The 72,089-nt window shown below is 45.1% G+C and overlaps 1 long non-coding RNA gene across 2 annotated transcripts; it reads right to left on the minus strand.

Annotated features, from left to right (window-relative positions):
* Positions 1–30,058: 30,058 nt before the first annotated feature.
* On the minus strand, positions 30,059–55,123 carry LOC122941194. Of its 2 annotated transcripts, none has more exons than XR_006390423.1 (3): positions 55,069–55,123; positions 31,147–31,300; positions 30,059–30,768 (listed from the first exon to the last, which is right to left on the minus strand). It is a non-coding gene; the product is annotated as an uncharacterized LOC122941194 (long non-coding RNA). The 2 variants fall into 2 exon arrangements; XR_006390422.1 differs by lacking the exon at positions 55,069–55,123 and adding an exon at positions 52,021–52,156.
* Positions 55,124–72,089: the final 16,966 nt, after the last annotated feature.

Below are 72,089 nucleotides of genomic sequence, written 5' to 3' on the forward strand. Positions count from 1 at the left end.
ACCATTACTCCTAGAGGCTCTGCTCTCTGCAACTGCTGCACCCTCTGTACCAGGCGCGATAATGTTTTCACTGCCTGGCCTTGTCAATCACAATGCACAGGGCAGAGAGAGCAGAGCCTCTAGGTGTAATGGCAATGCTCAAGTTGCTTCTAGAGGCTAATTTGCATATATTAAAACTTCATTTTTCTCAGCAATGCAGACACATAGGAACATGTGACAGGTCAGTTTCATAGGTACAAAGCTGCATACAGATGCCCTTTTGTAACACCGCAAAGTGGTGTTACCCCTTCTGCACCCTGCTACTGTCTTTATTTGGCTAACACAACGTCATCTTGTGCATTTTGTCCAGGTCCTCCACATTATGCATCTATAATATTTTTATGCAACTGTTATGTTCATGTAATATGCCTGGTTCACCAGCAAATGGCAAAAAACATGGCAGAGCTATAGTTAGATAGAATGGAACTTACGATTCCATTCTAACCCTTCTCTGGAGAAAAGTGGGCTTGTCCTACTTCCTGCAGGAAGTGTGGGGACCAGTTAGTTTGAGTTTAGGTCTTCCCTAGACAGGGAAAGGGTGTGCAGGGGCATGTCACTGCTGGACATGTCCACGCCAGCCAGAGCACCCTAAGCTCTGCTGGCCATAGAGGCCAAAGCTTAAACCCTCAGGAACCAGGAGTAAAGTCCCCTGGCATAACCTAGAGTCAGACTACAGAGAAGAAGTGCAGCATACAAAAGAAGCTGAGTTATACAGCCAGCCAGTCAGTAGAGCAACAGATAAAGCATAGTTGAGTTTGCCTGCCAGTTTAATGCTAAAGCCTGCCGGAACCAAGACAAAGCCTGAAAACTGTTTGCAGAAACGTTTATTAAAGTAAAGCTGCCATTGAACTTCATCTCAAGGTCTGGACTCAAGTTGTTCTTTTATCCCTCAATTATTCCCCCTATTTATTGCTTCAGAGCCAAAGCCTGGGGTCCAGCAGTATCCAGGTAGGAGCACCATGACACAATAAGAGACGTTTTAGGCCACACTATACCACTCGGCATTCCTACACGTGGGACGCACGACATAAAGGGCCCTGGGGGAGGCGCTTGTTGCATTTTCAAGCATCATGAAACTCATTTTTCAAAACTCTCCACTGCCACAGTATGTTCCAGCCAAAGCCTGGTCTGGACCTGTGCCAACCTTGATCATAGAGAGCCTCTCAACTTGAGATACAAGAGGTAATCAGCCATGGAAAACTGGCACTGCCAATTTACATTGTTGCTTAACTGTTATAGTTTTTTGTAACCAAATATGTAAAAAGAACTATGGAGAAACTAAAGGGGTTTTCAGTGCCCTGGCGTGGCCACTACACAGTGGATGAAGCCTTCCGCTTCCAGCTCTATACAGAAAAGCTGTTTGGTGGGGGTGACAGGTGTTGGACACCAACAGACAGGGCCGTCTTTACTAAGGGGCAAAAGGGGCAGCTGCCCCGGGCCCAGTTGCTCCTGGGGGGCCCAAGGCAGCTGCCTCTTGAGCCCTGCTAGCCACTGCCCCGGGTGTCAGGCTGTCAGCTACACAGGAGGTGCTGCCATGCCATGATTGCAAGTAAATTTTTGCCCAGGGTCCAATCAATATTAAAGACGGCCCTGCCAACAGGTCTGATTAATGATGTCCTAGCCAGAAGATAGGCAATACATTTCTAAAAGGTGGACAACTCCTTTAAGGAATAAATATGCACCAAAATGTTATTACAAATTGTGCCACAAAATGTGTACATTATGTGCACCCAATTTCTATGTGTTTTTTATAAAGGTGGTGTGGCTATGAAGTTGTAAAATGTACATGTTCTGGGTGCAATTTATTGGTGTATTTGTATGAATTCATGATGAGGCCTAAAGGGGTTGTTTCACTTCAGCAAATTACATTTATCATGTAGAGAAAGCTAATACAAGGCACTTACTAATCTATTGTAATTGTCCATATTACCTCCTTTGCTGGCTTGATTCATTTTTCCATCACATTATACACTACATGTTTCCAGGGGTTACAACCACCCTGCAATCCAGCATCGGTGGTCGTGCTTGTGCAATGCACGGGGGGGGGGGGGGGGGGGTCCGTTGGATCCCTTTAAGATGTTATGAATGTTTGTTGTGTAATGCCAGTTGCATTGCAGCATCGAGGGCACAGGGCCCCCTTTAGTGATATGATGGTACCCAGGTGTAGGAATGCCAGAGTGGTGTAGGGTGGCCTAAATGTCCCTACTGGTGTTGCACTTGTCACAGTGCTCCTACCTGGATACGCTGGAATCCCAGGCATGGTCGTTCAAATTAAATCAAGGGGTAGTTGATGAAGGGGGTGATGAAAGAAATGGAGTCCAGACTTAGTATAAAGTATTGAACAGCAGCTTTACTTGAATAAACTTTCATCAGGAAACAATCTTCCAACTCTGTCTTGGTCACCAGCAGGCTTTGGCATAAATTCTGGCAGGGAAACACGCTCAGCTATGCTACATCTGTTGCTCTCTCGCTCTGCTGTGCTAACAGGATTAAATATAAACTTTTCCTTTCTGCTGCACTTAGCTATATGTAGTCTGACTCTGTCTTTATCTTTATCCAGGGAACTTCACTCCTGGGTGTGAGGCTTTTAGCTCTGGCCTCCTGATCCAGCAGATCTGATGGTGCTCTGCTGGCTGGAACACAGCCTTCCCCTTACAGGGGGTAAGCTAGACAGGATGAGGGCCTGCTTCCTTCCCCAAGCAGGGGGTAGTCTAGACACCAACCTCACCCCTAGAAGGGGTAGGCTAGACTGACTCTCACTAACTAAACTCCTCCCTCTCTAGAGAGGGCTGGAATGGATAGAAGGTTCCATTCTATGCAAAGTAGCTCTGCCATTACTGCCGCCATCTGCTGGTGAGCCAGGTATATTGCACTTAAACATAACATTTACATGGAAAAGAATATGCACATTATACAGGACCTGGAAATGAATATAGATCATGACACTAGATCAACCATAGAAGACAGTGGGGAGGTGTAGAAGGTGGTAATTCACCTCTGGGGCATTATATTTGTACATTATAGGAAAAGGCGCTGGCCTCTCTGGTGATCGGGACCGTGGGAGTGCACTCGTATCTGCGCTGCAGTGGTGGTCGTGACTACGGAATCAAGCAGTGTATAATGTGATAGCCAGCAAAGGAGACAATATGGAAAATCACAATACATGTAAGTGCCTTCTATTAACTTGCTTAAGTGAGACAACGGAATGTGTCCGTTATATTATTCCACATGTACCATTTTATATATATTTTGAGACATTTTCCCTATTTTGAGCATACGTTCATGCATCTTACAGATATTGATACCCCTCCCCACATCTCCACAGGCACAATGCGTTTCTGCAGTTAGTTCTCTCAGTACGGTCTGTACTCAGTTGTGAGAACTAATTAGTAAGTTTGGAGCTTATCACCGGCGCCGATCACACTGAATAGTAACAGCAAAGAACTTACATAAAACCCATTTTCTTATTTTAGTACAAAAGGCGACACATAAAAAAAACCTCATTATCGGCTGTGGAAAAAAATATCTTATGTGCTGTAAATCAAATTGGCTCAAAGGGCATTTCTGTGGGCTCTATGGACAGAGTTTGTGGCAGGTGGAGTAAACAATTTTGCACCTGTTGTTTCTTGAGTCTTAGGTAGTTATAAATAAAGTTCTGTGCAACTCCAATAACTGCAGGCAATGACATCACTGCAGCTGAAATAACACAGCCAATGACATCACTGCAGCTCAAATAACTGCAGCCAATGACATCACTGCAGGTGAAATGACTGCAGCCAATGACATCACTGCCGCTGAAATAACACAGCCAATGACATCACAGCAGTTCAAATAAGTGTAGCCAATGACATCACAGCAGCTTAAATAAGTGCAGCCAGTGACATCACAGCAGCTTAAATAACACAGCCAATGACATCACAGAGGCTCAAATAACTGCAGCCAATGATCTCACAGCAGCTGAAATAACAAAGCCAATAACTTCACAATAGTTAGAATAACACAGCCAGTGACATCACAACAGTTCAGATAGCTTAAAGGGGTTGTCCATCTTTTATTAAGTGATGGTCTATCCACTAGCTGATTGGCAGGTGTCCAACACCTCACTCCCCCTCCAATCAATAGCTTTGGTGCCATAAGCAGATAGCTTCCATCAACCTTGTAGTGGACTGAGCTCATCACTACACCGCTGCTCCCACTAACTACAATGGGAGCAGCTCTGCAATAATGAGCTCAGTCCATTACAAAGTTGACAGAGCTATCTGCTTCCAGAGCTATTGCAGAAAGTTAATTGGCACGGGTGTAGGGTGTCAGACCCCCGCCGACCAGCTGAGGATAGGCCTTTACCTGCTAAAAGGTTGACAACCCCTTTAAGGCAGTGACATCACAGCAGCTCATATTACTGTGTCATATGCCTTGAGTGAAGGTCCATTGGGTAATGCATAGGAAAAAAGTAGGCAACACCAGGACTAAAGGCTGGACTCAACTTTCTCTCTCAGAGGCATAAAGGCTTATGGTTACACAATATATGGACAGTTCTTGACGGCAGCACTCTGTCTATAGTGATGGTACTCACTATACTCTATAATAGTACTTCAATAGGATGGTTTAACATTCCTGTTGACCAGTGGGCGCCTTTTTGCAATCCCAACAAATGATCTGGCCAGGGACAGATTGGCCATAGACCTTACAGGGAAATTTACCAGTGGGCCGATGCCCAGGGTGCCAGCTAGTGGAAGTTTTTCGGATCTACTTTGTGCTGCTGGCAGAATTTTGTGATACACTGTGGTATTTGGCTTTGTTGGGGTGGTATAATGTGCCACAATATGGTATTGCGGGCTATGCTTACCATTAATATGGACCCAACTACAAAACGGGGCCACTTTTAGTATTTTTCTAGGGCCAGGGCTTTAAGTTCCCAGTCCGCCCCTGGCTCTGGCCTCTATTTGGCAACTTTTGCCCTGTCTGGCTAATTCTCACCTGACTTGACTCCTTAGTAAGGACCCACAGCTTGTTACTGCAGTTACCTCTGTCACACCATGTGGCTTCAGCTACAAACCACTGCTGCAACAGTGACACCTAAAACGCATTAAAGTCTCACTTCAACAATTGTCTTTTATCATATAGAGAAAGTTAATACAAGCCACTTGCTAATGTATTGCTATTATCCATATTGCTTCCTTTGCTGGCTTGATTCATTTTTCCATCATATTATATATTGCTTGTTTCCATGGTTACAACCACCCTGCTGTTGAGTAGTGGTGGCCGTACTTGTACGCTATAGGAAAAGGCTCCAGCTTCTCTAGTGGCTGGTACCATGGGAGGCGCATAGGCCAGCACTTTTTTATACAGTGTGCAAGCACAACCACCACTGCTGGATTGCAGGGTGGCCGTAACCATGGAAACAAGCTTTGTATAATGTGATGGAAATATAAATCAAGCCAGCAAAGGAGACAATATGGTCAAACTTTCTCTACTTGATAAATGCTACTTGCTAAAGTGAGACAACCCCTTTAAATTACAAGTAAATAGGATGGGGCATAGCATGACAGAGCATTCAATAGACTACAGTGAACATAGGATGAATACACAAAACATAGTACTGACAGTCATCTCTACAGTCTTCCTCTTAATGGTACAGTAGTCAGGGACATTATCAGCTTCTTAACTGGAACCAGTGACATCACAGCTGCTCAAATACTGCAGTCAGTGACATTACGGCAGCTCAATTACTGCAGCCAATGATAAAACAGCAGCTCAAATACTGCAGCCAGTGACATCACAGCAGCTCCAATAACCGTACTTCCCAACTGTCCTGGATCCAGTGGGACAGTCCCAGATTTTGGTGGCTGTCCCGCAGTCCTGGAACAGCTGAGGTATGTCCCTCTGTAACTATCATGAGGGGGCATATCTCTGGGTATAACTATCCAGCTGGGGCACATATCTGGGCATAACTAACGTGAAGGGGTACATATCTGGGCATAACTACTGTGAGGGGGCACATATCTGGGAATAACTACTATGAGGGGACACATCTGGGCTCAGGTACTGTGAGAGGACACATCTGGGCATAACTATTGTGAGGGTGCACATATCTTGGCATAACTACTGTGAGGGGACACATATCTGGACATAACTATTATGAGGGGGCACATATCTGGGTATAACTACTGTGAGGGGGCACATCTTGGCAAAACTACTGTGAAGGGGCCGCATATCTTGGCATAACTAATGTGAAGGGGCACATATCTGGGCATAACTACTGTGAGGGGGCACATATCTGGGAATAACCACTATGAGGGGACACATCTGGGCTCAGGTACTGTGAGAGGACACATCTGGGCATAACTATTGTGAGGGTGCACATATCTTGGCATAAATACTGTGAGGGGACACATATCTGGGCATAACTATTGTGAGGGGCACATATCTGGACATAACTATTATGAGGGGGCACATATCTGGGCATAACTACTGTGAAAGGGGCACATATCTTGGTATAACTACTGAGAGGGGGCACATATCTGTGCATAACTATCATGAATTGGCACATATCTGGGCATTACTATTGTGAGAGGGCACATCTGGGCATAACTACTGTGAGGAAGCACATCTTGGCATTTCTGCTGTGAAGGGGCACATATCTTGGTGTGGGCATTACTACTGTGTTCTTGAAGAAGGGGGAATAATTATTTTGTGGATGCATTAGGGGGACTGGGTGTGTATAGGTGTGGCCTGGTATGGAAAATATAGCTGTATTACAATTTTTTTAAAGTTGGGAGGTAAGCCAATGACATCACAGCAGCTCCAAAAACTGCAGTTAATGACCTCACAGCCACTCAAGTAACTGCAGCCAGTGACCTCACAGCAGCTCTAATAATGGTATCCAGTGACATCATGGAAGCTGTAATAACTGCAACCAGTGACAACGCAGCAGCTTAATTAACTGTAGCCAGTGATGTTGGACTTACGTCAGACCTCAGGAAATTAATTATGTTTTGGGATGCCAAAATCAACAAATATTTATGGGTCTATATCACATAGAAAAAGTTACAAAAAGTTAAATATTATCAGGTTAATCACCACTGCAGGGGAATAAGTTTAAAAATGTGATATTATACTATTATAGTGGTCTGTTCTTAGGTTTTCTGATGATGAACCCCAAAGCCACGGAATAGATGTAGAGTTACATAATACAATTCTGGCCTATTGCAGCCACCACTAGGGGGAGCTCACTGCATACTTCTTATACATGGAACTGAAGTAAGCTGTTGAGCTCCTTCTAGTGGTGACTGCAGGCAGACATAATTTTATCATGTAACTAGGTCTAGGCAGGTGATTAAGGGTTCTGTATCAGGAAACAGGCCAACTATAAATGCAGCGTCCCACTATGTGATCGTGGACACCGCACACGTGTTTTTATTATACTGTAATATGCATAACTACTTTTATTATATTACATATTATCATGTAATATGCCTGCATTTTGTACTTCATCTCCTGTCATATTCTCCCATGTCACAATGTGGTTCTACATGCAAGATCCTTTACACAGGCCTAGTTAGGATGCACTACACTTGTTTTTCCACAAGATGGGGCAGTGTCAGTGTATATATATATATACAGCTGAGAGTTGAGTTCAGTCCAGTTCTCTCATGAGGTTAGTCAGAAAGCAGCAGCAATGTAGCTGGAGGGAGGCCTATTCACAGCCTCTCTGCTCTGTCCCTGTCGGCTCCACAGTCCAGGGTTAAAGCCTGCAACTATTCTACCTAGAGGTGAGCAATCCGCTCCTATAGATCGCTCCTCCGGGGCGACCAGTGTCCAAGCTGCATTCAGCCGAGTATCTAAGGGAATACTACAGTTTATTCAAGACAAAGGATTAGCAAGACAGCCAATTACTTGAGGGCTTACTCGGCACCTTTGTATCAGGTGTAGGAGACAGCGTCAGGCATCCTCACCTCCAGTTCAAACTCTGAGGACAGTTTAGGCCAACTGTCAGAACAACATTGGAATAGAAATTCCAGGATTTAGAAAAGCACCTTCAACCAAGGTTAGAATAAGGCCGGAGTTTTGACCAGTGTAAGACTTTCATAGTTTACAAGCCTAGTCTGAGCAGTAGCTTTCTTATTCATTATAAAGAGCCTGTTTTTCACTTGGACTTGCATTTCCCTTTCCCCTTATGCATGGGAGATTGTGCTTAATGCCGGGCTGTACCAAGAGAATTTTAATACTTTGGATGTACCGTTATCAAGGGTTATCTTTAGTAAAGTTCCACCCTAGATTTTATCCTTCCTGTCTCAGTCTCAAGTCTCAAGTTCCTCCATTAACACTACAGTAAATGGTTGTACCTCCATACAAAAGGTACTGGCGTCACGACTACAAGGGACCTTGCCATAGGCACATTAATACAGACCATCAAGGGCACCTCGGACCACCATCTGGCCAGTGTCCCTTACACCAGAGTGTGCCCCAGAGAATCCTTGTGCCGTTCTCCTTATCACTTATGCGTGCCTACCCAGGGACAACGTAACTATGAGTAACCAGAACTGTATTCACCTCGGGCCACCTATAGCTCACACCGTGACCTCACATGTGACCTCACACCGTGACCTCACATGTAATTCCCCTTTAAGGTCTGGCATACAGCATAAACAAGCTGATATTAAAAGGTGGAGGTTCACTTTAAAAGTGATGACCAGTCCTTACACTGCTCCTTGGTCTAGTATGTACCAATCCAGTTATTCCTATAAATGTCCCCAATAAAATCTCTACTATAATTGTAATATCCAAACAATTTGGGGGCATTAAAGGGAACAGAAGAATCGTGACAGGAGATTAAAGGGCCCTGTAGTTCCTCTCTGTGCAGCGCATTGCTCCATGTGGTTATGGTTTGTCGTGGAGCGTTGAACCAGCCTTATAGTAATGGCCAGACAGGGTGGCAGAGCCTTTAGGGGAGGCCCACATGATGGGGGGTTGGTTTTAGGAAGACCATGGGGGGTAGGGATTGGGCTATTTAAATTACAGGGGTAAAAAGGAGGAGGCAGGGAGAAATGTGCCATTTTAGGTAGCAAACAAGAGATACAAGAGCTGAGCCATGTTCTGAGGGCGATTAAAAAGTTAGGTGCATCAGTTGTTGATGGGGGCGGCTGAGGCATCTGTATCACCTCAGCCCTCTGCAATCCGGCTGCAGCGGGCCCGCCCGCCGGCGTGCTTCAGCCCACAGTCATCACCCCCCGGGCTTAGCGCCTCATAATGAGCCTTTCCAAGGACCCTTCATGCCAGCAGGCGGAGGGAAAAGCCCCCTCCCGCACGCCCAGGCATGAAAGGAATCCACATGTAGGCGGAGTCCAAAAGGCGGCCTGGAACGGCGTGGGAGTTGGATTGGGTACCGCGGGCCCCCTCCTAAGTCCTGGCGAAGATAGGGCCCCTTGGCATGATAAACTCCGCTCCCTCTGAGACATCAATGGCGGAGATCAGCTTTAACGTCCCTGGCTTAAGTCCAGACGGGGGACAACGTATGGAAATGCCTTCTCCAGGATTGGCGACGTCAGCGCAGAGGAGTGGACAGCAGGAACCAGGATCTACGGCTGATGGGGTAACAGCACCCAGGCAGCCAGGTAAGATGATGTGGGGACCTGTAGCGCAGTTAGTAGAGGGTTCCGGTAATTGGGGTGTTGGGGGGCCCCCGACAGACTTAGGTAGAGGTTTAGGGCAGCTATTGGGGGGTCTAGCAGGCTTATTAGCGATAAAATGAAATAAAATGAGTCACTAGGTTTCAACGGTACTTGCGCTGCTGAAAAATACCAACAATGAATGCATTGATGCCTTTAAGAGAGGACTTCTGAATGAGCTGGATAAAATGGAGAGTAAAAAGAAGTATAATAATCTCTCTCTTAAGGAGAAAAAAGCCCTGCAAGATCTGGAAGCTAACCCTTTGATTGTAATAAAACCTGCAGATAAAGGGAGGGGGGGGGGGGGGTAGTCGTGATGGATAAGGAGAAATATGAGACGGAAATGTATAGACTGTTGGCAGATGAGACTACATATAGGAAGTTAAAAAGTGACCCCACAAAAGAATATAAGAACCCTTTGGATATATTATTAAGAGACGGTCTTAGGGATGATATATTAAATAAGAAGGAATTTGAATATCTAACTGTGAAATATCCAGTAACCCCTGTGATATATCACCTACCAAAAATACACAAGTGTCATCTCCATCCCCCAGGTAGGCCCATAGTCTCGGGAATAAATTCCCTTACAAGTAGGATCACAGAGTACATAGATTTCAACCTACAAAAATATGTCACACGTATTCCTTCTTATTTGAAGGATACGGGTAGCGTATTAGATCTCATAAAAAAACTTGAGACATATGGAGAGGAGGTATGGCTGGCGACAGTCGATGTGACCTCATTATACACCGTGATACCTAAGGCCCTAGGAGTAAAAGCCATAGAGAACCAGGTGTCAAAAGATCCATTAATGACAGACACGCAGGGTACTTTTATCGTGAGATGTGTGGAGTATTGTTTAGATCATAATTATTTTGGGTTTGACGGGAATTTTTACGTCCAATGCACCGGAACCGCGATGGGCGCGAAATTCGCACCAAATTTCGCGAATATTTTTATGGGGGCATGGGAGGAGGAGAACATTATCCCAATATTAGGAAGGAAAATTGAAGGAGGTGAATTGCGGGTATGGAGGAGATTCATCGACGACTGCCTCTTAATCTGGGTAGGAGAAAAAAGTGGGCTGGAAGCACTCATTCAAAATTTGAATGAGAACAACTGGAATTTGCACTTTACCAGCAATATAAGCAATGTAGAGGTTAATTTCCTAGATCTGTGTATTTCTCTGGAAAATGGAAGGTTGGTCACGAAAACTTACTTTAAAGAAACAGACGTGAATGCATATATTGATAAGACTAGCTGCCACCAGGATATATGGTTAGATAACATCCCAAAAGGGCAGTTTAAAAGAATAGCACGTAACTGTACAAAAGTAGAAGATTATAGGAAACAGAGTAAAGTGATTGTGGAAAAAGGATATGAGGAGGAGGAGTTGGAAGAGTGCCGTAAAAATTCGGAGGTCTACACAACAGAGGGTGACTGTGGAAAAAGGTACAAGAAGCAAAGGGATCATTTTTGAAAAAAGCAATTAAAAGAAACTGGGCAATATTGAAGAATGACCCCATTTTGGGGAAAGAGATACCAAGGAGGCCAGAAATAATATATAAGAAGGCCCCTAATCTGAATACACGCTTAGTACATAGCGTGATTTTGACTGTCCCCAAAAAGAAAGACACGCAGAGATTCACATGGTGCAGCTTTTGTATACCCTGCAAGAATAGAACCCTGAGAGAGAGAATGCAGCATGTGGGGGTAGTAAAGTCCACAGTAAATGGACAAGAGTTTAAAGTGAAAGGGGGCCTGTCCTGTAAGAATGAAGGGGTGATATACGTACTGGAGTGCCCTTGTGGCCTCCAGTACGTGGGAAGAACCCTCAGAAAACCGGAAGTTAGAATACAGGAACACATCCGTAATATCAAAAAAGGTCTAACCACCCATAGTGTCTCTATGCATTTTAAGGAGCACCATGAGAAGAACCCTAGAGGTTTGAAGTTCATGGGAGTAGAATTAGTGAAACCCCATTGGCGGGGTGGTGACCCAGTTATGCAAATAAATAGAAGAGAGATCGAATGGATATACAGATTAGGCACCCTTCAACCTAAAGGGATGAATATAGAATTTGATCTCAAGCCGTGCCTGGTTTAGGTATATTTATGGTATTGACATTGCATTGCGCCGGAGTAGTGGAATAAGGAATTGTCCAGAAGGGGAGGGCACTCACCTGGACCAGTGAATTCATGAATGAAGCACTTTTGTAGTCAGTCATTGGTTGATCTAGCCGTGTTTAGAATATAACTCCCAAAGGGGAGAGTCAGCATGAAAAAAACATTGCGATTTATTGTGAAAAAAAATTTGGAAAGGAAAGAGAGAAAAGAGAAAAAAAAATTTGAAAAAGTTTTTTTGTTTTTTTTTTACTGAAAGTTTAATGTTTGATGGAGTATATTTTATTTGCATTTTATTTATTTATTCTTTATGTATTTTATTTGGAAAATGAGCACTTTGGAGAAATCCCTGGAGCAATTAGATTAGTAATGCAATCAGCAGCTGTGCCATGTGGGGGAAGGGGGTTAAATAGCCGCCTACCCTAGGCATGGTAGATTCTCGCCCCTGACGAAGCTTTATGTGAAACCCGGGTCGGGCTGTGCGGAAAGAATACTATCATATTGATATGATGAATAACCTTTTTACTTCTGTGAGTATAATAAAACAGAACGTTTTTACTGTGCCGGAGGTACTCTCACTATTGTGTGATTTATGACATCTTGCAGAAAAGCCTTCAACGATCCAGCAAAGATTTGCTGAGCTTCAATCTGGGTTGAAGCACACCACTATCCAACTAAAGGGTGTCTGTCTTGAGCCAGAGAAAGGCTTATTAGCAAGTTGGGGAATGGGGGGGTGTCCCTGTTGCCGGCTTGGGGTGTGGCAGGTGCTACTTCTGGGTCCTTGGGCACTGGCAGGGGCATGTTAGGCTTAGGAGGTAGCAAGGCGTCGGTGCACATGCAGGCGGGTGGTTCGTCGGAGGAGGAAGTGGTGCAGTTGGATGAAAAGGCAAGAGGGGATGTTTATGTCTGTTTTGAGGGCCCGTTGGGGGCACATTTCAAGCAGGAAGTGAGGGAGCGAATTTGGAAAGGGGAGTATGTGGACATTTTTTCACTGCTCCCGTTGGAAAAGTTTAACCTGGATAGAACGAGGAGGGATGAGGGCAAGAAGGAGGATGAGAAAAAGTGAAGATATCATTTAATACCGTGGACGTTTCTGAATTGGTTGCAGGCGTTTGCGATATGCGTGATTGGGGAAAAATTGCAGGAGTGTTGTTTGGCGCTTTTTTGCTATTAGGACGCAATCGGTGAAGCATATCGGGTATATGGGGGGCAAGCATGGCTGCGTTATGATGAACAGTTAAGGCAGCGGAAGGCGGTGCATCCGTAAATGAGATGGGATCACTAAGATATAGCTTTGTGGTTGAAGGTGACGGCGCCAGTTAGGTCGGGTCAATCCTTTCAGTGAGAATAGGGGGGAGGGGTCAATCCAGTGTTGCAGCAGTGTCCGCAAGGGATTGTGTTTCCTGTTTAATGAAGGGGGTGTAAATTTGGAGCTAAGTGCAAATTCAAGCATGAATGCTCCATATGCGGTGGGGCCCATGGGGCGGCGTGATGCTTTAAGGGAAACAGACAAAGAGGGGGTGAGTCCTACAGATACTCGGATAAGGCGGCCGTGGACTTATTACGGGAAGGGTTTCCGTCGAGATATAGGATTCCGTTTGTCCCGGGGAACGTGGTGTTATTGAAAAGATATTTGCGATTGATTGAACATCCAGATGTAGTGGCAGAAAAACTGGAAAAAGAGATCAAGCTAGGGAGGATGGCTGGACCGTTTTTGGAACCACCATTAGTGAATTTGCGGGTGTCGCCACTAGGGGTGGTCCCAAAAAAGGAGATGAAAAAGTTTCGCCTTATTCATCATCTGTCTTTTCCAAAGGGATCGTCGGTCAATGACGGTATTGAAACGGCCTTGTGTTTGGTGATTAGGGCCGGCGTCAGCACCCGACACACCGGGGCAAGTGCCGGGGCCCTCTGCTCCCTGGGGGGCCCACTGTGCCCGCTCACTCTTGCAGCTGTGTTCTGGTCTTTATTAAACTGCCTGTTCTGAATTCTAGGTCAGCTTACCCCAGAAATGCAGACAATTTTCGCCATGTGCACTGCTGGGGTGGGCGGCCCCAGGACTCAGAACAGGGTAGATGGAGTTTCCTTCTGGGCTAAAGGACCTTCCTGATTTCATCCTCCCATGTGTCAGTGGGGGAGGAGCAGAGAGCTGTGTTCCTGACAGACAGGAGCCTGGCTGGAATGTGGTGAGGCCTAGCTGTGTGTCTGTCCCTATGTGTGTGTGTGTCAGTCCCTGTGTGTGTCTATCTGTCCGTGTGTGTGTGTCCCTGTGTGTGTGTGTGTCTGTCCCCGTGTGTGTGTCTGTCCCTGTGTGTATCTTTCCCTGTGTGTGTGTCTGTCCCTGTGTGTGTGTGTGTATCTGTGTGTGTCTTTCCCTCTGTGTCTTTCCCTGTGTGTGTGTCTGTCCCTGTGTGTGCATGTGTGTCTGTCTGTCCCTGTGTGTATGCATCTGTCCCTGTGTGTGTGTGTCTGCCCCTTTGTGTGTGTGTATCTGTATGTGTCTTTCCCTGTGTGTGTGTGTGTCTACCCCTTTGTGTGGGTATCTGTGTGTGTCTTTCCCTGTGTGTGTGTGTGTCTACCCCTTTGTGTGGGTATCTGTGTGTGTCTTTCCCTGTGTGTGTGTGTGTGTGTGTGTGTGTGTGTGTCTACCCCTTTGTGTGGGTATCTGTGTGTGTCTTTCCCTGTGTGTATTTGACCAACCCTGTGTGTGTATCTGTCTCTGTGTGTATTTGACCGTCCCAGTATGTGTGTCCTTGTGTGTATGTGTCTGTCCCTGTGTGTCTATCTGTCCCCATGTATGTGTCTATGTGGGTGTGGGTGTCTCTCCTAGTGTGTGTATCTCTCCCTGTGTGTGTGTATCTCTCCCTGTTTGTGTGTGTCTGTCCCTGTGTGTGTGCGTCTGTCTGTCCGTGTGTGTGTGTCTGTCCCTGTGTGTGTGTGTCTGTCTGTGTGTGTGTCTGTCCCTGTGTGTCTCTCTGTGTGTGTGTCTGTCCCTGTGTGTATGTATCTGTCCCTGTGTGCATTTGACCGGCCCAGTGTGTGTGTCCTTGTGTATGTGTCTGTCCCCGTGCGTGTGTCTGTCCCTGTGTGTGTGTATCTCTCCCTATGTGTGTGTATGTGTCTGTCCGTGTCTCTCCTTGTTTGTGTGTGTGTGTCTCTCCCTGTGTGTTTGTGTGTGTCTCTCCCTGTGTGTGTGTGTGTGTGTGTGTGTGTCTCTCCCTGTGTGTCACCATCACCATGCCCACAGTGTTCCTATGTCTTGACGCAGCTGCATCAGAACATTCTGTGTGGGGCAAAAAGAAGAAGATGGAAGAGGAGGCAGCGCCACCAGCATGGAGTCCGTGGGAGAGGCTCAGGGAGGCACACTAAGGACGTAGGTAACACTACCACATAATCTACACTAGTGTTATCTGTGGTTTTACATAGGACTGCAGGTAACACTACTACATTATTAGCACTAGTGTCATCTGTGGTTTTACATAGGACTGCAGGTAACGCTACCACATTATTAGCACTAGTGTCATCTGTGGTTTTACATAGGATTGCAGGTAACACTACTACACTTTCTGTACACAGATAGCCATGACTGTGTTATCTGTGCTGTTACATAGGACTGCATGTGATATCTACTATATTATCTGTACTCAGAGAGTTATTACTGTGTAAGGAGGACCACTGAGACTTTATCGCCCAAGGGCCCACATGAACCTGGAGCCAGCCCTGTCGGTTATACACCTCATTTGATGTGGCAGTTGCGTGGGTTAAAAAGTTCAGAAGATGGGCGTTACTAGCAAAGACTGATATTGAGGCAGCTTTTAGGCTACTACCGGGGCATCCAGATTCTTTGCATTTGTTGGGGGGGTTTTGGGATGTTTTTTTTTTTTTTGTGGATCGTTGTTTGCCAATGGGCTGTTCGCTGTCATGTGCATACTTTGAAATGTTTAGCTCGTTTCTGGAATGGGATATGGCGAATTTGTCCAGTTGCGAATCTATCATTCACTTGGATGCCTTCCTTTGTATTGCACCACCAGACTTGCGTGTTTGTTCGCTGTTATTGCATACATTGAGTGCGTTGTTTGGGACATTTGGTGTTCCCTTGGCGACAGAGAAGACGATGGGGTTGGTTACGTTTTTTGGGGATAGTGATTGACACGTTAAGGATGGAATGTAGGTTGCCTATGGATAAGCTGAAGATTTGAAGAGGGAATTGGAAAGGGAGCGGCGGGTAAAAAAGATTAAACTGCTCGAGCTTCAGTCACTCCTGGGAACACTTAATTTTGCGTGTCGATTATGCTCATGGGTAGGATTTTGAGCAGGAGGTTAGCGGGGCCGTCAGCGGGGGTAGTTGCACCACATGATTGCATTCGGTTGGGGCGGGAATTGAGGGCGGACTTGCAGGTCTGGGGTTCTTTTTTGGAAAGTTATAATGGTCGTTCGCTATTTATGGGTGAAGTGGTGGATTTCTTCGATTTTGGACTATGTAACTTCTGATGCGGCGGGAGGTTGTGGTTTTGCAGTTTACTGCAGGCGTCAATGGTATGGCCAGATAGTTGGGTGGAAAAGGGTTGGGTGAACAATTTTGTGCTGTTGGAACTGTTTCCTATTGTAGTGGCGGTTATGTTGTGGGGGGAGAAGTTTCAAGATAAAAAGGTTTGCTTTCAATGCAACAATTTGGGAGTGGTTTAAGCAATCAATGGGTTGTCAGCCTTGTCGCCATTGGTTGTACGGCTGTTACAGCGGATGGTATAGGAGTGTCTGTTGCTCAATACATTGGTAGTGGCGGTGAATGTGTCGGTGGTAGATAACTGTATTGCTGATGCTCTCATTCACAGTGGGAGCTTTTTCTGCAGCTGGCCCCAGAGGCGGAGGAGTTTGGGAGGAAGGGCCCGAATTGTCTATGGAATTTTCTGGAGGCACCCTAGCGGGTCTCATTCAGGCATCGATGGCACCCATTACATGTGCAACTTATTTAAAGCGTTGCAGTGTTGGGAGGAGTGGTGTGTTAGATTGGGTGTTGAGAATGAGTATTTAGAAGTACCATTGTTGTTGTTCGTTGGCGAAGATGAATAGTTACCTAGCGGGGCTGGCTTTTGGTTTTAAATTGAGAAAAATTACAGATTTTACTAAGTTATTTTTGGTCATTCAGGCGTTAAAAGAATGGCGTTGGTTAAGGTCGGGGGAGGATGGTGGGCGCCCGTGTCTTTTGCCTTGCTTGAAAGGGGTCTTTAGTTCTGCATGGGAATTGCGTTTGTTTCGACTTGCATTTTCTTTGGCGTTTTTTGGGGCGTTGCAGTTGGGGGAGTTGGTTTGTCCGACGGTCGGTAGAGTGGGAGGGTTGCTGAGGGATGATATGGATCTGTTCCACGATAGGGTGGAATTCATTATTCGGCAGTCAAAGACAGGTGTAGAAGGAAGAGGGCGTAGAGTTGTGCTGTTCGGTATTCCGTGGTGTGCGATATGTCCGGGGAATTGCACGAGTATGGTACAGTGGTGACGGGGGGGTTGGTTCATGCAGATGGGTCTTTACTGTTCCATTTTTAGCTTACAGCTGTTTTTAAGAAATGTTTAGACCAGTTGGGGGTGGGACACGCTGGATTTTCAAGCCATTCGTTCAGGATTGGGGCTACGACCGAGGCGGCTCGGTGGGGGTTGGGAGATGAGAATATAAAGCGCATTGGGGGTTGGGAATCTATTAGTTTTCGGTCGTATATCCGTTTGGATCGAGTGTAAAGCGAGAGTTGAATTAAAGAAATGAGTGGGGTAGCGTATATTTTTGTTTTTGCAGCGGTATTGTTCTTTGCTGTTTTTTGTTTTCTCATTTCAGGTGCAGAACCAGCTTTGATCTGGATTTTAGGGCATTCGTACACCTTCTGGGGGCCATCCGAGTAGCGGTTCGGCTGGACGGTCAGCAGCTAGGTTTTGTGAGATCAGTGGCAGTGGTGAGATGGTTGGTTCGCAGGGGGATGGTCTGGGGTGGATTGATGCATGAAGTTCACCGGTTTGACGGGTTGGTGCTACATGTGGGGGGCAGGTGATTTGGGAACGCGGCCATTTCGGGAGCTGGCGAGGGACGTAAAGTTTGACCTGTTGAGGTTATGGACGTTGTTCCCCAAGTTAGTGAAGGTTTGGTCGGACACAGTTCAGCAGAAAGTCTGGCGGGGTGCTCGTTCCTTGGAGGGGTTGAATAGAGCTAGGGTGAAGGTCACCGGGCAATGGGTCATTTTATGGCTAGAGTAGGGCAGTGGCTGTGAGGCATGTGGAGCTCAAAAGGGGTGTTGGAGGTTTTAGCAGTCTGATGGTGTTCACTTGAACGCAATTAGCTTGGATATCTGGAGTCTGGTCTTACATGAGGGCATTGAGATTGCCTTAAGGATGTGGAGGAACGCGCAGACTTAAGGGGTCAAGTCTGTGCGTTGGTGGAGGTGGGAGGTCCTTGAAGTTGGAAATATTCACAAGTGAGGATGATGGGGCTGGACTCCCGTGGTTGGTTGTGGCAGAATTAAAGGGGGCCATTAGTGGTGGCTCCGAGCTGGCGGGCAACGGCTGGAGGCAAGATGGCTCACCCTGGTGGGGTAACTCATTTATTTGGGGCTTCAAGGACCTCCCCAGAATTAATTAATATATGTTATGGTTATATTAATGTTATGGTAATAAAAGAGGTTATATAGATATATTTTATAATAGTAAAACGGCTGCTGTGGCCGATTTAATCCAGCCTGGTGTCTGTGTCTTATTATGATTTAATCAGGTAAAACATGGGGTTTGGTGAGGCATCGGTTGTAGTGGGTGATAAGGGGCAGGTAAATATTGGAAGGGTCGAACGGAAGGTAACCAATACCTCCGTTATGTATCTATGGCAGGTGATTGACCAGCAATCCTGCTATAAGGGTTAATGCTGTCTGCCAGGTTGGGAGTGCCAGTCTAAGCTTGTCTGTCTGCTGTTCTGCCCAGCTGCTGCCTCTTTAGTTTTCTGAAAAAATGAGGGGGGTTATGGTGGGTGGGATGTTCTCTTGTCCTGAAGGACATCTCGCCCTGACAGCTCAACGTAACTCCCAATAATGTTCCATTACAAGAAGCGTCTCATTGCCAGTAGTTAGAAAGTGGCTGACCTGAAGCGCTGGCCCTGGCATTGTGCGAGCAGTACAGGGACAGCTGCTTGCCCCTGTTCTTTAATGGACCTCCACTCTTTATGCTGGCAGCGTAAGGACCTCCTTGCTATGGGGAATATTGTTGTATAGACTACAAAGAAAAGCCATGAAACGTGCTTCCACTTAACAGTCAAGTCCTTCTGTTTTCCTGAAGTTCTAAAAAAAAATATGTTCATAGTTAAATCCGTATATGGGAAAGCTGGGTTACAATGAATATGCTGGCTTAGGGCTCATGCACACAAACATATTTTATGTCCACATCTGATCAGCATTTTTTGCGGGTCGGATGTGGACCCATTCACTTTAATCGGGGCCGCAAAAGATGTGGACAGCACACTGTGTGCTGTCTGCATTCATACAGTTGTGTTCAAAATAATAGCAGTCAGACATCACTAACCTGATCAATCACTGTTTTTGGTAGAAATTATATTTCTACATGGCAACTAATTTACTAGCAGGTGTAGTAGAGTAATAGAAATCCAACAGACCCGACAGTCATGACATGCATGCTGCTGATTCTGTGTAATTGAATTACTAATTGAAAGGGGAATGTTCAAAATAATAGCAGTGTGGAGTTCAATGAGGTCATTCACTCTTTGAAAAACAGGTGGCAATTATTGCCCTTATTTAAGGGAGGAAGGCAGCAAATGCTGTACATGCTGGTTACAGTGCATTTCTCTCTGAAATTCTGAGGAAATTGGGTTGTTCCAGACATTGTTCAGAAGAACAGCGTACCTTGATTAAAAAGTTGATTGGAGAGGGAAAACATATAAAGAAGTGCAGAAAATGATAGGCTGCTCAGCTACAATGATTGCAAATGCTTTTAAATGGCAACCAAAACCTGAAAGACTTGGAAGAAAGCAAAAAACTACCATTCAAATGGATAGAAGAACAGCCAAAATGCCAAGGACTCAGCCAACAATCAGCTCCAGGAAGATCAAAGAAGGTCTAAAGTTACCTGTGAGTAATGTTACAATTAGAATACACCTATGTGAAGCCAAGCTATCTGCAAGAAGCCCCCGCAAAGTCCCACTGTTGAAAAAAAGACATGTGCTGAAGAGGTTACAGTTGGCCAGCACAGCACATTGACTGGCCTTCATTTTCTTCATGTTTTGATTTGGAATAGAATGTGTAGTGTTCCAAATCCGTTTGTGTGTATGGAAAAAAAAGCTATTAGAAGGATTTTGAGCTTTATTCACTTTTTTAAACACACTGCTATTATTTTGAACACAACTGTATATCCGTTCCGTTGGATCCGCAAAAATATAGAACTTGTCAGATTCTTGTCCGCATCACGGACAATATGTATATGGATAGGACTGTTCTATTAGTTGCCGAACGTTCTGCAAAAATGCACATGTCTGGTATCCATGTTTTGCGCATCTGCAATTTGCAGACCACAAAACAGGCATGAGCCCCTATTCAACTCCTGCAGGTGTTATCACCCAGCTTTTTCAAATCTACTTTGTTGTACAGAAGGGGCGCACCACTGCATAACTAAATTCAGAAGTCTAGGAAAGCTAGGTGGCAAGATCCCTATCCTCGACATTCTATGCAAGTGAAGGTATAGAATGTGTGTGTGGTTCAGAAAAAGAAACAGAATTCTCTGCTCTGAGATTTTTAATGTTCAAAAATTTCAACCCCAATTTTTTTTTTAGATACTCCAATCACATCCCAAGCTGTATTCGGAATTCTGTTAGTTGGGTTACCTGTAACCAGAGAAAGAGCCTAGAAGGTTTTCCAGGACTTTGTTATTGATGACTTCTCTCAGGATAGATCATCAATATCAGATTGGTGGGGGTCCGATACCCAGCACCTCCACCAACCACCTGTTTTGGGCAGCCACTGGCAGCGGACCTATACAGTGTATGGCGCTGGAGGCAGAAGCTCCATGCACCGTGTACTGGCCGTTCTAAAGTACTGCAGCTTAGCTTCTATTCCAGTGAACGGGAGCTGAGCTGCAGTCCGCCGCCTCTGGAAACTACACAGTGTATGGAGCTTCTGCTTCTGCTCTGTAAACTGTATAGTTTCCGATGCAAAAACAGGTGATTGGTATGGGTGCCTGGTGTCAGATCCCCACAATCTGATATTGATAATCTATCCTGAGGATAGCTCATCACTATCTGTAGCCGGACAACCCCTTTAGGTAGTTGGAGATCAGCTACTGTTATATATCCTAAGGGATATCTCCTAACCATGAACCATCTCGCCAGTGCCACATATTGAAATTGGCCCCCTATGAGTCAAAATCTTACTTTCCAACAAGCCTTGGGCTTTGGCATAGATATCCATCCATTTATAGCTGTTTTGAGGTGTTTACCCCTCATCAGAATGGAGTAGGATTCTGGAAGGCTGGGTGCGATGCCTTAAAGGGGTTTTCCAAGATTTTAATACTGATGTCCTATCCTCTGGATAGGCATACCTTCCAGCTGTCCCGGTACGAGGGGAGGTATGTCCTGCTTTCTGGCAGCTGTCTCTGCATCCATAGGAAGCAGAGACAGTTGCCTGTATTATGATGAAGCAGAGAGCCAGCATCGGCTCCCTGCTTCATCATCCCTCCCCCCTGCCGACTCTCCAGACCTCTGGTCTGTGTGGGGGGGCAGGGCCATTCGGTAGTCAACCTCAGCTCCACCTCCTTCACAGACCAGAGCAGCTGATGTCCTGATGCTACTGTTACGAAGAAGATAAGTATGTGGTGTTTATTTTTTTTTTTACTTTTTGTGAGGGGCATAATGTGAGCATATTACTGAGGGCACAATGTGGGCATATTTTGTGGGTGCACAATGTGAGCATATTATTGGGGGCACAATGTGGGCATATTACTGGGGGCACAATAAGGGCATATTACTGGGGGCAGAGCTGGACATATTTCTGGGGGCACAGCTGGGCATAATACTGTGGGCACTGCTGGGCATATTACTGTGGGCACAGCTGGGTATATTACTGTGGGCACAATGTGGGCATATTACTGGGGGCACATAACTGGGCATATTACTGGGGGCACATAACTGGGCATATTACTGGGGGCACATAACTGGGCATACTACTGGGGGCACATAACTGGGCATATTACTGGGGGCACATAATTGGGCATATTACTGGGGGCACATAACTGGGCATACTACTGGGGCACAGCTGGGCATAAATACTGTGCGGTGGTATGAAGGGGGAATAATTACTATGTGGGGCATTAAGGGGACTGGGTGGAATTAGGTGTATTGTTATGTTTTGGGCAGAGTTAGAGGCGTGGCCTAGCACAGAAAAAAATTGCCCCTCTTTGTTCGTTTATAAAGTTGGGAGGTATGGGATAGGTCATCAGTGTCTGATCAGTGGGGTCCACCGGAGCCTTCTCCCTGGTTTTCCTAGGCTATTGACATCACGTTCATCGGTCACATGACCTAGGTGCAGCTAGGCGCTGCCACTATACAATGCACAACGCTGTGCTTGGTGAGCACGGAGAGGGCCACGGCACTCAGAGGAATGCCGGTGCCTTCTCAAACAGCTGATCCACAGGTGCCCTGGGTGTCGGACCTCTACCGATCAGATCCTGCAGATAGGTCATTAATATTAAAATCTCAGAAAAACCTTTTAAATGCGGCTTAGGCAGGGTGCTGCATTTCCTTAAAGAGACCAGTCCTGTCTGGAGACTTATCGGAAGTACTCCACAGTATAGAGAGGTATCTCCCAAGAAAGAGAACCGTCTCACCAGCGCCACCTATTGAAAGCGGCTCCCTATGAGTGAAGATCAGACTTTCCAACAAGCCTTGGGACACGATAAGGGAACATAGCCAAGCCAGATATCAATCCCTAGACAGCTGTTTTGGGTACTTGCCCCTCATCAGTACGGAGTAGGATTCTGGCTGGCTCAGTGCAGGGTGCTGGATCTCCTTAAAGAGACCAGTCCTGTCTGGAGACTTATCGGAAGTACTCCAGGGTATGAAGACTTATTGGCAATGCTCCATGGAAAACTAATATGTAAAAAGGTACCTCCCAAGAAATATAGCCTGGGCAGACATCCATTAAAAAAATAACCACATCTGCAGCTGAGGTCCAGTGAAATAAAAGGGGCTCAGCTGCAATACCACACACATCCTGCAGACTATGGGGGGGCTGTTTTTGGAAGAAAGCAGCCATGTTTTTCCAGTCCTGTACAGCCCCTCTGTTGGCCCGGAGCTGCAGGATTACTTTCCCACTCCATAGTTGTTCTGCCTGTGTACTCTGAAATGTTTGTACCTACGATGCAGACGATAGTGAAGTCAGAGCCGGGCATTGTCTGGAGGTGTCGTGATTGACTCTTTGACAAGATACTTTGAATTGCTTCCCAACTTTTTAAGATATCGATTTTCCCTGCTGGGTAAAATGGTGGGACTCCTGCTGCTGCCTGTACCCACATTACACAGGCACGAACTGCAGACAATTCACTCACAGGGAGATCTTCTATACACAGAAGTTTTCTTTTGAATATAAAGTTTTCCGATAAACAGAATTCTCATTTCTCTTGTCTATCTACCTCTGTCTATTTATCTACCTACCGCTATCTATCTGTCTGTCTATCCATCCATCTCATACTTACCTACTTGTCTGTGTGTCTGTCTATCTATCTTAAAGTTCATCTGTCAGCAGATTTGTACCTATGAAACTGGCTGTCCTGTTACATGTGCACTTGGCAGCTGAAGGCAGCTGTGTTGATCCCATGATCATATGTGCCCACATTGCTGAGAAAAATGATGTTTTAATATATGCAAATTATCTTCTAGGAGCAACGGGGGTGTTGCCGTTACACCTAGCGGTTCTGCTCTCTGCGCAACTGCTTCACCCTCTCAATTTTGATTGCCTATAAGTGTAACAGCAACACCCCCGTTGCTCCTAGAGGTACGAATTTACTGACTGACGCCCTTTAAATGTATCTATTGATTTCAGTGATCTCTTAACCCTTTCCTGACAGAGCCTATTTTTGCAAATCTGATGTGTCACTTTATGTGGTAATAACTTTTGAATGCCTTTATTTCTCCAAGCCATTGTGAGACTGTTTTCCTGTGACACATTGTACTTCATGTTAGTGGTAAATTAGAGTTGTTGAATATGTTTTACCTTTATTTTTTAAAGAAATCCAAAAGTTACAGAAAATGTAGAAAAAAAATTGCTATCTTCTGCTTTTAAGGCAGATTTTGATGCCTCATAAAATAGTTATTACTTAAGGCAGTTATCTCATTTCAGCAGTGGCATGTATCATGTAGAGAAAGTTAATACAAGCCACTTACTAATGTATTGTTAGGCATCTTTCACACGGACGTCACAGATTTGGTTGAGGGAAAATCGTGCAATTTTGCCTGTGAGTGCTGTCAGTTTTGTTGCGTATTTCCAGCGCGTGCGTGAAAAAAAATGAATACTTCCTCTACATTCACCTGTTACTGCAAACACATGTAAATACCCCACAGCCTGCCTTGGTTTTTTGGACAGCTCCATTTGTTTCAGGAGTTTTTGTCATGTGGTTGGTGTGTGTGTTTGGTGATTGGATTTCCTTTTGCAGGATGTCCACTTTCACTGTATCATCCACTGACTATGTCTTCTTGCACTGGCTGGTCTTCCGCTGTTTTGGAGAGCAGCCAGAAATGATTGAGGAGGAACCGCGGAGGAAGCGGATGTGGGTGCATTCTATAATTTCGCAGCGGGCCAGCAAAGGTCAATTTGTTGGCTTGTACTCTGACCTCTGTGAACACCCTCTGAAGTTCTTTAATTATTGCCGCATGTCGGTGGCTACGTTTGATCGGCTGTTGGGGGAGTTGAGGCCTGCCTTGACTTTCCAGGACACCAACATGCGGCGGAGTGTGTCACCTGAAGAACGTCTCATTATTACTTTAAGGTAAGACTATATATTATCATACTCATACATGAATGACCTACTGTTTGCCAATACATAGCAGTTTTGTCTATGGCCTGTGTCTTCATAACTTTACCTGTTTTATGTCTAAGTACTTAATAGTAGTAAACATGTATTGTATATACTGTATTTTTTGCCCAATAAGACGCACCGGCCCATAAGACGCACCTAGGTTTTAATGGAGGACAATAAGAAAAAAATATTTTTCATTAGACCTCAGATCAGATCAGCAATCAGACCCCCAATGTTAATCAGACCTCAGCTCACAGCCCTAATGAGATCCCCAATGTTAATAAGACCTCAGATCAGAGCCCAATATGAAGAAGACCCCCAATCAGACCTCAGATGAGACCCCCATGCCTTATATCAGTCCTTCATGCCTCATATCAGTCCCAGCCATATGTAATCAGCCGCCCCCAGTCATATGTGATAAGCTCCCAGCCATAATTCAGCAGCCCCCAGCCATATGTAATCAGCCCCCAGCCATATGTAATCAGCCCCCAGTCATATAATCAGCACCCGGTTATATAATCAACCCCCAGCCATAATTCTACAGCCCACAGACATCTGTGTTTCATATGATTGCTACATTCTGTGTAGTTTGCTCTTGTGGTGCATGTGGACTGCGCCGACATCCTCCATTGTATGCATATTTTGCTGGAGTTAGTTGTATACTGCGGTCCACATGCGGTCGGGCTGCTCCCCCAATAGAAGACACGCCACAGTGTCAGGGGTTTGGCAGCTCCTCCAGAATTGCCACTATATATTTTTTTGTTTTTTGGTTTCTGCCTTGTTAGATTTGAGTGCGTTTGCCTTTACTTGGCATTCTAACACTCTTTTGCACCTGGTAACCTCCATCACATGGTCTGGTGTGGGTGTGGCTCGCGGCCTGTCTTCATTCACAGTGTACAACCGCAGTATTCATGCTGGGCACTTGTGGGGTGCTTGGCTGCGAGCTGAATTACATCACCTTCAGACCGTGTTCACACCACAGTTAGAGCAGCGGTTAGGACCCCTTGCCATGCTGAGAACCGTGACGTGGTGCATGATGGGCTCCGATATCTCCATGACTGGAATATATTGGCAAAAGTCTCAGCTTTTAATACCTTTATTCATGTCTTGCCAGCATAGTCAGTGTTATATCTGTTTGGTGCATTTTCTCTCTCTGTGTTTCATATGATTGCTACATTCTGTGTAGTTTGCTCTTGTGGTGCATGTGGACCGCGCCGACATCCTCCATTGTATGCATATTTTGCTGGGGTTAGTTGTATACTGCGGTCCACATGCGGTCGGGCTGCTCCCCCAATAGAAGACACGCCACAGTGTCAGGGGTTTGGCAGCTCCTCCAGAATTGCCACTATATATTTTTTTGTTTTTTGGTTTCAGCCCACAGACATAATTCAGCAGACCCCAGCCTCAGATACCAAAATAAATAAACCACTTACCTCTCCTGGATGCCGCCGCTCCTCACCGTCCGCAATATTCTTCCTCCTGCTGTCGGTTGTGCTGTGAACCAGCGCGCACAGCATGAGGTCACAGAGCGCCCTCACGCTGTGCGCAGCCACTGCACAGCTGAGAGCCGAGGACCAGGAAGCGGTGAGTACAGAGCCTTCACCGCTTCCCAGTCCTCCGGTACTCATTAGTATTCACCCCATAAGACGCAGGGCCATTTTTCCGCCACTTTGTGTCTTCTGGGGCGAAAAATACGGTAGTTCCTTTTTATTCATTAATTGTGTGTGCTTTTGAGCCAGCCACTTTGTGTAAAGTCACTTGGTGTACTAACAAGTAATTGATTAGTCACACCAGATTCCAGTTCTGCGGGGGTTAATTATTCGAATCCTGGCTGCAATGATGAGGATACGTCACCGGTGTGTATATGGTAATGGTCTGGAAGTTGATTTAGCTAAATGCTCTTCCTTTCTTTAAAGTATCTATGAATATAAAGTATTGAGTTCCAACTTTGGAGTATGGCTTATTTTAATTTCAACTTGCCAGACACATTTTTGTTTCATTTCAGATATCTTGCGACAGGAAATTATTTTTCGTCTTTACATTTTGTTTTTAGAATGGTGACCTCCACAATTTCTGGCGTGGTACGGGCTACATGTGCCACCATTTGGTTAAGACTGAAGGCTTTGGTGCTGCCACATCCAACCAGGCAGCAGTGGCTTGATATAGCCCAGGGTTTCCTGGAGAGGGCTCAATTTCCAAATTGTATTGGTGCCCTTGACGGGAAGCACTCAGGGTCCCAATACTATAATTATAAGCAGTTTTTCTCTGTAGTTTTGTTGGCCTTGGCTGACACAAACTACAGGTTTATAATTATAGATATTGGGTACTGTGGAAGTACTGCAGATGCTCGCATCTTCAGGGCTTCCAGAATGGGTCGCTGGCTTCAGTCCAACCAACTGAATGTACTACCAGGGCCGGCCTTTGGCGTGTACGGGCTGTGCGGCCGCACAGGGCGCCATAGCAACAGGGGCGCCGGGCGGCCGACAGCCCGCCGCAAACTAACTAAGTCTACTTACTACTTAGTTGCGGCCGCTGGCTGACTAACAGCGCTGAAAAGCGCACAGACTATTGGAAAGAGTGAGGAGGGGGCAGGGCCAGCGGCCGCTCTGAGCTCCGCTCTGCTGCCTGGCCTGCCTGTCTCTTTAAGAGAGCAGACCAGTGACTGCTGGAGCGTGCCGCAGCTGCCGCACAGGCACGTCTTCCTTCTCTTTTGACGTTGCCTCTGAGCTCTGCCCCCAGGTCCCCAGAGAGAAGGAGCGAGCCCACGAGCGCCAGCCAGCAGCCACAGCAGACTCGGTCTCTGCCAGGGAAGGCCCATGACACAGCCTGAGGCTGAGCCAAGTTCCAGCAGAAGTTCCAGCCTTACAGGTATTTGGTAGTACAAAGATAACAACTCATCTGCCACTGGCCTATGATGGAGTGGGAGAAATGGAGGGGGGGGGGCCGACAGAAGGAGAGATGTGCTGCTGCCTGCTGCTGCCACTGGCCCATGGAGGGGAGAAATGTGCCATTGGGGGGGGGGAGGGGCTCATAGAGGACAGGAGGACAGACTTGTGTGCTTTCTTTCCTGCTACTACATCAACCCCCCCCCCCCCCCCCAGGGATTTTGAGGGCCATTAAGGGTTGGACATTAACTCCTCGCTGCTGATATTGAGTGTGCCGCCAATCATATTCCCCTCCCCCCAGCACATAAGTTACCTTTAGGAGGGGGGGGGGGGGTTTGATTGGTGGCTATGTGCACACTCCGCATCATCCAACCCCTAATGCCCCCCAAAATGCCCGGTGGGGGGGTGGTATGACAGGCAGGAGGAGCGATGTGTATATGGGCCCTTGCCCTGCACTCGCTCAGCTGTGCTCGCATACATATCGTGCCCTGTGTCCACTGTCCTGTGCCCACTCTGCTAAAGCCTGGCATAGCCCAGCTATACTAAAGCAGACAGGCAGGAGCCGTGTGGTGATAATATTTATTGTATGTGTGTGTGTATGTCCGTCCCTGTGTGTGTGTGTGTGTGACTGTCCGTCCCTGTGTGTGTCTGTCCCTGTGTGTCACCATCACCATGCCCACAGTGTTCCTATGTCTTGACGCAGCTGCATCAGGATGTTCTGTGCGGGGCAAGAAGAAGAAGAAGAAAGAGGAGTCAGCGCCAGCATGGAGTCTGTGCGATAGACACAGGGAGGCACACTAAGGACAAAGGTAACACTTCTACATGATCTACACTAGTGTTATCTGTGGTTTTACATAGGACTGCAGGTAACACTACCACATTATTCAGCACTAGTGTTATCTGTGGTTTTACATAGGACTGCAGGTAACACTACCACATTATCAGCACTAGTGTTATCTGTGGTTTTACATAGGACTGCAGGTAACTCTACCACATTATCAGCACTAGTGTTATCTGTGTTTTTACATAGGACCGGAGGTAACAACACTACTACATTTTCGGAAATCAGAGAGCCATCACTGTGTTATCTGTATTCAGAGAGCTATGTGTTATTTGTGGTGTTACATAGGACTGCAGGTGACATCTACTACTACGGGGGGGGGGGCGCCACAAGGTTAGCTCGCACAGGGCGCCTGAACACCTAAGGCCGGCCCTGTGTACTACAGCCAGCAAACCTTCCTGGCTCAACTGGCCCAGCAGTGCCTTATGTGGTTGTAGAGGATGAGGGTTTTGCTCCTTCTAGCCACCTCATGAGGTTTGGATGCCAAGAGGCGCAATTTTAATTATCGCTTAAGTAGAGGCAGAAGGTTTGTGGAGTGCGCCTTTGGTATTTTTTCTCATAAATAGCAGGTTTTCCTGTAGCCCATACATCTGGCCCCACAAAATGTCAATGTTGTGATCAAGGCGTGTGGAGTGCTTCACAACTACATACGCACCTATGAGTCGCCACCTGATGAAGACGCCTAAATTTACAGTCTGCCATCAGGAAGAGACACTTTATGACTTGGATGATCTGGATCTGCTAGACTGAGAGTGCGGGAATTATTTTCTAATTATTTTATGTCCCCTATCGGTTCATTCCCTTTTCAGCAGTAGTCCTCAACTCATTGAAGTTTGTGTTTGGCAGTATTTTTTTGCTAACCTGGATGGTTACTTTTTAGTTAGGGACTCGCAAGATAATGAGGACCCTTGACTAGGGTTGCGAGCTTACATATTTTGCTTACATATATTGTTTTAAACACAGTATGTGAAATATTTACTAATACCTCATTCATTACAAGTGTAAAAATGTATCCTCAAATGTATACATGTTTTCACATCATCATTAATACAGTTTACAGTTTTAGCCTCATTCTCATATAATAAAAAAATATAATTGCATGTGTCATGGCATTTACACTTCAACTGTCATGTTTTGACTATCGTGTGCTTAAAGGACATTATCTTATTTTTAACATGTAATGTATATATGTATAATAAAGGTATTTATTTAAAAAGCAGTTTGTCATTTTTGGCATATTGGTGAAAAGCACACTAATATTATTAAGGTGTGTAATTGATAGAGAGTCAAAGTGAAAATTTCATTGTATTTGGGTCATATTAATGTTTACTAAAAGTGTACAATTATTAATGTCGTGTATGTGTTGGTGTGACATAAAGATCTTGATGCACTGTATATAATAAAGGGAACTAACAATTAAAAAAATGGAAAACAAAACTATGTTTATTAATAGTCAACTTGACTAAAATCTTTTTTTTTTTAGGGAAGAACATAAAATCAAATCACTAAAACATAAAAAAAATTATAAATTAACATAACGCCCAGATGGCGAGAGGGGGCCCTGATACTGAGGCCCAGGGTAGGGTGTTTGGGACTGTTGGGAGGGGGGCCCAGAATACTGGGATGGCCCAACTTGCAAGGAGGAGGGGACATGCTGGCCATACGTAGATTGCCCCTGATGCTGTGGCCCATAAATAAAATAAAGGGATAAAAATCCCTTTGAGGAGGGAATTGTGGGTGACCCTGTGAGCCCTGTGAAAGTGGCATTGGGTGGGGGCCAAACATGTGCCCATGGAGGCTCAAGTTTTCCAGGGCGGAAAACATTTCTGTAGGGTCGTGGGGGGAGTGGCTGCCTCCAGAACGATTTTGAGAGCCCGTCTGGTTCTCATTAATCGTTCTGGAGGCAGCTGGCGCATATAATGGGCCAGACCCCAGCCAAATAGATCGTGATGATCCCCCTGCAAAGCTCAAGATAAATATTTAAGAACCTGCGTGTTCACATGAGTCTCGGCAGGAGGCACTGGCAGTCGTCTGGGCTGGATGGGTCTGCCGTGCTGGCTCCTGCCACACTCTCCATCTGCACGGCCCTAGTAATAGTGTCTTCTTCGCAGGCGCTTGATAGCTGCGGAACCAACTCTTCCCCTTCCTCCTCTAGGTTGTCCTCCGTTCTACAAAAAATATAACAAACATACTACATAACAATATGAACACTATTTAGGATTCAAAATATTCATTTCACATATTCCTGTCATGAGCAAAATAAATTTGTCACATAGTACTACATGACCTAAACTAGATATGACATATGTGGTCATTTAGCTACATTGGGTAAATTATAAGTGTCATAGGTGGCCATACCAACAATTCCTATTCCACTTGTCGTGTTGTTCACCTACTTTTGCTAAAGGAAGGAGGAACGGAAATGGTTGCTATGGGCAACTATTACATTTCACATTTAACAATTGTTTCCAATCACAGTACCTAACTGGTCTACATACAGTGTATATTGCTTAACATGTAGTGGTCAGTGTGTAGAATGTTCTTACGGATGCAGCTCCATGACGTCACAGAGGAACATCAGCTGCTCCTTGAATATATAGGGCCTTTTCTTGGGTGGCCCGGAACCACTCCGCCCATGATGCTTCATTTCTATTCTGAATTGGTCCTGGCAGCTCCGCCAACAATTCTTGACCTCTTCAACTTGTAATAAAAAGACATGAAAGAAAAATGTAGGCAAATATACAATTCTACAGAGGATAACATATGACTGGCCTATATACTAGGGAGGATAATTGTAACGGATCTCCTGGCACCCTGACCGGGTACCTCCGTCGATGGGTGCTCCTAGTGCTTCCCAAGGACTCCAAGCACTCCACTTGACACCGTAAGCACTACAGACCCCACGAACCGCCGAAGCTTGGTTGAGGTCTCACCGTCTCCTACCCACCCTGGACCTACGACAAGGCTCCAGGCTCCAGTGGGTGAACCTCTCCTAAATCCAGAGAGCAGGAACAGCTCTTACAAGAGCTAGTAGTTATAGCCAGGGGAGTATACAGCGTATAGCAATCCCCATACACATGAGTTGAGGCTCTATGTTGAATGTAAACCAGGAACTCTTTATTGAACACACAGCATTGACTTATTTACACATGACATACTGAGGACATGACATAGCAGCCAATCCTGTACAGTTTAAACACAAAACTAACCCTATTCAACAAACACAATGGCATTGTCTGTGACGCAATTAACAAATACACTGGCATTGTCTTTGACGCAATCAACAATGAACATGCAAACAGATATCTTCACCCCCTCCATAATGAATGAATAGGAAGAGGAGACACATGTGATGGGATTATCTCCTGAGTGTATCATAGGAGTCGGCTGCTATTAATATCAACCATCTTAATCCCATCACTACCACAATCAGTGGGAGTCTCAGTGCAGAGTTAAGACTTTTTGTGTTGCTGAATCCACACCATGCCTTTTTATTGGGCAATAGGAAATATGTGGCATATAAATTACACACATAAATCAGGGTTCATAGTTCCTTGTAACCCCAAAAGGTCTGAGGGGGTCTCCATAGTTCTCGGTCCATAGTCTGTAGGAAGGAGGCTGGCCCTCCGGCTCCTCCAGCAGCCCCAGTAACGGTTCAGTCCGTCACAATAATGTATGACATGGCCTGTATACTAGGGAGGATAACGTATGACATGGCCTATATACTAGGGAGGATAACGAATGACATGTCCTATATACTAGGGAGGATAACGTATGTCATGGCCTACATACTAGGGAGGATAACATATGACATGGCCTACATACTAGGGAGGATAACATATGACATGTCCTATATACTAGGAAGGATAAGATATGACATGGCCTATATACAAGGGAAGATAACATATGACATGGCCTATATACTAGGGAGGATAATGTATGACATGGCCTATATACCTGGGAGGATAACGAAAGACATGGCCTATATACTAGAGAGGATAACATATGACATGGCCCATATACAAGGGAGGATAACATATGACATGTCCTATATACTAGGGAGGATAACATATGACATGGCCTATATACTATGGAGGATAACATATGACTGGCCTATATACTAGGGAGGATAGTGTATGACATGGCCTATATACTAGGGAGGATAACTTATGTCATAGCCTATATACTAGGGAGGATAATGTATGACATGGCCTATATACTAGGGAGGATAATGTATGACATGGCCTATATACCTGGGAGGATAACGTATGACTTGGCCTATATACTAGGGAGGATAACATATGACATGGCCTATATACTAGGGAGGATAACATATGACTAGGCCTATATAATAGGGAGGATAACATGACATGGCTTATATACTAGGGAGGATAACATATGGCATGACCTATATACTAAGGAGGATAACATATGACATGGCCTATATACTAGGGAGAATAACATATGAAATGGCCTATATACTAGGGAGGATAACATATGACATTGCCTATATACTAGGGAGGATAACGTATGACATGGCCTATATACTAGGGAGGATAACATATGACATGGCCTATATACTACATAGGATAACATATGACATGGTCTATATATTTGGGGGGATAACATATGAAATGGCCTATATACTAGGGAGGATAACGTATGACATGGCCTATATACTAGGGAGGACAACAAGGATCAAACATGTATACATTGTTTACTTAAATTCTTCCGACTTTGGCCTTGGGTTTTCTCCAGATGGTGGCAAATAGATCCTGGGTTACCTCCACCCAGGCCGCATCTTTCTTATAGCGGTCCTGGTACTCCCCAGAACGAATATCCCAGAGGCAGGGCCTGTACTGCATGAGGACAATGAGCCTCTCCACGTCCATCGCCCGTGGTGCCTTTGGCATTTTGGATTTTTTTGGTTCCGCAAGGGCTGTAAAATTGTGCAGCAAACTTCTGGCTCATGTGCTGCCTCAAGCCAGACGCAGAGAAACTCCTACTTGCTGTCTGATATCCCTTGAACGTTGCTAAGTTACTTGCATGAAAAACGCAACGCAGTGCATCCGGATTAAATGCGTTTTTCACACAGCCCCGTTCACTTCTATGGGGTCTGTGTTGCGTGAAAAATGCAGAATATAGAACATGCTGCGATTTTCGCGCAACGCACAAGTGATGCATGAAAAACATCGCTTATGTACACAGCCCCATAGAAATGAATGGGTCCGGATTCAGTGCAGGTGCAATGCGTTCACGTCACGTTCACGGAAAACTCGCTTATGTGAAAGGGGCCTTATTGTCCATTTTGTTTCCTTTGCTTTTTTCTATCACATTATACACTTCTCGTTTCCATGGTTACGACTAGGGATGAGCGAATCAACTTCGGATGTTTCATCTGAAGTCGATTTGCATAATACTTTGTTTGAATACTGTACGTAGCAAGCACTCCGTACAGTATTAGAATGTATTGGCTCAGATGAGCCAAAGTTATTACTTCGCATAGTCTCGCGAGACTTCGGGTAATAACTTCATAAATTAATTTCTACTGTAAAAAAACATTTCCCGAACTCGGGTTCGGTTCCAAGGTACTACTTGTCCAAGTCCTGGTGCATTGACATAAATTATATCACCTGCTCAATACTAAGGAAATCCTAACATGATCGGGCCCTGAGGATTTGAGTTGAGGAAAATTACCTTACATGACCAAGACATGTTGTTTGCATGTATTACCCATAGGCCATCCATACTATTTATGCTATAAGGCATAGGGAAGCTTGACAAAGCTTGAGTTGGCCTCGCATAACCCTATAGGCATTGTGTATGTATACAGGACCCCTTCCTCTCTATAGACCCCACAATGAAGCTAGAAGTGTGATCAGGTAAACAGGGGAAATAATGAACCCCATTACCACGCTTATTTAAAGGGCCGTTTCCATACAGTCACATGGTTACAGAAATATTCAAAAATTTGGAAACATTTTTCTTTCTGCAATTTTTCCGGTTGGATTTTTTCCCAGCTTATTAAATATTATTGAAATAACAGAAGGTAATTATGATGAGCTCTCGTAGTTTATAGCTGAAGGGGATGTGTGCAGCGATATCATTAGTGGTCACCTGACTCATTAACGTAATAAATTGTCTTACTGGATCCAGCAGGGCGTCACAATGGGAAGCGTAGCGCAGACTATATTTACCGGAGAACACAAAACACACACACAGCAGCCAGTGATGCTACAGAAACCCTTAATACTAATCATGACTGCTGAGATGATAAAAAGATGGCTGCCCAGTTATTAGAGGTTTAACAACATGATTCACCACCATCTTGGACTCTCTTGTCACTTTACGAGACCTCGCCTGAGCCCTTCAGGGCAGTAACTATACCTGACACCATTGTTAGTCATGTTAGTTTTTGTGGGCTGCTTTGTCTGTCACCCAAAAAGGTCTTCCTTCCTACACCCTCTTTCATCTCCCTGGCAGCCAACCAGAGTTGGAGAACCTTCCCATCCTTCTTAAAACATGATCTCTTTTTATCAGTGGCCAAAGATTATATGTTCATCAAAAATATAACCGACTGACCAGAGCAGGGAAGTAACTAAAGGCTCATGCATCGACTGTGATCAGTCTGGGAAACACAGTCTACATGTCAGCCGCATCACCCGGGCCAAACATGGCTCCACTGACCTGACTGTACTAGTATGGCCTGGACGCTCTGTTCCGTGGAACGCACACTCCCAGTATCCGTGTTTTGGGGTTCTGCAATTTGTGGACCACAAAACAGACAACAGTCGTGTGCATGAGCCCTAAGTCATCAGCATCAGATTGGTGGAGGTCCAACACCCGGGACCTCCACCGATCAGCTGTTTGCGAAGGCCCCTAGGCCAATGACATCATGACCTGACGAGGTGCACTCAGCCCCCACACATCAGATGCGGATGACCCATCCAGAAATGGATAACCCCTGTAAGGGGTCATGGCTTCATGATGCAAGATGGGCCATTTTGAGCTAAATAGCCAACCAAGTTGGCATAGAGTTAGAGTAAACCGTCTGTGCCCACAACACGTTAATCCTACAGCCTGAGCCCCTGGTGCAGGGCTAGACAGCCTTTCTAAGTTTACACCATTTATAGGATAAGTAAGTCCCCTACAGTTTATAAAGAAAAGCTCTGCAACTCAATTTTAATTTCTCACTTTTTCATTGACCTCTGCATGCGGCCATTGAATAGGAACATTCTCATTTACATCCAGATGAATACTTTCCACAATTGCGGTGTACAGTCTAGGTGATCTAAACTGCTTGGACTGAATACCTGCGCTAAAACATTGTAACAAATGATCAGCACAGGAGAGATTTTTGTGCTGCTTTTTTAGCTCACAGGGTATTGTCTAGACTGAATACAATTGTAACATACCCTCAGCCTCAGATACAAACCAAAATGCTCCCATTCACTGACAGCAAGCAAGGAGACCTAAACTAGGTGCAATCACAATAGAAAATATGGTCCGCGGTCTGTTAGAAAGTTGCAGAAGTTTTTAATATATATGTAGTGATTAACCTTCTTTGACAGGAGGGCCCCTTTAATTCTTTGCATCCCTCCTTTCATTCTCAGTATCCATCGACCCCCTGTATACATGAGGCAACCCTCCCCCGCCCTGTATATTGAATATCATTCCCGCTGTCTGTTCTTTTGCTGTAAGTTCTATTCAGTCTTATTGATGTTGACTATTAAGACACAAAGGAATTGCATTCCGGTCGTCTCCAGTCGTCATGCCCTGCTGGAGGTTGTAGTGTCACACGTCTGCCTTCAGCGCCTTGTGTATACTTAACACAAGGATACAAATAACTGTAGCAAATAATAGCGCTTGTCATCTTCTCTGAATTGACTCAATAACAGCCGGGCCGCCGTCACCCCCCTCCCATTTTATTTGCAGCGCTGCTGCTCGCGCTATTCCCTTCCATCTTGTTACTTTGTACAGATTGATTTCATTAATCACATGTGCCATTTACTTTGTCAATGTTTAATTGCTCTAATCGGCTAATTAAATGCTCGGCTGCAATCATAAAGCATTTCCACAATTATCTTTTGCTGTAGTTTTATTTCCAGAAGCAACACCATTCCCCCCGCTACGAGGACGCTGACAGCCCGCACGGAATTGGATGCGATCTCCTTGCAGTGAGGTTAATCCAATGCGATTGTTGCTGGGGCGTCCATTTTTTTAATGTTTTTTGAATAATTTCATAAATCTCACGTACACTTTGCATACATATTCCATGAGGATTTTGAAATCCTCAGCATGAGGCCTCGTCCACATTTCCTTGTCGGTGTCACGTCCATGAAAAAAAGCGTACGTGTTTTATCCGTGAAGGATCCTTGGTTAGTCCATTTTTACCATCCGTTTGTCGTCCGTAATTCATGGCCTTTGCTCAGCTGAAAATGAGTTTCCAAAGAATCTCCTATCAGTCTTCAGTAAAAACGGACGCAACACGGAAGCCATCCCATAGACTTCTATGGGTGTGCTTGGTCCGCATCACGGATCAAAGTCGTGCATGTCTCCGTGATTTTTTTTACCTGACCCGCGGTCAGTAATAAAATACTGAAATGTGAATAGACAAATTGAAATCAATGGGTACGTGTGCTGTCCGCAGAAGATGCATACAGCACACGTAAGTGAAAAACAGAAATGCGGACGAGGCCTAACAATTGTTTATGTTGATTTTTAGTGCAGATTTTACACTTTGCAATGCAAAGGGTGAGATTGGGGCAAATCCACCTCAAATTATTGTGCATGTTTGGTACGCAAAGAAATTGGCGCAAAAATCTGCATGGAAATTCTGTTTGAAAACCCACACCTGGGTGCAGGAAGGTTTAGGGATCGTTCACATGCGGCAGATTTTGTTGCAGAAAATTTCATTTATTTGAATGGAACTTGCAGAAATGTCTTTACCTCCCAAACAACCCCATTTAGATGAATGGAACAGATTTTCAGTTGTAAACATTTCAGCAACAAAATCTGCCTTGTGTGAATGCCCCCTAACAGGACCACCTACTTACTGTCTGCCATCTATAATGCTGGCAACTTCTTATATGGCGGAGCATGCTTCACTCACTCACTGCTTACCCACTCTAAAACTGTTCCCCTGGTTCCTTTTTTAAGCTTTAGGGCTTATGCACACAACCATGTTTTTTGTCCGCATTTTTTGCAAGTCGGATATCCGGACCTATTCACTTCAGTAGGGCCACAAAAGAGGCGGACAGCACTCCTGTGTGCTATCCCTTTTACAGACAAGGCTAGCTATAGATGGCAGGACGTTCCGTTCCACAAAATGTGGAACGCACACACCTGGTATCCGTGTTTTTCAAATCCACAATTTGCCGTCTGCATGAGGTTGTTCAGACAGAATGGTTATAAACTGCAAGAAACTAAACCACCAATGAGAAATAGAAGATTATTGGGTAGAACTAACCTAAGACTAATGGGAGGAGCCTCAATAAAGGGGTGGAGCTTATATTTATAATTTTATAAAACATATTTTAGGTCGAGAGGCTGTTGGGTGGAGTAAACACTTGCTGGATCCATCCTTTTGAAATATTAAAACAGGGCATGGATGCAACCTTGCCATAATCAGGGGTGGATTTGGGGTGTGTGGTCAGGCTATTCAGGGGTGGGCCTTAACACTGAAAAAAAAAAAGAAGTGTGTAATACCCTTTTCCACCTGAGGAGGGGTATGTTATGTTAGGTTAGTGTTTACCAACCAAAGAAGAGCAAAATGACCCCATAACATAAACTGTCACCGCTTCCTCTTCCCCCATAATCTACAGTGTGGAAAAAAGCAGAGGCATGGGACTTCTATTTTCTCTCACATTTGCAGGCAGCACAGAGGAAGGCGCTTGCTTTACAATTTAACTACCCTGCGGTCTTCTTGTCGCTTTGCCAGTGGAAACCATGGCCTGATTTGTGCAAACCAAGTGACCTAAATAGACAGTAGTGCAGCAAAAATGCGGCGGAGCACACTTCCGTGTAGATGACCGCAGGTTAGGAGGACGGCGCTTGCCATCTGCATGCCAGGCGAATCAATAAGAGGAGAGGTGAACGGAAAGTGATACTTGAGGAGCCTCATGTTCAGAAGCTTTTGTGTTTCTCTGGGCTGCTGTGAATGGGAACGCGTGCAGCTGCAGCACAAAAAAAACAACTTTTCTAGACTTTGGCGTCGGCGCTCAACATGAGACAATGAAAGGCTAACTTCCTTTTGATCCAATAGGTCACTCCATCATCCCGCGCATTTTTTACTATTTCCTCTTGTTCTGACCTTTCCATTTTGGATGACACTGTCAGATTTCCAAAACGGTTCCCTGTGACAGGGGCTGAATAGTAATCAGGTTAACGCAAACACTTTATGCTGGTGTCGACTTTGTTAATGCTCGCGGGCGGCCCCGGATCTATTAAGTCTCAGCGCGATAACTTCATTGATACCAGTCTATGTCTCAGTTGGGAGGAGGCTGTGGAGAGAGAGGATTAAACAGGACGAGGGATAAATGGAAAAACAAAAAACTGCTCAGACTGTGTGCAGCAGCTGCCATTTTATGCTCAATGCACCATCACCAAGCCCATAGGGGTTTCATCCAGCTTTCCACACACCCTGCATGGCATACAAACGTGCATTGTATTATAGAGTTGTATTCCGTATTTATTCGCCTTCTCTGACTTGTTTTGGCTTTGTTCTGTTCTGACATTCTCTTCATGACCCGGGAAGTTCGCGATAAACAATGTGATCAGCCCTGTTCAGATAGGGGAGTGCATGAAATTAGAGTAACCATAGAAAAGTTGAATAGATGTACAGGCAGTGAATGCGGATCAATCAGGATTGGGGTGGAGGCACTTGGAGTTTTTCCATGGGGCACCTCAGGGACATATTTAGAGTTCCATATTGGTGAGTCAGACAAAAACTGTCGATACGCTTTTTGGGTATGACCACATAGCGCAGTCGTGTGACGCTTTCTGCGGCTGCGCTGCATTTAAGTACCGTGGCCATACGGGCCACAGCAAGCTCTAATTTAAAATAATGAGACCACACTGGTTAGTCAGCCTGTATTGTCATTAGCAGTGATGGTGAGTTCGCAGTGTTCACCAGCGAACACATGCGGGCTGCCATCTTTATTAAGGTAGACTCACCCGTCCGGCGATGCACAGGTAAGCCCTACCTGTGCCTGTGGCGGGAGCCGGTCTGAAATCAAATGCAGTCACCGGGAGCAGGCAGTTCCGAGAACAGCCGCCGGGGACCTTCATCCGGCTGTTCTCGGAACTGCCTGCTCCCGGTGACTGCATTTGATTTCAGACCGGCTCTCAGCACAGGCACAGGTAAGGGCTTACCTGTGCTTCGCCGGACGGGTGAGTCTACCCTAATAAACATGGCAGCCCGCATGTATTCGCTGGTGAACACTGCGAACTGACCATCACTGGTCATTAGCAACCTCCAGCACTCCAGCTGTTCTGAAACTACAAATCCCAGAATCCTCCTTTCAATTCTATGAGAGTTAGGCCTCATGCACACGACCGTTTCTTTTTAAGGTCCGCAAAAATGGGGTCCGTAGGTCCGTGATCCGTGACCGTTTTTTCGTCCGTGGGTCTTCCTTGTTTTTTGGAGGATCCACGGACATGAAAAATGAAAAAAAAATCTAAGTCAAGTTTGCCATTGAAATGATAGGAAAAAACGGACGCGGATGACAATCTTGTGTGCATCTGTGATTTTTCACGGACCCATTGACTTGAATGGGTCCGTGAACCGTTGTCCGTCAAAAAAATAGGACAGGTCATATTTTTTTGACGGACAGGATACACGGATCACGGTCTCGGCTGCAAAACGGTGCATTTTCCGATTTTTCCACGGACCCATTGAAAGTCAATGGGTCCGCGAAAAAAAAACGGAAAACGGCACAATGGCCACGGATGCACACAACGGTCGTGTGCATGAGGCCTTACAAAAACACCCGAGTAAGGGTACTTTCACACTAGTGTAAGGCCTCCTGCACACGACAGTATTTTTTAACGTCCCGCAAAACGTGGTTCCGTTGTACCGTGATCTGTGTCCGTTTTTTCTTCCGTGGGTCTTCCGTGATTTTTGGAGGATCCACGGACATGAAAAATGAAAAAAAAAATCTAAGTCAAGTTTGCCATTGAAATGATAGGAAAAAACGGACGTGGATCACGGACACGGATCATGGACGCGGATGACAATCTTGTGTGCATCCGTGATTTTCACGGACCCATTGACTTGAATGGGTCCGTGAACCATTGGCCGTGAAAAAAATAGGACAGGTCATATTTTTTTCATGGCCAGGAAACACGGATCACGGATGCGGCTGCCAAACGGTGCAGTTTCCGATTTTTTTCACGGACCCATTGAAAGTCAATGGGACCTCAGATACGTTAAATGGGACAACGGCCACGGGTGCACACAACGGTCGTGTGCAGGAGGCCTTAGAAGAATCCGGCAGGCAGTTCCGTTGCTGGAACTGTCTTCCGGATCCGGAAATCCGTATGCAAACGGATAGCATTAGTTCCGGATGCGGATACGTCTGACAAACACATTGAAATACCGGATCCGTCTGTCCGGTGTCATCCGGAAAAACGGATCCGGTATTTATTTTTTCCACATTTTTAAAGGTCTGCGCATGCACAGACTGAAAAACTGGATCCATCAATGTGGCAATTTCCTGAACACTTGGTACCGGTTACGGCATTAATACATTTCAATGGAAATTAATGCCGGATTCGGCAAGCTGGCAAGTGTTCCGGAATTTTGGCCGGAGAAAATACCGCAGCATGCTGCAGTATTTTCCCCGGCCAAATACCGTAAAAGGGACGGAACAGAAGACATCTTGATGCATACTGAACAGATTGCTTTCCACTCAGAATGCATTAGGACAAAACTGAAGCGTTTTTGTTAACGCTAGTGTGAAAGTAACCTTAGTGAGCATGCTGGCAGTTGTAGTTTCACAGCAGCTGGAGTGCCGAAGGTTGCTGATCCCTGATATAGACCGATTAATCAGCTTGGACACATAGCAAGGCGCCACACGACTATGCCGTGTGATCGTACCCTTAGACAGCCATTGGTCAAATGCTTAGTCAGCCTTAAATTGGAGGTACACTTTAAGACACTAGGGACGCTAGGAGGCTCATCACCGTCGCAGGCCTGTTATTGGCTGCCCCCAACTCCTTTATGAGGGGCCAGGCATTGGGGGGCATGTTTTACATGTTGGATAACATCTTAAATATGGGATAAGAACAGGCTGTGGTACTCGAACACAGCGCAGCTGTATCGCAAGCTCCACACGAATGTGAGATGGGGAAACAGCTCTCCTTGTCTGAACTCTGTTTGTGTAGATTAAATTAAATGATCTGGACTGACATTCTGCTGTTTGGCCACAAGATGCCGCTGTTTCCTAAACATAGCTACAGGCTGAATATACAGTCAGGTCCATAAATATTGGGACATCGCCACAATTCTAACATTTTTGGCTCTATACACCACCACAATGGATTTGAAATGAAACAAACAAGATGTGCTTTAACTGCAGACTTTCAGTTTTAATTGCAGTAGAGGCCTGGCAGAGCATCACCATGGATGAAACCCAGCGTCTGGTGATGTCTATGCGTTCCAGACTTCAGGCTGTAATTGACTGCAAACGATTTGCAACCAAGTATTAAAAAGTGAAAAAGTTTGATTTATGATTAGTATTATGTCCCATTACTTTTGGTCCCTTAACAAGTGGGGGCCACATATGCATGTTGTAATTCCTACACCGTTCACCTGATTTGGATGTAAATACCCTAAATTAAAGCTGACAGTCTGCAGTTAAAGCACATCTTGTTCGTTTCATTTCAAATCCATTGTGGTGGTGTATAGAGCCAAAAATGTTAGAATTGTGTTGATGTCCCAATATTTATGGACCTGACTGTATGTCCATATTAATGAGTGGTGGGGTTACACAGAGCCTGGAGAGAAAGAGAAAGGGAGCTGCCATCTTAGAGGGAGCCAAGACTGAGGAACTATGTCAGCATAGGATCTGACGGCATCCAGCTGTGGGGGCATACCTCAGTGACCAGAGCGGTAGCTAATTGAAGCTGATCGTGTCCAAGACCCTGATCCTGTCTAGGGGAACGATGATTGCTTTCAGGAAGGCTGATGAGAGCTGAGAAGCAAAGCGGCATACATTGCGGTATGGCATTCTTGTTGGAAAGGCATTTGTTCAATTCCGAGTCACCAGCAGGTGCAGAGCAGACCCGGGTCGGTAAGATCGTGCACGCACCTCACCACAGTGTTGGCGCCTAGAGACTGAGACCAGGTAGTTAGTTAGGGTCTCTGTTTGTGTAAGGCCACAAGTGTTGCTATTGTTCATTGCAAGGACTCCACAATTTAAAGTGACATTTCACATTGGAGAGCTGATAAACTTCCCACAAACTCAAGCCAGGCTGGCGTTTGGCTCAGGAGGAATTCTCAGCCACATGCTACAGGAGCAGTTTTGGGAGGGGAAATTCTGTAGAGCTTTGTAAGATTGTAAGCTGTTGTGCTGCACCGCAGGCTAGTCCGTACCACACACCCATACAGTTATTCTTTTTTTTTTAGGGTAATAACAGGTAACTTAAGGTGTGGCAGTTTAGTTGTGACCGCCAGTAAGTAAATTACCACGCTTTCCTCCTGCATCCATCGGAGGGCGCCGCTCGGTGCAGCAGGGTCTCAGCCTTCGGGCCGGGTGTATGTAAATTTATTGTATGTTCCCAGCATTTGTGGTTGTGTTCATTACCATGTTTAAGTAAAATTCTGTTTTGGCAAAAGCTGGTGGTGGAGTTGTTTTCCTCGTTCGTGACTTCGCTGTATCATGGGAGCCCACCCCGGTACACGGCTTACTCAAATGCAATGCGAATAGGCTCTTAAAACTAGAAAACTGGGGACATGCAGGAATCAGGTGCCGAACAACATTAATGGCTGCAGTTCTTCCTGACATTTTCCACATATGAAATCAAACAATAAGGAATGGAAAATTTTGTTTCTGTGTCCGGTACTTTTTTTGCGGATAGGATGAGGACCCATTCATTTCAATGGGTCCGCAAAATATGCAGACAGCACACCGTGTGCTATCCGCATCCGTATGTCCGTTCCATAGCTCCGCAAAAAAATATATAACATGTCCTATTCTTGTCCGTTTTGCGGACAAGGATAGGCATTGTTACAATTGATACTCAAAAAAAAAACGGATGCCATACGGACGCCATCCTTTTTTTTGCGTGCCGCAAAACACATACTGTCGTGTACATGCTGCCTGCAGTGTTTTGCTGTCTGCTTGACGAAACTGAGCCAAACGAATCCGTCCTGGCACACAATGTAAGTCAATGGGGACAGATCCGTTTTCACTGACACAATCTGGCACAATAGAAAACGGATCCGTCCTCCATTGACTTTCATTGGTGTTCAAGACGGATCCGTCTTGGCTATGTTAAAGATAATACAAATGGATTTATTCATAATGGATGCATGCGGTTGTATTATTGTAACGAATCCGTTTTTGTAGATCCATGACGGACCCGCCCAAAACACGAGTGTGAAAGCCTTACATATAAATGTAGTACATTACACTTTTCCATCCGAGTCCAGCAAAAAAATGTACAGTATATTTTTAATAAGTCATTTTTTTTTTTATAGTGCAACGCTATGGGGAATGTTGCCCCTGTATGGAATCCACTGGAGGCATCTGTTCTACGTATACGTCATGTGTATATGTTAAACACGGGACAGAAACCTGATGTGAACACAGCCTAATAACAGTTGCAGTGAAATTTTGGCACAAATTATGCCACAAAAGTGGCATACATCCAGAAAATATCAGCCACTTTAGAAGAGAAGGGCCAGGACACAAGATTTCTCGCCGCAAAGAAGCACTCTTTATCAAAAAAGGTCATTATGACATGTCAGATGGACAAATATTCGCCTACAACACCCAAAACGCAGAGAAGAACATGCAAGTCATGACCTGTCATACAGAGAAAAAGAATACTGCTTGGGACATATATACACTCCACACCTAAATATGCCTTGTGCACAGATCCCACACACACAACTCACCCACCTCCATATGCTCCTCTCACCTACCTATACTCCACACACTCAGGGCCGAACTGGCCCACCATCTGGTGGGCCCAAGCTCTGACGATAAAGCAATGGCCGGACTGAGGGGGGGCGGAGCCCCCTTTAGGGGAGGCCCCCATGACGGGGGTTTGAGTTAGTGAGCCGGGATTTAGCAGGCTAAGGGGGAGGGAGAGGGGGGGGGTTATAGGGAGGGAGAAGGGTCAGGATAGGGCAGTTTGAGTAAGGGGGGTGGAGTTAAGGGGTTAAATAGGCAGGGAGGAGGAGGCCAGGGCGCCATTTTAGGAAAAAAGAAAAGCTCCCTCCCACCCTTTTTGTTTTGTGGTTGGGGGAGGGGTTGAGTGGGGAGTGATCATGTCACGGCGGCTTGTGGCGGTGGGAGGGGGTCCTTGGAGTTGGTCACGGTAGAATCTGAGGACAATTGGGGGGCCCCACGGGTGGGGCTGGACTCCCTGGTGGACCGAGCAGTTGTGGTGAATCGAGGGGGGGGTCATTCGGTGTTGCCTTTGAGCTGGGTGTTACGGCTGGAGGTAAGAATGGCTCACCCTGGTTCGGAAGCTCGATGCTTTGGGGCTTCAAGGACCTCCCCTCATTGGGGATTATCAGTATTATGTTATGGTTATTTTATAATTGTTATTTAATAAACGGCTGCTGTGGGCATTACATTTCCAATTGGTGGTCCGAGTCTTATTGGGATCGGGGAATGGTGGCGAGGAGGTGTAATGGTGGGGAATGGGAATTCAAAGGAGTGTATTAAGGTAAGTGGAGGAAGCGAACGAGGCATAGCCAATACCCCCGTCATGGACCTATAATAAAACTGGGCGCATAAGGTCCTATATTCACAGAAGGTGGGCCCTCGGAATCATTCCTCTGTTGGGCCAAAGGGACTTCAGTCCGACTTTGCACACACTGACAGGTCCACACACCTACATACAGTTTCCACACAAAGTTTTTTTTACATATTTAGGCTCGCCATTGCTCACGAAAACTCCCCCATCTTATAAGCCGGCCCATTTTGTGATCTGGTTCTCTGTAGCCAGTTGGATGATCATAATATCTGTGTTGTGGCAGAGAGCAGTGGCAGAGCAGGCACAGGGCAGGAGAAGAGCGTGAGCGCTTCCCTGCACTCAAATAAAGCTTCTGATTGGTTAGTATAGGCATACCGCTCACCTTCTGTAAAGCCAAGGGAAGGATAATATCACATCATTATCATTTACTGTACCCTAAACCTACCCAGTGCTTATCTATTCATGTCCAATCCAGCTCAGTCTCCTTTGTGCCCCACACATCGTGAGAAAACTCCCTTAAAGGGGTTGTCCGGGTTCAGAGCTGAACCCATACATACCCATATTTTCACCCAGGCAGCCCCCCTGATGTTAGCATCGGAGCATCTCATGCTAGATCGCACAGGGCAAGGGCTCTTTTGTTTACGATAACACACTGCGCGACCCGAACTTGACCCCGAACCCAAACCCCATTTAAGTCAATGGGGACCTGAACTTCACTTTATTATTTTCCGTTATAACATGGTTATAACGGAAAATAATAGCATTCTTAAAACAGAATGCTAAATAAAATGTCTATTGAGGGGTTCAAAAAATAATAATAAACTCACCTCATCCACTTGATCGCACAGCCGATCCGTCCTGACTTACAATGTAAGTCACGTTTTTACTGACACAATATGGTGCAATTGAAAACGGATCCGCCTCCCATTGACTTTCAATGTAAGTCAAAACAGATCCGTTTGCATTATCATGCATTTCTTTTGTTTGTTCATGGTAATGCAAACAGATCCGTTCTGAACGGATAAGAGCGTTTGCATTATAGGTGCGGATCCGTCTGTGCAGATACCAGACGGATCCGCACTTGAACGCAGGTGTGAAAGTAGCCTAAATAAAATAGTCCGGCTAGTAGTTACCAGTAAACGGCAACAGTATACAAATGTACAATAACACGACACTGAAGGCCAGTGCAAGACCCGATATTACCTGCAACGCACTGACTGGTGTCGTCTCCTACAAGTGACCAAACCCGAACTTCAGTGAAAAAGTCTGGGTTCGGGTCCGGGTACCTGAACTCGCAAAGGTCGGTACGAACCCGAACTTTGCAGTTCGAGTTCGCTCAATTCTAGTTGTTACCCAACATCTCTTACCCATGGAGGAATGGAGGAAACCAAGACCACTCATATTCAGAAAAGAACATGAAAAGACATTTAGAACCAAATCTTGGATCATTTAAATAGTTTTCCAAGATTTTTATACTGATGACCTATCCTCAGGATAGTAGAAAAAACTAAATGAAAGCAGCACTAACGTACCGTTCAGACTTCCTTAGGAATGTCTCAGCCACGGATCCTTTACGGTTGCTCCACTGGCGTAGCTATAGGGGTCGCAGTGGTCGCAATTGCGACCGGGCCCCTAAGTCAGGGGGGCCCACGGGGCCCCCACAAGGCAGGAGAGCCACAGTAAAGCGGGCGGCGCAGCCCGCAGCTAAGTTGATAACAAAAATCACAGGGGGCGGAGAGCGGAGGCTGAGAGGCGAGCCCTGCGTGCACTGTGCAGGGCAGGCGAAATGAGGAGGGGGAGCGGCTTTAGTTCAGGCAGAGGAAGCTGCGTGCTGACCGCCGGTTTGTTTGCGAACTTGCGACGTCTGCGAGTGACTCCTGCGACTCTGCGAGACACTGTCGATACTGTGGTGAGCGCGCTCAGTGCGGTGCGGGTGGCGTAATAAACTGGACCAGGGTCCAGCCTCAGGTCCGGTCAAGTGAGTGAGTGACTGTCCCTGAGTCCCCTGACCCGCCTGGTGGCTGACCCAGAGCACCGATGAGATAGCGTTCACTGGCGACGTGATAAACTGCAAGTCAATACCCCCTTAGGAAATCTCTCATCAGATGTGAGAGCAGCAGCGATCGATCAGCCAGGATTAATGTGCACAGTGGCAGCCCCCCCTTAGGCAAGTGTCAAACTGCCCCCCCCCCCCCCCTTAGGCAAGTGACAAACTGCCCCCCCCCCCCCCTCAGTCTTAGGCTACATGCACACGACTGTATGTGTTTTGCGGTCCGCAAAAAAAATGGATGACGTCCCGTATGGCATCCGTTTTTTTTTCGCGGATCCTTTTTTGGACGGATCCATTGCAATAATGCCTATCCTTGTCCGCAAACTAGAAAAAAAATAGGACATGCACAATTTTTTTTGCAGAGCAACGGAACGGACATACTGATGCGGACAGCACACGCTGTGGTGTCCGCGTTTTTTGCGGACCCATTGAAAGCAAATGTAATGCCAAATTGTAGTTACTCTATGTGATGCCGGACCCATTCATTTCAATGGAGCCACAAAAGATGCGGACAGCAGTTTGTCGCTTGCCTAAGGGGGGGCCTCCCACTGTGCACATTAATCCTGGCTGATCGATCGCTGCTGCTCTCACATCTGATGAGAGATTTCCTAAGGGGGTATTGACTGGCATTAGGGACGGGCTGGTGGATGAGGGCAGCCATCCGGCCCTGCCTATGGATCACTCAGTGTGCACTTAGTTATGCCCAGGCCCCATGCCAGGGGGTCCCTGATGTAGTAACTGACCAATAACATGGAGATCCCAGTGCCAGCTGCCTTGCTGGTGGACGATTCGCATATACTTCTGCTGTGGGCAGATTGGGCATGGTGGGCGTGCAGGGGTCTGGTGGTGTTAGGAAACGGTATTGAGGGTAGGGGGGGCCCAAATTGAACTCTTGCACCAGGGCCCATGTGCCTATAGCTACGCCCCTGGGTTGCTCCATAGATAATCCAAATACAATCGATGGCAGTATGTCCTTCAAGGTTTGTTTTATTCAAATCGAGTCCATAAATATGTACACAAAGTGCCAAAGATCGTGCAACGCTTCTACTACATCATTGTCATGCTTGAGAATGACAGGGGCAGGGCAAGCATTGGCATCTGCCCCTCATGGTGTCATGGTATGTTCTTATATGGTCCCCCCCCCCCCCCCTTCTCTTTTGTGTTTTCTCTATTCTCCTCAGATGCTCAAGTTAGCCGGTGACAGTGTTTTGATTGGCCAAGATGGTTGCTGACCGGTTGCTGGGTATTCAAGGACAGTGTGTTAATTGGCCAAAAATGGTTGCTGACCAGTTGCTGGGCATTGTGCTAATTTTAACCTTTGATGTGGATTGGACAAGGGCCATTTGTGGCCGGAATTTGGGGTATTTATGGAGGTCACTCGCCATGAGCAGCGCGGTCATCGCCTGAAGATTCAAGCAAGAAATTGTTCGCGCTCTGGACTTTAATGAACATATGTGGGAATTTTAAGGAGTTAATGATTTATGGATTTTTTTGGTCATATTTATGGTTACCCCCCCCTTTAATAAAGACAGCGGCCATTTTAATCCATATTGGTACTATGTCTTTTTTTATATATTTATGAACGTTAAGTTGTTGAATATGACACCAAGACTATGATGTAGTCGAAACGTTGCATGATCTTTGGCATATTTATGGACTTGATTTGTACAAAAAATCCTTGAATGACATGCTGCCGTGGATTGTATTTGGACTATCCTTAGCATGAGTCATTAGTATCTGGTCGGTGGGGGTCTGACACACGGTGCCCCCGCCAATCAGCTGTGAGTGCCGCCGCCTTCTTGCAGCTTACCGAGCACAGTGCCGTACTATAGCAGCTGTACTTGGTAACACAGCTCAGCCCCTTTGACCTGAATGGGGCTGAGCTGCTCCTAGGCCAGTGATGGTGAACCTCTTAGAGACTGAGTGCCCAAACTGCAACCCAAAACCCACTTATTTATCGCAAAGTGCCAACACAGCAATTTAACCTAAACACCAATATCATATCTCTTCCATGTACTTTATAATTTAGCTTATAAAAACCTGCCTACATTCAGTGTGCTGCCTGTGCTGTTCATAGCATGTCCTGCACTGATGAATGGCAGGAAAAGTCTAAGGCATATTGGTACACCATAGACTTTCTCCAGGGTGCGGGTGGCCACAGAGAGGGCTCTGAGTGCCACCTCTGGCACCTGTGCCATAGGTTCGCCATCACTGTCCTAGGCCATGTGACATGAACGTGTTGTCACTGGCCTAGGAAAAGCAGAGAGAAGGCCGTGTCGCTTATAGGGGCACCAGTGCCATCTCAAAAAGCTGATTAGCGGGGGTCCTGGATGTTGGACCCCCACTGATCAGATACTGTGGATAGGTCATTAGTATAAAAATCTCAGAAAACCCCCTTAAAGCCTCTTGCAGACGAGCGTGTGTCATGCTGCGAGTCCACAGTGCAGCTCCCGGCCTGACCTTCCAGCACTGACGAGGTTACATAGCATTATCTTGATTTATGATGCTATGTAACCCTAAGGCTGGGTTCACACCTAAGCGTTTTACAGCGCGTTCCTACGCGCTGTAAAACGCTCAACAGGAGAAACCAATGCTTCCCTATCGGCATGGTTCTCACCTGGGCGTTTTACAGCGCGTACGATCGCGCTGTAAAACGCCCGACGCCCCAAGAAGTACATGAGTTTCTTTGGGGCGTCTCATCGCGCGTTCCCGTACATAGACTTTTGGGAACGCGCGACAATGGGCATTCGCTTGTCTCTGTATGCGCGATTGCAAACGCCGGTACAATCGCGCATACAGAGAGCTCCTTTCAGAACGCTCAGGTCTGAACCCACCGTTACAGTTCTGGAATTGTAAGGGTTACATAGCCCCCCCCCCTCCCCGATCAGTGCTGGGAGGCCAGGCCGGGAGCTGCGCTGTGGAATCGCAGCATATCACACGCTCGTCTGCAAGGGGTTTAAGGGTACAGCTATATGGCGTTAAAGCGTGAGTCACACATTTGCTGCTATTGCAACCCCAGAATCACAAAAAGATCCAACACTGCTGGATTTTTTTGTGATTCACGGGTTGCAGTTGCGGTTGCAGCGCTCGTGTGACTCGCACTGTGATCTCATGCATTTCTGTAGGATCACCGCTACACTATAATGCTCCTGCGATCCAGGCCACGACAACTGTCTCACACTCCCTTTTATGTAAATCTGTACAAGCCCCGCCTCTTTGTGATACCATTTGCCCGACAGTCTTGTCATTTGAATCCTTTTTATTTTAATTTACAAAAATGGATACTGTGCCTTAAAGTTAATTTGCAAACTACAAATATATTTCACTTCACAGCAAGGAAAAGAAACTAGACAGAATTCATAAAAAAAAGCAAAAAAAAAAGTCATAAAAGACAAAAAAAGATAAAAAAAAAGGCAGAATGAAGCGGTTGGCTTTCCATGTCATTGTGCCTTTAAGTCTCGCACCTCTGTTGTAATTTCTCATTTTCCTTCTGCGACCTAGGGCTACATGCACACGAATGTTGTTTGTTTCCGTGTCCGTTCCGTTTCTTTTTTGAGGATAGGATGCGGACCCATTCATTTTAATGGGTCCGCAAAAAATGCGGACAGCACACCGTGTGCTGTCCGCATCAGTATGTCTGTTCCGTAGCCCCACCAAAAAAAATACAACATGTCCTATTCTTGTCAGTTTTAGGCATTGTTACAATGGATCCGCAAAAATAAACCGGATGGCATACCGTCATGTGCATGTAGTCTAAGGCTAGGTCTACACGACGACATTTGTCGCGCGACATTTTGTTGCACCAATGTCGCGCGACAATTTTTATAATGGCAGTCTATGGTGTCGCACTGCAACATGCGACATGCTGCGACTGCGACGCGACAGTCGCAGAAAATCCATTCAAGATGGATTTTTCTGCGACTGTCGCGTCGCAGTCGCAACATGTCGCATGTTGCAGTGCGACACCATAGACTGCCATTATAAAAATTGTTGCGCGACATTAGTGCAACAAAATGTCGCGCGACAACTGTTGCGCCCTATCTGTCGCGCGACTTTTTGTCGCGCAACAAATGTCGTCGTGTAGACCTAGCCTTAATCAAATGGCACGGTTAAGATGCAGGCATTGGGGGAGGGGGAGTACTTAGTTTATTAAAAGATGTTTATTTTTTTCAAGTAACAATTCACCAGATTTGACTTTTCAATGGACTATAAATAGGAAAGTTGGAAAATTATTTTAATTTTTATTTCATTTTCATGTTTTTTTCATTTTTTTATTATTAAAATAGTTATTTTTTTATTTCTTTTTTATTAATGGACTGTCTAACTTCTCACCTTTTTCTCCTCAGCAACAACAAGCAACATTAGTGTTCATGGTAAGGAGATTATATATATAGATAGATAGATAGATAGATAGATATAAAAAGTTGCAAACTATTACCTTGAACCCATCATCTTATCTGTTATCCAATTTGGACAAAAGACACAGCAAGTACCCTCACTGCAGCAAAATCCTTGAAACAGAAGTGCTAATCAGTAAGGCACAAGGCTGAATACTCCTGCAGCGTTAGGCTGGCATAGAAAATTTGCTGTCTGTCTACAGCTATGAGGTAACGTCTGGATTTTCTGCCAAGCTGCCACAGACACTCCCTGGAACAACATTTCTTAAGAAAAAAAAAAAGAAAAAAAGAGAAATAAATAAATAAGAAAAAAGTTAGTCAAGAAATGATCTTCCAGACGCTTCTTTTCCGCTCCCCCTTCCCCTCCTGTGGACAATGCCCTCCCCGACTCCCATCAGTTTATAAGTAAAAGCTGTGTGCAATGCAGTAGATCCGGGAGACGGGCTCATATTTTGGGTTATTTAGTTGTCTCTTAAAAAAAATCATCTGCAAAAAAAAAATCTGGAATTCACTGCGGCCGCTGGAGGAAAATCACCTCTGTGCAAAAAAAAAAAAAAAAAGCTTTTGCTTTCAGTCTTCTAATTTTAGGCATAAAACTCAAACGCCTGCAAATAATCTGCTTACAAGTCGGGTTTCTATGGGACTGCGGGAAAAAGAAGGAGCCCACAGATTAGTATTTTGGGGCAAATGACTGCAGTGGTGTAGATAGATAGATATGATATATATTGTACATAGAAATGGATGGATAAATGCATAGATAGATACAGATAGATATGAAATATATAAATATAGGCAAGATAGATATGAGATATATAGATAAATATGAGATAAACATTATAGATGAAGCTGCTTGGGGTCCTGAGGTTAGCATTCTTGCTCTCTTTCTCACATGTATGGTACTGCTTTCTGTTTTCTAGATAGATAGATATAGACAGACAGATATAGATAGATAAAAGATAGATAGATAACAGATATAAACAGATTATATATATATATATATATATATATATATATATATATATATATATAGAGAGAGAGAGAGAGAGAGAGATAGATAGATAGATAGATAGATAGATAGATAGATAGATAATAGATAGATAGATAGATAGATAGACAGACAGATATAGATAGATAAAAAGATAGATAACAGATATAAACAGATAGATATTTATAGATAGATAATAGATTATAGATAGATAGATAGATAGATAGATAGATAGATAGATAGATATGAGGTATGTGGAGTTATGTGATAGGTTTCTCCTAATGGAGTAAAAGAAAACACAAAATATAGCTCCATGTATCATGCACAATACAACATACAGCATCATGCACCAAGGACCATACAACATATATTTTTCTGCACCAAGCACAATACAGCTTATAGCACCATACTCAAAAAACAATGCAGCATTGAACGCCATGCACCAAGCACAATACAACAACATATAGGGCCATACTGCAAGGACAATACAACATATAGCGCTATAATCCAAAGACAGTACAACCCAGAGCCATGTACTGTACCAAAAGAACATATAGCACCATTTACCGAGTAGAAGACAGCATATAGCACCATGTATCGAGGACAATACAACATATAGCACCATGTATCGAGGACAATACAACATACAGCACCATGTACCAAGGACAATACAACACCATGTACCGAGGACAAGACAACATATAGCACCATACACAAAGGACAATACAACATACAGTGCCATGCAACAAGGACAATACAATCTATAGCGCTATGATCCAATGACAATACTACCCAGAGCCATGGACTGTACCAAGAGAAAATATAGCACCATTTGCAGAAGACAAGACTGCATAAAGCGCCATGTACCAAGGACAAGACAACATAGAGCACCATGCACCAAGGACAATACAGCATATATCACCATGTACCAAGGACAATACAACATATGGCACCATGCACCAAGGACAGTTCAACATATAGCGCCATGCACCAAGGACAGTACAACATATAGCGCCATGCAACTGAAGTGCCTTGAATCTTCATTTATCAGAGTAAAAGAGGGTGTGTTAGCATGTGAGCTTATATCAGTGAAGGTACCTCGCAGGATCCTGGAGAGTCATGTCTGATGTCTGTCTTTATACCTGGAGCGCAAACCAACTCTTCTTTCATTTTTTATAAATTAAGAAACACAGGGGCGATAATCATCGTGGGTCACACAGGGCTTTTTTTTTAAAATGACACTGCTCCCTGAAACCCTATGGGGGAGATTTATCAAACTGGTGTAAAGTAGAACTGGCTTAGTTGCCCATAGCAACCAATCAGATTCCACCTTTCATTTTCCAAACGACCTGTGAAAAATGAAAGGTGGAATCTGATTGTTCATCCCTAAGTACCTACTCATGGCCTTTTTAGGAAACTAAATACAATCTTGTCTTTTTTGTTTGGCAGTCAGGTGGAGTTATCCAGAACGTATGGCCCAGCTGTACATAATCTATTTCACTAGAAGATGGCTTGCAAGGATTTTATTGAGATATAGAGAGGTTTGTCCAAAGTGTAGACATACTGTAAAAGGGAACCTGTCACCAGTTTTATGGTGTCCTAACTAAGGGCAACATAAATACCGTAAGTGACTGATTCGCTTAGCAAAATGCTGGGTCACTTTCTTTAATTGACCCAATCAATCTGCCAACATCTTGTATTGAAAAGCTCCAGCTGATAATGAATATTCATGAGCTCCTGACTCTCCCCACTAACCTTCTGCTGAATGACAGTTATTTTCCATATTAATCAGCAGCAGGTGCGCAGGGGAGTGGCTATAGCTGTTAATTAAATATACGCTGGACTCAATGACATCACGCTGGACTCAAATCAGCTCATTAGCATGCGGCATGCGGCATCTTTGTGTGTATATTATGAGGTAACCATCTGTCACACCAGTAAGTGAATACATCTAAGGCACTTTTTAGTAGTTCATGAGTGTATATAATTAGTTAGATTATAATCAAATATCCACATGACAGGTTTTTAAGTATGTTCTACCATCTACTCTGGATTTGCCACAGCCTTCATTAAACTGGTACATGGATTGCAGGATAAAACTTACCAGGAAAGATGAAAGGACCTTAACATGTATAGCTTGGAAGAAAGATGAGACGGAGGGGATATGATAGAAACCTTTAAATACATAAAGGGAATCAACAAGTTAAAAGAGGAGAGAATACTTAAAAGGAGAAAAACTGCTACAAGAGGGCATAGTTTTAAATTAGAGGGGCAAAGGTTTAAAAGTAATGTCAGGAAGTATTACTTTACTGAGAGAGTAGTGGATGCATGGAATAGCCTTCCTGCAGAAGTGGTAGCTGCAAATACAGTGAAGGCGTTTAAGCATGCATGGGATAGGCAAAAGGCTATCCTTCATATAAGATAGGGCTAGGGGCTATTCATAGTATTCAGGATATTGGGCAGACTAGATGGGCCAAATGGTTCTTATCTGCCGACACATTTTATGTTTCTATGTTTCATTGACCTCATGGGAACGCCTATACCTCTAGACCCCAAAAAGTGCATCCAACATCTCTTTAGTATAGCACGTCTCTTCTCCTCAATCTCCACCTCTGTATAACACTACTGTAGTGCCCCGGAGCAGGGAGTACTTTGACATTTGGACATTTGACAACATCCTCTATGCAAATGTGAAACTTCTTACTTTATTTCTCTTGAAAGGGTTGACTTAAACTGTTTATTACTGTGTTACTGCATTTTATATATATGTTGTGATATATATCCTATTCATTATCACTGTATTTACATAGCTCTGTGGAAAGGGTTAATGAATACTAAGAGACTGTTAGAACTTTGATTGAGAATCTGGTAATTTTCCACAGCTGCCGAAGGGTTTTAGAGGGAAAAACCCAGACTTGTTTACCACCAAAAGCAGACAGCCTGACCTTTTAAATGTCGTGTTTTAGCTATGTTGATATGTCTGGAAACTTGTTTTGGTCTGGAAAACCTGCTGTGTCATTGTCATTGTGTATCATTGAAGCTCTAATGTAAGTCTATACCAGCCGGGAGCTGAAACAATGTATATGTTTGTGCTGAGTTTCTTCACTCCACCTCTCCCACTAGTCTAGCTAGAAACTGTATATAAGGAGAGCAGTCAGAGCCCCTAGTGTGCTGCAGTTAGGGAACAGTGCTTGGAAGGGAGACTCATGCCAGCCTGCATGAGTGACCAGAAGAAGACGCTGAGATGAGGACGCTGAGCCACAGACCATGGGTCACTAGCCCTGTGACCAAGGAGCCACCCGGACTACTGAACTACAGACCATGGGCCCTTGACCAGGATGCCAGCCTTCTGAGAGAGAGCTGACAGCTAGCTCAGGCCTTTCCTCAGCATCAAAGCCTTCTTTTGCCAGGGAGGAAACTCTGCAAGACCACTGAGTTATCAGAAGAAGATGTTGAAATGGGGATATACTGCCACAGACCCTGGATCACTAGCCCTGGACCAAGGTACCAGACTTCTGAAGAGAGAGAGGGACAGCTAGCTCAGGCCTTTCCTCAGCATCAAACCCTTCTTCTGCCAGGAAGGAGACTGGAGAAGCCAGCCCAATGCCTTGCGAGTATTGTTTTGTACCCAAATTCCTCCAATAAAGAAGCACCCTAGTTACTGCAGACCCTGACTCTCTGGACTTATTTATTGGGGTGCACCATGCCTTACCATCCCTTCCGGAAAGCAGCAACACGTAGTGACACATCAACAGTGTCTGGGGGGACCCAGCGTAGCGTTGGGGCCACCCCAAACACGGCCACTGCACTACCACTCCCCATCTTGTAGATCACGTGAACGCTTTGAGCCTGTGGTCTGCAGTATGCCAGGGCAAAGCAAAGAATGTAATGTCCCAGCATAGTCTGTGCCATGATGTCCCTGCACTGCATCTCCTGCGCCAGGGAGCTGACTATGCATGCTTGTCAGTGATCGTGGTGAGGTGACTACAACGTTTATTGTTTTTGAGCATCTGTGGCCGGCATGTTACACTTCTCAATATTAATATTGCATCACCAAGAAGGAAATTACAGGATCAATACACATTTTAATAATATGCAAATGATAAAAAAAAAGCAACAAAAATATTCTAAATATCCTGTTTTATTCAGTTTTGAATATTAGCGCCACCCGCAGAAATACAAGTGCTTGGCATGCTATCAATGAGGTTATTAACCCTCTCCCGACATGTTACATACTGTTATGTCACATGTCGGGTCTTTAAACATGGCAGGCACTTCTGGGTTTTTGTGCTCTCAGATGCTGTGGTCACATGTGACATCTCAGGAGTTAAACGTCCACGATCAGCAGGCACCCAAGCCTAATGTCTCTGAAAAAACTAGTTTTTTTTAAAGGTTTTTAATAAACGCAAGAAAAACTATACAAATGTGGTATCATTGTAATCATGGTAACCCAGAGAATGAAGAGTACAAGTCAGTTTTACGACATAGTAAAAGGCTGTAAAAATAAAACCCACAAAACTGGGGGAATTGCATTTGTTTTCCAAATCCACCACATTTAGATTTTTTTTTCCAGGTTCCAACTACATCCTATGCAATATTAAATGGTGCCATTTGAAAGTACAACTTGTCCTCCTATTCTTCTAATCAATCTATCTGGAAGATCTATCCATGCAAAGATTTGCCTCTGTGCACCTCTTGCTGTTATTCCAGTTCAACATTCTCCCAACCACCGGGACACAACTTTGAACAGTGCTGACATCCCAGCCTAGGCGCATAGCGATCTGCCAGAGTGATAAACCAGGTTCTCTCAGTTCAAAGATTCTGTCCCTCTCAGGTTGCAACAAGTGAGGTTTCATGTGGTTAAAAACTTTGCTTTTAGTCTGGGTTTTATGCCCCTCCCACATGCCAAAGATTGAAGCTAGGTGCTTGAAAATGTGATCATCCACAGATTTTAGCAACACCTACTACTTCCTCAATTTGCATAACCAAAATCTAGGTGTTTTGGCAAACGCATCCACTTCACTGGACTTGTAAAGCAAAGATGACTTTCTTGCTTCCCAGCTCCGCTTCTTCTCCTCCAGGCCTGCAATGCTCCTCTGGGTTCCCACAATGTCAACATCCGATATTATATCGCCTCAGCCAATCACTGGCAGCAGCAGTAACCGGCCCAATGATTGGCTGAGACGATGTTAAACTGGTTGTTGACATCACAGGAGCCCACTGGAGCATTGCAGGCCTGGAGGAGAAGGAGTGGGTAGCCAGTGCCAGAATGCAGGTAAATCATCTTTATTTTACAGGTTTGCCACCTTTAAGGCTTGTCTTTTTTAGGGTTTCAATTTTAATTTTGAGTTGTGTATTTTGGAGACTTGTTTGATGGCATATTATTTTGGGGGCATCTGTTGCTGGCGCATCATTTTAGGGGCATCTTAGGCTGACATAGTAATTTTAGGGGCATCTTTGGCTAGCATATTATTTTGGCAGCATCTCTGGTTGGCATATACTGTAATTTTGTGGCATCTGTGGTTGACAGATAATTTGGGGGGCATCTTTGATTGACATATCATTTTGGGGACTCTGTGCCTGGCATATGATTTGGGGGGCATCTGTGGCTGGCATATCGTTTTAGAGGAATCTCCAAAATATGTGGGTAGCATATTATGGGGGCAACTTTGGCTGACATATGGGGTAATTATAGTTATGATGCTATTTATGAAGTACGGTACTTGGGGGGGCATCATGCCATACAGTAAGCACAGTAATTTAGGCAGATGGGGTAGCAACAGACACAGAATTGGGAGTATCAGCAGGATGAGGAGTTCCTCTAGGTAGTGGAAAGGTAGGGTGGATGCTGGGAAAGTGAGGATCCAAGGATGTTTCTGTCTAAAACTCTACAGACAGAAGTGGTTGCCAGATAGACCAAGCCAGATAGAGAAGGCAGGGAAAGCAGAGAACGTAGGTCAGCTGTAAGACATAATTTTTTTATTGCACTATAATCACTGATATGGTCTGCAGAGTGCTTGTACAGAACTGGAATCTATCACTATATGGTGGGAATACAGTCTTTTTTGTAATGTGTTAATATCACTCAGTCACTGTTTCATGGTATTGGTAATAGTCATGAGGTGGCGTTCCGAGGGTTGGGTCCCATTCAGGCTTCAGACGTGTTTTGCACCTGACTTACTCGTGCGAATCCCTACCCACATCTCCTGTGCCACATTTTCCTCATTTTCTCCAGTCTTAGAGACCTCTTTGTTACAATGCTGCTTATCCAATTACATCCTCACCTCAAACATTGTATTAAATTTGGTGCAAATATAAATATATTTCTTATGAAAACTCAATTAACCTTATAACAGGCCACAGGAGGACACGGAAGTACCGCTATTTATAACGAAAGGTAACAATTTGTGCTTAAAAGGGATTTCAAGTGGAACATAACGAGTACGGAGAAAACGACGACACAATTCTTAATCCCCTAGCCGAAAGTGAGCAAATAATTAGTGCAGGCCTAAGAGTCCATACCAGACGACACAGCGCTGAGCCGGCCTGGTCTCAGGATTAGGATTAATGGGCACATATAATACTACCATGGGGCTTTCATCTCCAGCCACTTAAACCTATCATGTGTGATACCATCTGCTGAGCTGTGTATCTAAGCCTATCATCTATGATCCTGTATGCAGCACGATGTATGTAACCCTTTCATTAATAATACTGTCTGCTGAGATGTGTATCTAAGCCTATCATCTATGATCCTGTATGCAGCACGATGTATGTAACCCTTTCATTAATAATACTGTCTGCTGAGATGTGTATCTAAGCCTATCATCTATGATCCTGTATGCAGCACGATGTATGTAACCCTTTCATTGATGATACTGTCTGCTGAGATGTGTATCTAAGCCTATGGTCTATGATCCTGTATGCAGCACGATGTATGTCATCCTTTCATTAATGATACTGTCTGCTGAGATTTGTATCTAATCCTATCATCTGTGATACGATATGCAGGGCTATGAGTCTAAGTGTTTCATGTGTGATACTGCCTGTTGAGCTGTGTATCTAAGCCTATCATGTATAATATGTATGCCTATCATGTATGATACTGTCTGCTGATATGTGTATCTATCTAATCATGTCATCTGTGATACACTTAGATACATAGCCCTGCATACTGTATCACATATGACAGGATTACATACACATCTCAGCAGACAGTATCATACATGAATGGCTTACATACATCATGCTGCATACAGGATCATAGATAATAGGCTTAGATACACAGCTCAGCAGGCAGTATCACACATGATACACTTAGATACATAACCCTGCATATCGTATCATGTGTGATACTTCCTGCTGAGCTATGTATCTAAGCCTATCATCTATGATCCTGTATAAAGCAAGCATGATGTATGTAAGCCCTTCATGTATGATACTGTCTGCTAGATGTGTATCTAATCATGTCATGTAATACACTTAGATACGTAGCCCTGCATATCGTATCATGTGTGATACTGCCTGCTCAGCTGTCCTTAAGCCTATCATCTATGATCTTGTATACAAAGCTAATCTAAGCCCATAATATGTGATAGTGTCTGCTGAGCTGTGTATCAATGCTACTTTACACTGAGTTGTGTATCTTAGGGTACTTTCACACTAACGTTATTCTTTTCCGATATTGAAATCTGGTAAAGGGTCTTTATTGGGGTCCTGATTGCTAAGGGAGCTCTATAGGAGTGCATATTCATTGGGGTCTGTAGAGAGCTTTATTACTACTGGGGGAACAGTAGGGGCCCTTATTTCTACTGGGGGCCCTGTGAGGGCATTATTAAAGGGGTTGTCCGGGTTCAGAGCTGAACCCGGACATACCCATAATTTCACCCAGGCAGCCCCCTAATGCTCCGATGCTCTACTTTGCCCTGCGCTGGATCTCGCAGGAAAAGGGGATCTTTTATTTACAATAGCACACTGCCGGGCGGAGGCTTCCACCCAGCAGTGTGTTCGGTGACGTCACCGGCTCTGATGGGCGGGCTTTAGCACTGCCCTAGCCGTTCTACAGGCTAGGGCAGCGCTAAAGCCTACCCATCAGTGCCGGTGACGTCACTGGGCTCACTGCTAGGCGGAAGCATCCGTCTGGCAGCCCCATGGAGAGCCCGGTTCATCACCGGAACTCCAGAAAATGCTTTTGCCCTGCGCAATTTAGCGCAGGGCAAAGAAGGGCATCGGAGCTTCCTGCTCCGATGCTCAAGTCAGGGGGGCTGCCTGGGTGAAAATGGGAAAACCCCTTTCATACTGGAGGGCCCTTCTACTAATAGGGACACTCTTTTGGAGTATAATCACTGTTGGGGGCACTCCCCTACCTGAGCGTAAAGCATAGCTCAGGCCAAGTAGGGGTATTTCAGGGCAAGACACCCGGCTCGACGTTGGGAGACCCCTGTTACCGATAATCTACAAAGCGGTAAGACCGTTCCTTCTGTTAAGTTTTTTGTTTATTAATTATTTTGTTGGGCTTTTTTTAATTGAACGATTAAAAGTTAAATATTATAGATAGGGACACTTTTCTGTTAATTGGTCTCGCCGTGGTCAACCAAAGAAGTTGAGTGCATGTGCTCAGCGTCATATCCAGAGGTTGTTATATTATTATTTATGTGATATATACTTTGTCTTCATACACACCTTACTTTTGGCACCACAGATCCATTTATATGACATCATTCTTTTTCTATTTTTTATTTTGAGTATTTTTTGTATATATCCGTTGAGACACAGAGTGTGGGTTGCTCCGCCAGGGTGCACTCTGTATTGTTGGGATTTTTCCCTTCAATAGTTCACAGCAATATTAATTATTAAACATTTAGAATTTTTGGGTATTATGGAATAAAAAAAAATGATGTGGTATTTTTATTTTTGGCTCGCTCTGTTTCCTTTTTTTGTGGTCTGATGAGACCAAGATAAACTTATTGGGTTCAGATGGTGTCAAGCGTGTGTGGCGGCAACGAGGTGAGGGGTACAAAGACAAGTGTGTCTTGCCTACAGTCAAGCATGGTGGTGGGAGTATAATAGTTTGGGGCTGCAGGAGTGCTGCCGGCTGTGAGGAGCTACAGTTCACTGAAGGAACCATGAATGCCAACGTGTACTGTGACATACTGGAGCAGAGCATGGTCCCCTCGCTTCGGAAACTGGCACAGGGCAGTATTCCAACATGATAACGACTCCAAACACACCAACAAGACGACCACTGCCTTACTAAAGAAACTGAGGGTAAAGGTGCTGGACTGGCCAAGCATGTCTCCAGACCTAAACCCTATTGAGCATCTGTGGGGCATCCTCATATGGAAGATGGAGGAGCGCAAGGTCTGTAACATTCACCAGCTCCATGATGTCGTCATGGAGGACTGGAAGAGGATACCAGTGGTAACCTGTGAAGCTCTAGTGAACTTCAAGTCCAAGAGAGTTAATTCAGTGCTGGAAAATCATGGTGGCCACACAAAATATTGACACTTTGGGCACAATTTGGCCATTTACACTCACTTTTGCTGCCAGCGGTTTAGACATTAATGACTGCGTATTGAGTTATTTTGAGGGCACGCCTAATTTACACTGTTACACAAGCTGTACGCTGACTACTTAACATTGTATCACAGTGTCAGATCTTCAGTGTTGTCCCATGAAAAGATAAAATAAAATAGTTACAAAAATGTGAGGGGTGTACTCACTTTTGTGAGAAACTGGTATGTGTGATAGTGTTTGCCCAGCTATGTATCATAGGCCTTGTATGACTGATGCTCTCTGACAATATGGTGTATCCAAGCCTTTCATGTGTGATACTGTCCTGCTGTGCTAGCGCCTATAATTCTGTCAAGCATCATAATGTCTGCTGAGCATGTGTATCTAAGCCTGCCCTGTGTGATAATGTCTGTTGAGCACCTGTATCTAAGCGTACTAACTGCTGAGCTACTGTATCTAATCTTGTCATGTTTGATACCGTCCATTCTGCTGTATCTAAATCTAATATGTACAAGGGTACTTTCACACTTGCGGCAGAGGATGCCGGCAGGCAGTTCCGGCAATCCGGACACAAACGGATGGCATTTGTCAGACGGAACCGGATGCGGATCCGGCTGACAAATGCATTGAAATACCGTATCTGTCTCTCTGGTGTCATCCGTAAAAATGGATCCGGTATTAATTTCTTTTGCATTTTTAAAGATCTGTGCTTGCGCAGACCGGGAAACCGGACCCGTTTTGCCGGAATACTTAACCCCTTAAGGACCGAGGACGTACCGGTACGCCCTATTTCCCGAGTCCTTAAGGACCGAGGACGTACCGGTACGTCCTGACTTAAAATCTGAATTCCGGCGCCGCGGGGGTTAATCGGAACGGGATTTCGGCTGAAATCATTCAGCCGGCATCCCGTAACAACGCAGGGGGGGGGTCAATTCAGACCTGCGGTTTGCTGCGCTTTTTGCAGTTTGGATCAGAAACTTCAGAGTGCCTAAAATCAAGATTTCACCTTCCCCCTGCACCCCTGCACAATTTGATGGCGGCGGGTGGTGCAGGGGGGGTGTCGCAGGCGGTGGGGGCGTTGCGGGAGGCGGGCGGTGTGGCAGGCGGGATCGCGATCCCCCGCCCGCCTCCCATTGCATAATCGTTGGTGTACAGTGGGTATACCAGGGTGCCAGCACATTGCTGGCACCCTGGTATAAACGGCTGACATCGTTGATGCGATGTCAGCCGTTTAACCCTTTCCATACAGCGGTCCGTATGGACCGCTGTATGGAAAAGGTTAACAGTGCAGGGAGCTCCCTCCCTCTCCGATCGGGGGGCTGCTGTGCCTTTGCAGCCCCCCCGATGGAGAGGGAGAGAGCCCCCAGGCAGCCCCCCGAAGCCCCGTCCTCACCCTTCCCCGTCTGCGAAGTTGTGGCAGACGGGGAAGGTTCCCATGGCAACAGGACGCCTGCTCAGGCGTCCTGCTGTCCATGGTGCTGAACAGATCTATGCTGAAAGCATAGATCTGTTCAGTGTAAGTAAAATACAGTGCAGAACCCTATATAGTGTACTGTACTGTATTATACAGACATCAGACCCACTGGATCTTCAAGAACCAAGTGGGTCTGGGTCAAAAAAATAAAAAAAAAGTGAAAAAAGTTAAGATAAAAAAAAAACATGTATCACTGAATAAAAATTAAAAAAATAAAATACACTACACATATTAGGTATCGCCACGTCCGTAACGACCTGATCTATAAAACGGTCATGTTACTTTCCCCGCACGGTGAACGCCATAAAAATAAAAAAATAAAAACTATGAGAAAATTGAAATTTTGCCCACCTTACTTCCCAAAAAAGGTAATAAAAGTGATCAAAAAAGTCGCATGTATGCCAAAATAGTACCAATCAAACCATCATCTCATCCTGCAAAAAATGAGACCCTACTCAAGATAATCGCCCAAAAACTGAAAAAACTATGGCTCTTAGACTATGGAAACACTAAAACATGATTTTTTTTTGTTTCAAAAATAAAATCATTGTGTAAAACTTACATAAATAAAAATAAAGTATACATATTAGGTATTGCCACGTCCGTATCGGCCGGCTCTATAAAAATATCACATGACCTAACCCCTCAGGTGACCACCGTAAAAAAAAAAGAAAAACGGTGTAAAAAAAAGCAATTTTTTTTGCCATCTTACGTCACAAAAAGTGTAATAGCAAGCGATCAAAAAGTCATATGCACGAGAGGCGTGGTCTGGCTGCCTAGGCGGATGGGTGTGTAGAGCCTGAGCTCCTGTTCCAGCACCGTCTAAAGCGACAAAAAGCGGACTTCTCATCTAACACTGAGACCCAACTGCACTCTCTAGCAGGGAGAAACACCCCCAGACATGACGGGGCGAAGAAAGAAGGTGGCTAAGCAGCCTAAACTCACGAAGTTTTACTTTTCTAGAGACGCCGGAGAAATCCAAGATGGCGCCGGAAATGACACAGGCCCTCCCGGTAAGCGCGCAGTGACTACAGACGCGCCGCTGACTTCCCCTGCACCGAGCCTGCGGAGATCACTTTCAGACTCGGCGCTTCATACCCAGCTGGGTCTGGGGGACGGAGAAACGGACGTAGGCGGGGGTCCTGACGAAGCCGCAAACCGGACCGAAGCATATGGCCAGGGTGGCAGAGTCCACTCACCTGGCGGGACTTTGCGGGACCTCGCCTCGGGCCATCAGGACACTACATGGTCACAGACCAGTTGGGGGACTGTTTCTACACCTCCGGGGGGGGCCACTAAGCCTGCTCAGACAACCCCAAATGATGAGGGGGAAGCGGCGCTGCAAGCGTTACCAGTGTCTAATACTGCCCTCACAGACACTGCCATGAGGGACATGCTGATCCTACAGAGGCGCTCAATGTTGTTGGACATAAAGTCCATAATAGCTCCGATACGCTCAGACATTGCTGATCTGGGGGCCCGGACGGACCACCTGGAAAATAAATTTGGGGACTTTGCGGCCTCGCATAATGCGTTGATTGACGCGCACGCTGATCTGGAAGCAGAGGTGGAGAGCATTAAAGCCAAAATGGCCGACCTGGAAGATAGAAGCAGGCGAAATAATATCAAGCTGAGAGGGATCCCAGAGTCGGTGTCCCCCAAGGATATCCCTGATTACGTGCGGTCTCTCCTGAAAGCGGTGTTACCGGACTGTCACGAGAGAGATCTGGAAATAGACAGGGCGCACCGTGTACCGCGCCCACGCCACCTGGATGAGTCGGTACCCCGAGATGTACTAGCTAGGGTGCATTTCTTCAAAATTAAAGAACAGCTGCTGGCGTCTGCGAGGAAAAATGGAGGCCTTCCTGCGCCTTTTCACAAGGTGCTCATATATGCGGATTTGTCTGCGGCTACCCTGCGACTGAGAAGAGCCTTTTTACCAGTCACGGCGTCCCTTAGAAGCGCGGACATACCTTATAGGTGGGGTTTCCCGGTACGCCTGTTGATTCATCATGGGGGAGAGATCCATGCTGTTAAGGCTGTGGAAGAGGGGCTGAAGCTACTGCAAAGATGGAACATCCCTGTCCACGCAGCTGAGGAAACTTCACACCAGGCCCCTGCTAAAGTCAGGAAAGACTGGTCGAGAGTTCGCTGAATACAGCTTCACTCAGGGCGAGTGTACCTTGCCAATCAGGTGCTGTACGTCAGTACAGGTTTTGTCATCCTTACATGCCTTTTTGTCCTAGGTTGCAGACAGGACATTTGCCCTACACTTGGTAAGGAGTCTTATTAGGCTCTATATGTTTTATGTTGAGATGTTATTGCTGTCGTACCTCCTCTGTTTTGGGGGGCCGCAGATGTTTAGTATCAACGATTTGCCTGTATCTACGAGTGCTACCTTTGTCAGGAAGACGCGGACGTCCTCGCTGGGAGTCGTTCCGTGTTTGATTTCTACTTTATTACCTACTACTATGCAATTGCTGTTTATTCTGATATATAATGGTAATAACCTTTGCTAGTCTGAATGCCAATGGCTTAAACAGTCCTATGCGTAGGTCCCATCTGTGGAGGGAAGCTAAACTGTTGAAATGTGACATTTTGGGAATTCAGGAAACACACTTGATTCAAAGTGATGCGTTTAGGTTAAAGCACCCTCTGTTCCCCCACATATTTCAGTCACACTTTCATACGAAATCTAGGGGGGTCATGATAGCAGTTAAGAATACAGTAGCGTTTAAGCATATAGCGGACCATGCGGATACTATGGGGAGATATGTTATACTGATATGTACACTGAACAACGTGTTGTTCACAATAGTAGCATTATATGCACCCAATAGGGGTCAATTACATTTCCTCCGCAAGGTTTTAAAGATGGTTAGAAAAAGGCAACAGGGGAAATTGGTGGTTTGTGGGGACTTCAATGTAACCTCAGACCCTATGGTTGACACCTCTTCGCCCACAACTAGGGCCACCCCCTCCCTAGCAGATACTTTCTGGAGAGAAGAACTTTATGACGTTTGGCGTATACACCATCCGTCCGCCAGGGACTACTCATTCCACTCGGGAGTTCACAATATGTACTCCAGACTGGACATGTTTCTGGTGGACAGAGCACTTCTTCCACACGCGCAAGCCTCCTCCCTAGAAACTATCAAATGGTCGGACCACGCGGCTATAACTCTGGAAATCTCGGAAAAGGTTAGTTCCCCTCAAACATATATGTGGAGAAGTAGTCCATTCCTATTAGCGGATCCCCAATATAGGTCCAAAATAGAGGCAGATGTGAAGGAGTTTTTCCAACTAAATGATCCCTCGCAAACAGACCCCGTAACTCTGTGGAACGCCCATAAGGCATTCGTTAGGGGCTCCTTTATACAGCAGGGGGCGATTAGGAAAAAACGTATGGAAGCCAAAATGACAGACATATTGGCCAGATTGAGACTGGTGGAAACTGACAACAAAGCGAGACCTTCTCCACTTCTGGCTGAGGAAATAAAAGGCCTCAGACAGGAGTTGAGAGGATATATGCTTTCCACCTTTGAAAAAATGCACAGAAAATCGAAGGCGTCCTATTATTCACAAGATAATAAGGCGGGGAAGTTGTTAGCTTCGCGTTTTAAGGCCCGGTATACTAAAAGTAGAATACCTCATATTATTCACCCACATACGCAGGAGAAGATCTATTCCCCAATAGATATTGCCAATGGCTTTAAGGCGTATTATGCTGATTTGTACAACTTGCGTAATACCCAACCTACGCCAGATCAGATCAATGATCAAGTTAACCACTATCTTAGGTCCCTGGAGTTGCCCACATTGGATAGCTCCCAGCTTCTAGGTCTTAATTCTCCGATTGAGGCCGGGGAGGTGGAAGCAGTGATCACGTCCCTTCCAAGAGACAAGGCGCCTGGCCCAGATGGCTTTGCCAGTCACTACTATAAGGAACTAAAACAGATCATTAGCCCCTTTCTAAAAGAGTTCTGTCAGTCAGCTATGAATCGTGGTTCCCTGCCAGCGGAGAATCTGCAAGCTCTAATCATAACTCTCCCCAAGCCTGGCAAAGAACCGGACAGGCCCCAAAATTTTAGGCCAATTTCCCTGCTGAACCAGGATGTAAAGATCTACGCGAAATTACTGGCCAATCGTTTAGCTAAAATTCTCCCAGCACTCATTCATGTGGACCAAGCGGGATTCGTCCCGACCAGGCAGACTTATTACAACACAAGACGCCTTCTAGGTATTTTACATCACGTCCAGAGATTTAAGATCCCTACATTGGCTCTTGCTCTCGATGCGGAGAAGGCCTTTGATAGGCTACGCTGGGCCTTTGCCTTCTCAGTACTGGAAACTATGGGGATAACGGGACACATACTCACGGCCATTAAGGCACTTTATAGCAATCCTACGGCTAGGACATATGTGAATGGTGCCTTATCTGATATATTTGAGCTCACAAATGGGACGCGTCAGGGGTGCCCCCTTTCGCCCCTTATATTTATAATAGCCATGGAGCCATTGGCTCAGGCGATAAGAAGGGACCACGACATAACAGGGGTTACTATAGGTGGGTGTTCTCATGTCATATCCCTGTATGCAGATGACGTCTGCTTGACCCTAACCAACCCTCTAGTGTCTCTAAAGGAAGCAATGGCTCAAATTTCCCAATATGGGGTCCTTTCATATTACCACTTGAATGCCTCCAAAACGCAGGCCTTGCCTTTTAATATGCCGGGTCACCAGGTAGGAACTTTGCACAACTTATGGAAGTTTGACTGGAGAATGGATAGCATTAAGTATCTGGGAGTGAATGTGTCCTCATCCCAAAGCCTGCTGTATACCCAGAATTATGAGGCTTTATTGCAATCCACGGAAGGGGAACTCTCAGATTTTGCCAAATATGACACCTCGTGGTTGGGGAAGATTGCCGCGTTCAAAATGTTTGTCCTGCCCAAGTTCTTATACTTGTACCGCACCCTACCAATTTCCATCCCTGATAAGTTTTTCTCTAAAGCACATTCATTATTATCTAAATATATATGGAACGGGAAGCATCCTAGGATAGCTCGAGAAATAATGATAAGAGAGCGCAATAGGGGGGGCCTAGCACTACCTGATTTGAAAATGTATTACATTACCTCGCTAGTCTCCATGTTAAAGGGGTGGACTAAACCCTCTCAAGATCTACCGTGGGTCCAGCTCGAGGCTTCCCAGGCTGCTCCGTATTCCTTGGAGGGTCTGTTAAACCTGCCATTTTGGACAATACCCACTCCCACACAGTTAGGCCCGGTGGTGTCAGCATCCTTGAAGGCGTGGTCCAGATATCACTTCCTAGCAGACGCAGATAGTCCCCCTACAATCGCTTCTCTCCCCTTTTCAACTATATGCGCATTGCTTCCCCAAACAGATCTGTCGCTTTGGGCGTCAGCGGGTATACTAACTGTAGGAGATTTATTGGTGCAAGAGGTGTTGCAACCATTCCAGTGGATCAGGGACAAGTACTCTATTCCTAACCAGGAGTTCTTCAAGTATCTCCAGCTTCGTCATTTTCTGCAGGGCCTGCGGCCATCCGGAGTAAAAATGGACAGATTGGCTAGGTTGTATCTTACCAGTGGTCTGAAAGGCCTGAAATCCCTTTACAACACCATTCTTCATTCAGAGTCCTTTAAACGTTCGCATTTGATGGTGGCGTGGGAGAAGGACATGAATCTGTCTGTTTCTGAAACGGAATGGCTGCAGGCCCTCGGAATGATACACAAACATTTAAAGTGCGTATCCCATGTGGAATCTGCTATTAAGACAGTTTTACGATGGTATTATACCCTGGATAAACTAGCAATAATGTATGACTCGGTCTCAGATAGATGTTGGAGGGGCTGCGGAGGTAGAGGGACTTTGTACCACATTTTGTGGCAATGTCCTGCGATACAAGCATACTGGTTGCAATGTAAAAGGTTATTGGCTGAACTTGTACCGCGAGGAGTGGTTTGGTCGCCGCAAATGGTCTTACTATTGATAGGGCTTGACGCTTTACCGGTCCGCTTAAGGGCCATTCACTGTATCTTTTGTGTAACAGCGAAGCTACTATTGTTACGTAAGTGGAAGTCCCAAGATATACCAGATATCGCTGAATTGACAGCTGCAATTAACACTTCTTATACGTATGAGAGAATTATAGCTATGGGAGGAGCGAGGTATAGTAAATTCCTCCTAAATTGGAAACCGTGGGCAGATTCTAGTTACAGTGTCCAATTTTAACATTGCGGACGAGATATAGGGAGGCCCCCTTGTGCAAGCAGGCGAGCCTGCAATGGTCTTGGGCTGGGAAAGGATTGTTGGAAGCTGGGAAGGTTGGCCATTGGCTTCGGAAATAGTAGACTTAGGTAGCCACTTACTCCTAATCAATGCTAACTTCGCTGATAACAGGCATTTATTGTATTAATGTGATGCATTATATTGTTTGCCAATCGGGAATGCCCGAGGCTTTTATGTTCCTTTATACCTTGATAAACTTAATAAAAAATTATTGAATCAAAAAAAGTCATATGCACCCCAAAATAGTGCCAATCAAACCGTCATCTGATCCCGCAAAAAATGAGACCCTACTCAAGATAATCGCCCAAAAACTGAAAAAACTATGGCTCTTAGACTATGGAAACACTAAAACATGATTTTTTTTGTTTCAAAAATAAAATCATTGTGTAAAACTTACATAAATAAAAATAAAGTATACATATTAGGTATCGCCACGTCCGTATCGACCGGCTCTATAAAAATATCACATGATCTAACCCCTCAGATGACCACCGTAAAAAAAAAAAAAAAAACGGTGTAAAAAAAGCAATTTTTTGCCATCTTACGTCACAAAAAGTGTAATAGCAAGCAATTAAAAAGTCATATGCACCCCAAAATAGTGCCAATCAAACCGTCATCTCATCCCGCAAAAAATTAGACCCTACTCAAGATAATCGCCCAAAAACTGAAAAAACTATGGCTCTTAGACTATGGAGACACTAAACAATTTTTTGGTTTAAAAAAAAAGTTATTGTATAAAACTTACATAAATAAAAAAAAAATGTATACATATTAGGTATCGCCGCGTCCGTGGCAACCTGCTCTATAAAATTACCACATGATCTAACCTGTCAGATGAAAAAAAACATGCCAAAAAAAGCTATTTCTTGTTACCTTGCCGCACAAAAAGTGTAATATAGAGCAATAAAAAATCATATGTACCCTAAACTAGTACCAACAATACTGCCACCCTATTCCGTACTTTCTAAAATGGGGTCACTTTTTTGGAGTTTCTACTCTAGGGGTGCATCAGGGGGGCTTCAAATGGGACATGGTGTCAAAAAAACAGTCCAGCAAAATCTGCCTTCCAAAAACCGTATGGCATTCCTTTCCTTCTGTGCCCTGCCGTGTGCCCGTACAGCAGTTTACGACCACATATGGGGTGTTTCTGTAAACTACCGAATCAGGGCCATAAATAATGAGTTTTGTTTGGCTGTTAACCCTTGCTTTGTAACTGGAAAAAAAAAAAATTTAAATTGAAAATCTGCCAAAAAAGTGAATTTTTGAAATTGTATCTCTATTTTCCATTAAATCTTGTGCAACACCTAAAGGGTTAACGAAGTTTGTAAAATCAGTTTTGAATACCTTGAGGGGTGTAGTTTCTTAGATGGGGTCACTTTTATGGAGTTTCTACTCTAGGGGTGCATCAGGGGGCTTCAAATGGGACATGGTGTCAAAAAAACTGTCCAGTAAAATCTGGCTTCCAAAAACCAAACGGCGCACCTTTCACTCTACGCCCCGCTGTGTGGCCGTACAGTAGTTTACGGCCACATATGGGGTGTTTCTGTAAATGGCAGAGTCAGGGCAATAAAGATACAGTCTTGTTTGGCTGTTAACCCTTGCTTTGTTAGTGGAAAAAATGGGTTAAAATGGAAAATTAGGCAAAAAAATTAAATTCTCAAATTTCATTCCCATCTGCCAATAACTCTTGTGCAACACCTAAAGGGTTAACGAAGTTTGTAAAATCAGTTTTGAATACCTTGAGGGGTGTAGTTTCTTAGATGGGGTCACTTTTATGGAGTTTCTACTCTAGGGGTGCATCAGGGGGCTTCAAATGGGACATG

This window comes from Bufo gargarizans, chromosome 6, assembly GCF_014858855.1.
Source record: "Bufo gargarizans isolate SCDJY-AF-19 chromosome 6, ASM1485885v1, whole genome shotgun sequence".
Lineage (NCBI taxonomy): Eukaryota > Metazoa > Chordata > Amphibia > Anura > Bufonidae > Bufo > Bufo gargarizans.